This window comes from Diospyros lotus, chromosome 7 (genome assembly GCF_014633365.1).
Source record: "Diospyros lotus cultivar Yz01 chromosome 7, ASM1463336v1, whole genome shotgun sequence".
In the NCBI taxonomy this organism is placed as follows: domain Eukaryota; kingdom Viridiplantae; phylum Streptophyta; class Magnoliopsida; order Ericales; family Ebenaceae; genus Diospyros; species Diospyros lotus.
The window spans coordinates 7,498,508-7,570,596 of record NC_068344.1 but is presented as its reverse complement, the minus strand read 5'-3'; the positions used below and the strand labels follow the sequence as shown (position 1 = coordinate 7,570,596).

At 37.1% G+C, this 72,089-nt stretch overlaps 2 protein-coding genes across 3 annotated transcripts; one reads left to right on the top strand and one right to left on the bottom strand.

Moving 5' to 3' along the window:
- Nucleotides 1-14,548: 14,548 nt before the first annotated feature.
- LOC127806369 (uncharacterized) lies at nt 14,549-15,189 on the bottom strand. Its single transcript, XM_052343603.1, has 2 exons — nt 14,797-15,189; nt 14,549-14,722 (listed from the first exon to the last, which is right to left on the bottom strand). Exons 1-2 carry the CDS (start codon nt 15,055-15,057, stop codon nt 14,564-14,566), a joined length of 420 nt encoding a protein of 139 aa, XP_052199563.1. The 5' UTR covers nt 15,058-15,189; the 3' UTR covers nt 14,549-14,563.
- Nucleotides 15,190-36,507: 21,318 nt separating this feature from the next.
- Nucleotides 36,508-69,501, top strand: LOC127806167 (zinc finger protein BRUTUS-like). 2 transcript variants are annotated; one of them, XM_052343264.1, is made up of 14 exons: nt 36,509-36,992; nt 44,663-44,872; nt 60,371-60,565; nt 60,648-61,015; nt 61,419-61,644; nt 61,915-62,083; nt 62,208-63,425; nt 63,567-63,738; nt 63,833-64,054; nt 64,131-64,268; nt 66,755-66,989; nt 67,112-67,171; nt 67,935-68,006; nt 68,089-69,501. In XM_052343264.1, exons 1-14 carry the CDS (start codon nt 36,693-36,695, stop codon nt 68,224-68,226), a joined length of 3,723 nt encoding a protein of 1,240 aa, XP_052199224.1. In that variant the 5' UTR covers nt 36,509-36,692; the 3' UTR covers nt 68,227-69,501. The 2 variants fall into 2 exon arrangements, with proteins under 2 accessions (XP_052199225.1, XP_052199224.1); XM_052343265.1 differs by lacking the exon at nt 64,131-64,268 and having other exon boundaries at nt 36,508-36,992.
- The last annotated feature ends 2,588 nt before the right edge of the window (nt 69,502-72,089 follow it).

Here is a 72,089-nt window from a genome sequence, read left to right as displayed (position 1 = left end):
TTACAGATTAGTAAATCAAACCACAAGTACAAAACTCTCAAGTCCTGCTACTTCTAAGCCAACAGCCCCAATTGCTCAACAAGGTATTTTTTGGTACTCATTGATATCTCGAAAGCTTCCTGAACATGTTTGGATATTGGATACAGGTGCATCCGACCATATGATAAGTTTAGTTAATTATATATTAGATTATACAACTTGTAGTACTACCATTAATATTTCTATAGCTGATAGCACTACATCTCCAGCTTTAGGATATGGAACAGTTAGTTTATTGAACTAAAGCTGAAATCTATTCTACATTGTCACGACCCCACGAGCAAATCTGATTTTTTGTGATAATGCATTAGCCCCTTGTACTAGTTAGTTACTGCTATGATAGTTGTACCCCTTTCGTTATGCTGTCAGCTAAAAGGAAGAGCCTATATAAGGCTACAATGTATGAGGATGGGGATTCATGTTGAGTAATAACAGAATTCTTTCCCTCCTAATTCTCTTTCCCTCTCATTTCTTTCTCACTATCTCCCTCCAATCTTTTGAATTCTCCCTCCAAAACTCTCTTCTCCTCCATGGCTACTCTATAATTCCATAATTGTTCAAGTCTCACATTCAAGGCTTGGCATACATGTACCCAAGTTAAAGTGTAATTTACTCTTAGTTAGAAAACTGACAAGAGACACAAATTGTAGTGTAACATTTTTCCCTTCTTATCAAGTTTTCTAGGACCAGTCTTCAAGGATGATGATTGGCAATGCTGAGGAAAAAGATGGCCTCCACTATGTTTCAGGAGATGGTGCAGCAATTCAAAATCCTCCCACAAATAAAACAGTTTTTGTTGTAACTTCTAATGTTAATGCACTGATGTGGCATAAACAACTAGGACACCCTAGTTTTCCACACATAAAATTTTTGTATCCTACTCTTTTCATTAATAAAGAGCAACATTCTATTAAGTGTGAGCAGTGCGTTATTGCTAAACAGCCTCACTCTCATTATCCTAGACAATCCTACAAACTATCTAAACCTTTTCATTTGATTTATAGTGATATTTGGGGTCCTACCAGACATTCAAATGTCTCGGGTACTCGTTGGTTTATAACATTTATAGACAATCATACTAGAATTTGTTGGGTTTATTTCATGAGAGAAAAAATCTGAGGCTAGTAGCATTTTCAAACAAATTGGTTAGCTTTATATATAGCTAACCAATCAACAGTTACAAATCAATTACAGATTGTAACTACTCCTCTACAAAAATAATCTACTACAATTACAGGTTGTAACTGCTCCTCTATAGAAACAATCAACAACATTTGACATACAAAATAAACTGCTACACCCCACTGAAACCCTATGAACTTGACATTTTCCCACCTTTGAAAATTTTCTTGTCCTCAAGAAAAACAAAGAAGCTGAGCAGCACGGGGAAATTGGTTTGTAGTTGGACTGATAGAGAACTGTGTTAAGAGATCTCGTACCCAAACAATAGACTCATAACTATCAGTTACTTCTTGTAGCTAGTCTGGAACTACTTAAGTGATGGCAGCACTGTAACCTTCCTCAAATTTCCTAGATAATGCATCAACAGCCAAGTTTTCTTTTCCTTAGCGATATTGTATAATATAGTCTAATCCAGTAACTTTAACATCCCTTTTCCCTGTAACTGTGTATGGCGTCATTGTTGGAGGAGAAATTTTAGACTCTGATGATCAATCCTAATTATGACCTGACCCCCTTCCAAATAATGGTGCCATTTCTCCACAACCACCAAAGTTGCTATCAATTCCTTATCATATACACCGAGTCCAAATGTTTTGGTGCTAAGGCCTAACTTAAGAAGGCTAATGGTTTCCCTTCCTACATCAATATTACCCTTACTCCTTTATCACTTGCATAAGTTTCGAGAACAAAGGGCTTTGTGATATCTGGCAAAGCCAAAACTAGTATCATAACTTTCTTTAATTCAAGAAAGGCAACCCCTGCTTGAAAACTCCAATGAAATCCATCTTTCTTCAAAAGCTCAGTTAAAGGTTTACTTATAAGCCCATAATGTTGAATAAATTGCCTGTAGTAACTAGTCAATCCCAAAAACCCATGTAAAGATTTGATTGTAGTGGGTCTAGGCCAGTCCATCATAGTTGCAATCATCTTTGGGTCTATACTCACACCTTCTCCTAAGATAATATGTCCGAAATACTCCACATAGTTCATAGAAAAAGTGCATTTAGACTTCTTAACATACAATGAGTTGAATTGAAGGACTTCAAATGTAGTCCAAAGGTGATCAAGGTGTTGGTCGAAAGATTTACTATACACTAGGATATCATCAAAGAACACAAGTATGAAATTTCTCAAATATGAACTAAAGATATGGTTCATTAGGCTGAGAGCATTGGTTAAACCAAAGGGCATGACTGTAAACTCATAAAGAGCTTGGTGGATTTGAAAACAGTTTTGGGAATGTCTTCAGGTTTCATTCTAATTTGATGATAACCTACCCTTAGATCAAGCTTGGTAAAAATGGTTGCTCCCTTTAATTCATCAAGAAGATCTCCTATAATTGGTATTGGAAACCTGTCTTTGATGGTAATATCATTTAATTGATAGTAATCAATATAAAACCGCCAAGTGCCATCTTTCTTTTTGAGAAGAAGGACCGGGGATGCAAATGGATTATGGCTAGGCTGAATGATAGAATTGGTAAGCATTTCTTTAACCAATTTTTCAATTTCAGTTTTCTGAAATTGAGGGTATCTGTAGGAACGGATATTAATGGGTTCAACATTTGGTTTATGGGGTATGGCATGGTCAAAGGGTCATTGTGGAGGTAAGGTTTTAGATTCTACAAATAAGTCCTCAAATTCAACCAAAAGTAAATGTAAAGAATCTGAATTTTGTACCTCCAGTGAAGTTAGAATCATATGGTTGCAAGCAGTCTGTGGTGTCCACTGCTCTAGATGACCAGCCTCAGTCAACTCTTCTGCCTCCACAGCATATATAGAAAACATTTGAGCCACTTGGATCAATTTAGTCTCCAAAAGATTCTATAATTTTTTTCCAGAAATTAACTTACCGGTTCCTATATCCAAGCTACCCATCAGAGTTAATCATTTCCCATCCTTCTCAAAAGTAACCTTTAGCTTGTTAAAGTCAAATATTACTGGACTGACTGTTCTCATCCAGTCCACCCCTCAAAACTATATCACAACCACCTAACTTCAATAGTCGTAGATCAATAATAAATTCTTGTCCCTGCATCTCCCAACAAAAATCAACACATTTGGATTTACTGTACATCTTACTGCCATTCGCTTCAGTAACTGATAAAGGAAATGTACTCTCAATTTGCAATGCAAGTCTTTGGCAGTATTTTCATCTAGAAAACTATGATTACTGCCACTATCAATTAACACCATTAATTTTCTACTTCCTACCCTTCCTTCAACTTTTATGATCTTATTAGTAGAACATCCTTTTAAGGCATGTAATGAAATTTCTCCATCTTTATCTTCAAAGAAAGTTTTATCAGCCACTTTAATGTCTTCAGTGATTTCCTCCTCATCTTCATTTCTGCCTTCCAGTTGTAACAATTACCTCTTACATTGATGCCTAGGAATAAAATTTTCTCCATATTTATAACATAATCCAGACTGTCTCCTCTGTTCTACATTGGAACTTTTTGCTACATTTGGTTGGTAAGATCCAAAGAAAGTTTAACCTTGGGAAATCTTTGGGAAAGAATTTGTCTTATTCACTCCAGAAGTAACATTTCTGGTATAGGTTGAAGTCTGGTTACTGCTAGACCCAATTCCCTTAAACGGAATTATATGTTTCTTGAATAGAGCTTCCACCGTCAATTCCTATAATTTTGCCTTTTCTACCGCCTGTTTGACTATTGTAGGTTGCAGCATTTTAATTGTCGGTCTCAACTCTTCACTTAGGCCACTAATTAAACTAGAAACAAAATAGGCTTCAGATAAGGTAGGGTTAATAATGATCATTAAAGACTTTAGCTCCTCAAATTTTGTTTAATATTCAAGCACCGACCCACCCTACTTCAATTTATTAAATTCCTCTATAACATCGGTCACATTTTTATCCCCAAACCTTTCACAAAATTCTTCCACAAAATCTTTTCATATGCATTCAACCCTAAGTCTTGTCCATCCTTGTTACCAGGCATCAACAATATCATTCAAATAAGATAAAGCCAAATTGACCTTTTGGAACTCTGGTATATTATAAAACTGAAAGAACTTTTGGCATCTTCTTATCCACTACCTAGGATTTTTTCCATCAAACAAAGGAATTTCTAGTTTTGGCATAGGAACATTGTTGTGAACATATGGAGTATTAGAGAAATTATTTTCCAATCTCCTATCAACCACCCGATCTGTCAAATTATCTTTCTCATAGATACCTTAAATCTCTAATGGCAATCTAGATGGTCTAGGGTTAGGACCATTACCTTCCAGAATTCGATCAGCATTCTCCTTCGGTGGAAAGTCCCCAACAAGCTGATTTGCAAAATTCTAGAAAACATCTACAAGAACCCATGGAGTCTTTTAGCCAATCCATTCATCAAAGCATCTAACTTGTTCTCCAATGATTGAATGTCCTTGTGATGCTTACTTGATCCTTCTTCCAAGGACTTCATTTGGGTTTGCAAATTATTCACCATGGAATTAACTTGCTTAACCTGAGCCTCCAATTGTTTCATTCTCGTTTTGTCTGCCATCTCTAATAAATCCAAACTATCTAATTAGTAGTCCAAGAATCGACTACTCTGATACCACAATTGTCAAGACCTAGTCTTGAATCTAGGATTTTTACAATGGAATTGAGAAGGAAGAATAGAAGAAAGAAAGAGAGAGAGAACAGAGAGACAGTGGAGGAAAAAAAAGAAAATTGAGAGAGAAATGAGAAACTGAAATCAGTATTTGATTCATTCTCCAAACAGATATAAAGCTAACCAATCAACACTTACAACTCAGTTACAGGTTGTAACTGCTCCTCTACAGAAATAATCTGCTACAGTTACAGGTTGTAACTGCTCCTCTACAAAAATAACTACTCCTCTGCCGAAATAATCAGTAATAGCTGACATACAAAATAAACTGCTATGCCCTACTAAAACCTTACAAACTTGATAGGTACAAGGAATTTTCTCATAGTTCATAGTCATCAAGTCCAAGAATCTAGGAGATGATAACTCCAAGTTGTTGATTGATTCACAAGATTATTGAGATGATTAGACTATGATCTCTTAGTCTAATCTTCCCTGATTTAGCATATATCTAATCTTCAATGTTTTAGAAAGAAATTATCCAAATTTAGATACTTCCCATTCTTGGTGTTCAGTATCTTTGACTTTTGTATATTGTACAGCCTATCTTTCCTTATTGTTTGTCTTTCCTATGTTGTACTCTAGTCCCCTATTAATAGGGGTTGTATTATTTGTTCAATCCAACGAGAGAATTTCTTCTTGTGTGCCTCCTACATCTTCTGATCTGTTTTTCTACATGGTATCAGAGCCTTAACCTATTCTCTCGATTCATCCGTTGTGAGCCTTCATTACCACAATTGTTCTCTGTTTTTCCTTACTGTTTTCTTTTGTAATCCTACACCATGTCCAAAATTTCTGAAACAGCTTCTCCTATCTCAACGAGAGAAGCCATGTCGATCGAGCAATCAACTAGTGTTGCCCCTGCTGGTGACCTGTCGGGAATGCATCATTCATACTGCCTAGATGGTGGGAATTACCTTTAGTGGTCTCAATTGGTGAGAACGTTCTTGAAAGGTCATGGGAAGATTGCTCACCTTACTGGTCCAGTGCGACAACCTCTGATCTGGCATTTGTTGCTTGGGATGTAGAAGATTTGATGTTGATGTTGTGGCTTTGGAGTAAGAACTATATGTTTTTATCTATGGGTAAGGATATTTGGGAGACAATTAAGAAAACTTATTCTAAGGTGCAAGATGCATCAGTTGTCTATGAAATAAAAACAAAAATCAGTAGCACCAAGCAAGGGTCTTTCTCAGTAACTGATTACTACAATAGGATGAATGGTTTTTAGCTTGATCTAGACCATTATCAGAACATTAAAATGGTGTTTAGTGAAATGTTGTTATTCTAACTTCCATGCTGGAAACTGGAAAGAGATCGAATTGTAGAATTCTTGGCTAGACTTAATCCTGAGTATGATCAAGTAAGAGCACAGATTCTTAGCAGGGAAAAGATGCCATCTTTGGATGAGGTGTATTTTATAGTCTGTAGTGAAGAACATAAAAGGGTAGCTATTTTTAATGACCATAGTCCGGAAGGGCTAGCTATGGTGTAAGGTGCAGGGATCATGGACTAAGTCATAGCAAGGTAGGGATATGTTTCCCTCTAAGCAGGACAAAGAAGACTTATGGTGTTCCTACTATAAGAAGCCAAAGCATACGAGGGAGGCATGCTTCAAATTGCATGGAACAGAAGTTGTTTTGTACAAAATAGGGGGATTTAAAAATCTGAAACTTAAGAATCAAGCAAAGGTGTATCTTACTACTAAAGAATAGGAGGAACAACTAAAAAAGCCGACTCTACTGTCTCCTCTGATTTGGGAGAACTAAATGCAGGGGAGATAAGTAAGCTAAAATACTTCCTAAAGACCATCCAAGGGGGATCATGCTCTCTAACTCAAGCAGGTATGAGTTTTAATTCTGAATTCTCTATTGCCTCACACACTAGTAAGAATCAGTTGTGGATCTTAGATTTCAAGGCTACAGATCATATGACTCCTAACCTGAATGTATTTGAGACATATAAACCAGTAACCAACTTCAAAAGAATTATAGTAGCTAATGGCCATGCAGTCCCTATAGTCGGACAAGGAAGTATGTTTTTGAACCCTTCTCTTCTATCCAACATGTGCTTCATGTGCCTAGTCTTTCGACCAATCTATTCTCGGTTCATAAACTCAGTCAAGATCTTAACTGCCGTGTGGTTTTTTCTCCTCGTACATATGTATTTTAGGACTTGGCCATGGGGAGATGATTGGTGTTGCTAAGGCACAAAATGGGTTATACTACTTCTAAAGAAACTGTGAGCCATCTGCAGGAGATCAACCTATTCTAGCCTACTCTTCTCGACCTACCTCTACCAAAACTGATGTCTAGCTTCAGCACCTTAGATTAGGACATCCTCATTTTCATATGTTAAAAACTATGTTTCCTACTATGTTTCAGGGTTTAAATGTTATTGATTTTCATTGTAATGTGCGTGAGTTAACTAAACATCATCGGTTGCCTTATGTTGTCAATAATAAACTCTCTTCTATCCCTTTCTTCTTGGTGCATTCTGATGTGTGGGGGCCTTCTAAAGTTCCCAATTGTTCTGGGACTAAATGGTTTATTTCATTTATTAATGACTGCATACAAATGACTTGGGTGTACTTACTAAAGGATAAGGCAGCCATCACTGACATCCTACCTTTATTCCATAGGATGATCCTTACTCAATTTGGGGTTTCTATTCGAAGATTTAGAATTGATAATGCCATGGATTATTTTAATCACCACTTAAATCGGTTCTTTCAATAAGAGGGTATCATCCATGAATCCTCTTGTGTTGATACCCCATAACAAAATGGAGTTGCTAAAAGAAAGAAAAGGCATCTTCTTAATGTGACTAGAGCTCTCTTACATTAGCATTTTGTTCCTAAATCTTTTTAGGGTGAAGCAATGCTAACTACAACATATCTGATAAACCAGGTTCCTTCTAAAGTGTTAAACCACCTTAGTCCTTTTTAGTGCCTTTCTTCTCATTTTCCTGAACTTGGTCTTTATACATCTCTTCCTCTCAAAGTGTTCGGGTGTGTGGCTTTTGTTCACATTTCTAAACACCATAGGAACAAATTTGATTCTAGAGCCCTTAGGTGTATTTTTATTGGTTACTCTTCTACTCAAAAGGGTTATAAGTGTTACCATCCTTTCACTCGCAAATTCTTTGTGTCTAAAAATGTAACTTATGTTGAAACTCAGTCCTTTTGGGGGCCTTTTCTTTCTGGTCCCTAGGGGAAGAGAGTAGATGGGGACCATGATTTGCCTAATTTGGACTTGTCTTTGGGTTCTCAACCACATCCTACATCAAAATCTGACTCATCTACCCTACCCATTCTCTCTATCCCAGAGTTGTCGAATTTAGGAGAATTAGGAGAGTTATTATCATCATCTCCTGGTCCTTCTATTGTAGACCAACCAATGATGCCATCTCCTGCCCGATTCAAGGGTTCACCCTATGGCTACAAGAGAAGGGTTCAACCTATTTCATGTGCATAGCAGGAACCAACATCTATGTCATAGACCTAGGGTTCATGACAGGTTTAAAAGGTAATTGGAAGGAATTGGGGGAGTTAGATTAGAAGAAATGGGGAGGAAATTAGGGAAGAGCATAACAAAGAGGGAGACTAGGAAGAACCGAGAGAAAGATAGGGAAATTGAGAGAGAGATTAGAGGGAAATTAGAGGGAGATTGAGAGAATTCAAGAGAGAGAAACGATAGGATTCATTTAACAATTCAAACATCCTTCTTCCATCCTCAGTTGTGGCTTATATATAGCCTAACAGCCTCTCACATGCGCCCATGTGCAATGTAACAAACAGCCTAACTGCCTATTAGCTAAAGACAAAGTCCTATAACAGAAAATACAAAAGGAAATTACAATTATTATATAATGCATGTAAACTCCTACTATTATATTTACTAATCCATCCTTGGAAAATTCTTAGGATCATGACAATTCCCCCCTCCTTGAGAGAGTTATTGTCCCCAAGAACTTACAACGATTGCGCCGTTATTTCTTCACCCAATACCCGCTTTCTCTATCTATTTAATTCCTCTTTCTTTCTTTCTCCTTCTAAGCCTTTTCTTCTTCGTTATTAGGTTTCCAAGATCAATTCCAAGCGTAATTTTCCCTAGAACTTCAATAGAAGCAACCTGATCGAGTTCAAGTCCACTACAACCACCTCCTACAATAACTGTCCAATCAAGATTGGTCTCCACTTTAAGAACATAATCAGCCACACCCGGATCAATACAGTTAGCAGCTGAAACTTTGAGTATAAAGGGAGGACTAACCATGTCCGTGACTTCCATTAGTAGTTCATTACTGTCCAATACAAGAATGGAAAACCTACATCCATAGCTGCCTTTACTGTATTCCCATTCAACCCACAACCATGCTTTGTTGCAAAAATATCAACATCTTGGAAATGCAGCAGTGGAGAATTGTAGACTTGCCTTGGATACTCAGACTAAGGCTATCTGTGAGCATTAGAATTAGGAGTTGTTGCAACTTCAATTCCAGCCAACAGTTCCTCAATAACTGACACCTGGCCTCCATCTCGACCTTCTTCCCTAACATAATTTACAACCAAATAATCTGATGAAACAATACCCCTGCCCAATCTATCAGATGCATGAAAGCCATTTTCATAGTAGTTCTCATCTCCAATCTGATGTGTAGGTTGTTCATCACCGGAATCATCAGCTTCTTATTCTTGTAAAGTGTGGTCTACACAAATCTCTTCATCCAACCTTCTTTCATCTTCAGAATCCTGAATTTCCATTGACTCGTTCGCTTCAGTTACAGCACCAACTTCCTTAATATTGATTAAAGTTTCAGTCGGAACCTCTTGATTACATGCAAATATTCAGTCGGAACCTCCTGATTACATGCAAATAATCCAGCAACTCATTTTTCTTTGTGTTTGTTGGAATTTTCCTCTACATGAACTTGTTTTTCAAAAATATCCAATGGTCCCTTTGCATCTACTTCCCTATCTATCTGATTGTTACCGATTCCCTTTGGATAATGCCATTCACCACCAATATCATCTCTAATGTTGCAGTCGTCCTTCTTGATAATTCGGCCTAAATTAAAATAATCCTTTTGCACATGCTCGGGAGTCAGTAGTGAATCAGTTTCCTGCCACCTTGACTTCTCTTTTGGCTGCTCCATTTTAAGGAATTCCTCTTGTTTAAAACTTTCGCGATAACCATCGAAGAACTCAGCGGGAAAACAGTAGTGATACTTCTTAGTCAGTATCATCGCAAACTTCTGCAGCTACTCATGCAACATACGGTTGAATTCCTCGCACGTCCCATGGATCCCACTGTTGGTTTCCTTGTCAATTCGGCTAAATTCATTATCCAACTTTTCCCATGCCTACTTCTATCCAAACTGCTCATGATTCCTGTTGTTTCCAACTAAAAATGCAGCCTTCTTCTACTGCCATTGAGGCTCCAATTGCCTCACACGTGCACTACTTCCCATGGCTTCATGAGCAGGACATCTCACTGAAAATGCAGCATCCTTCTGCTGCAATTGAGACTCCATTTGTCTCATGCATGAACTGCTCCCCATGGTCGTCTTCTCACCAACAAGACACTGCGAAGACCAGGGAGTAGGAGTTCTGTAGATACTGAATCCCACACTTCCCTTCGATATTTGCTTCACAGCAATCACCTAGGATAGACAATCACCTCACAACACTTAGCGACCTTTAATTCCCCAGCAAAATGAATCGCCTGCTGGCAATAGATTCGATTCTCGCCTCAAGGAGCACCCACTCTTCTCTAAGTTGAATAGTTCTTCATTCCATTAAGACTCAGATCAGAACGCTATTCGCGCTCGTCTATCAACATCGAGACCAATCAAATTGCGAAATTCGTTGGGGTCTACCTCACGTTCCACTTTCAACCTAAGAAAGTAGCCAACGCTCAACCTCCGTGCCTCATAATCAATTTCCGAGGATCACTCGTAGCGACCGTGGATTAGATGCTAAACGATTCTACAGAGATCACAACCTGTAAATTCAATTTTTTAGAAACCGCTTCTTGAATCTGCCTCACCTTCTTGATCGACTACAACAACTCGGAAAAAAGCAGCGAATCACCCTGCTGTTCCACCTTCAACAGTCACTCCATTTCACCTTCAAAGTCAACAACCTAATCTGAAAGCGATTCATGCTTTCGCCTTCACAATCGCTTCGTTTCCTTTCCAATACCTATTGTGCCACTCTAATTTGACTTCAAATTCAACCTAGTATCACCGTCAACACTCTCCCGTCTTGTGTCGTCTTCAATTCCGAGCAAAAATTGCTTTGCTCGGCTTCACCACTTGCAACTAATCCGTAATCAACAGCCTTCTTTACTCATCGGAATCTCAATTGAAATCGTTGGGGTTCCACGCTCGCTCAGACCTATTCCTTGCCTCCAAGTCCACCAAAAGTGAATCAAAGGACTCGCCTGGTCTACTTCCACGCCTGTCTCTTCCAGTCACGTTCCTTGTAGTCAAGCATCCCTCCAGTACGCTTCAATTTCCAAATCGTCAATTTCAAATCACAACGTTCAGTTTCAAATTGTCGCCAGAATCAAAGTGACTCAACGATCGCCTTCCAATTTCATTAAGTCTTGATACCGGCAACTAATCACCGTCCGCTTCACCCAATCACCGTCCAACACCTCCAATGTCTTGCTTCTTGAATCATCCAAAACCAATTCAACAGCTCAGGACCATCGCCTTCAAAATTCAAGTCCGATTCGATTACGAAACCGCCTTCGCCTACCATTTACCAAGAATCATTGGGGCCGATCCTTCTTGCATGAAGCACTGAAAATCACCTCTGCCTCGTCAAAATCGATTGAAATCATAGCTGAGAATCGTCGGCTCTGATACCAATTTGTCATGGACCTAGGGTGGATGACAAGTTTAAAAGGTAATTGGAAGGAATTGGGGGAGTTAGATCGAAAGAAATGGGGAGGAAATTAGGGAAGAACATAATAGAGAGGGAGACTAGGAAGAACCGAGAGAAAGAGAGGGAAATTGAGAGAGAGATTAGAGGGAAATTTTAGGGAGATTGAGAGAATTCAAGAGAGGGAAATGATAGGATTCATTTAACAATTCAAACATCTTACTTCCATCCTCAGTTGTGGCTTATATATAGCCTAACAACCTCCCACATGCACCCATGTGCAATGTAACAAACAGCCTAACTCCTATTAGCTAAAGACAAAGCCCTATAACAGAAAATACAAAAGGAAATTACAATTATTGTATAATGCATGTAAACTCCTACTATTAATCTTCTATTCATTTTGATCCTATTCATAGTGATTTAGATTTGTCTGTTGTTGTTAGAAAATGAGTTAGGAGCTACACACAACATCCTATGGCCAATTTCATTTCCTACCATCGCCTTTCAACCAAACACAAGAGTTTCTTGTCTTCCCTTGATTCCATAACCATTCCTAAGTCAGTAGAGGAGGCATTCAGAACCAAAATTGGACACAGGCCATGCAAGAAGAACTGAGAGCCTTGGAGAAAAATTAAACTCGGGAAATGGTGCCTAAACCAAAGGGAATTCAACCTATAGGCTGTAAATGGGTGTTTAATGTGAAGTATAATGCAGATGATACCTTGAAAAGGTATAAGGCTCGGTTGGTAGCTAAAGGATATACACAAACTTATGGCATTGATTATTTCGAAACATTTACACCCGTGGCAAAAATGACTATTGTTAGGATACTTATATCTATGGCTAGTTGTTGTGGCTGGGAATTAACGCAATTGTATGTAAAAAATGCCTCCCTACATGGTGATCTAGAGAAGGAAGTCTTTATGGAGCCACCTCTAAGATTCACTAGAGATGTATCAGATAAAGTATGCAAGTTGAAAAAGGCTCTTTATGGGTTAAAGCAATCCCCAAGGGCTTGGTTTGACAAGTTTTCAAAGACTATAAGGCAAATGGAGTACTGGCAAAGTAGGGGAGATCATACACAATTTATTAAGCATTCTAAGCAGGGCAATCTAACAGCTTTACTCATGTATGTGGATGATATAATTGTCATTGGGAATGATGTTGCTAAACGGCAGCACCTAAAGGAGAATTTGGCCCGAGTTTTTGAAATCAAGGACCTTGGCAAGCTTAAGTATTTATTGGGCATAGAAGTAGCCTACTCTAAGGATGGAATCTTTCTTTCTCAAAGAAAATATACCATGGATTTATTGAAAAAAACTGGGTTGTTAGGTGGCAAAACAATTGGTACTCCAGTAGAACCAAATCTCAAATTAGGAAAATCTAATTGTCAAATGGTAGACAAAGGGAGGTATCAAAGGTTAGTGGGCCGGTTAATCTACTTTTCTCACACAAAGCCTAACATTGCATTTGCTGTCAGCTTTGTAAGCCAATTTAGGCACAGCCCAATTGAAGAACATATGCTAGCAGTAAGAAGGATCTTGTATTATCTAAAGGCAACACCAGGGAAAGGCCTTTTGTTCAAATTAGGAAATAAATTGGAAGTTACAGGATACACGGATGCTAATTATGGAGGTTCTCTTATTGATAAAAGATCTACTACATGCTATTGTGTATTCTTAGGAGGGAATTTAGTGTCCTGGAAAAGTAAAAAACAGATAATAGTGGCCCAATCTAGTGCAGAAGCTGAGTTTCGGACAATGGCCCTTGGTTTATGTGAACTATTGTGGCTAAAGATTATACTAGATGATCTATAAATCCCTAGTCCTAGTCCAATGAAATTGTTTTGTGACAATCAATCAGCTATTAGCATTGCACATAATCCAATGCAATACGACTGCACAAAGCATGTTGAGATTGATCGGCACTTCATCAAGGAAAAGTTAGGCTGGGGTGATTTGCATACCCTTTGTTACTTCAAAAAATTAGTTAACCGATTTATTAACAAAGGGTCTACTATTAAGAGATTTGAAGAGTTTATAGAAAAGTTAGGAATGATAGATATTCATTCACTAGGTTGAGGGGGAGTGTTGATTGATGCATGAGATTATTGAGATAATTAGACTATGATCGTTTAGTCTAATCTTCCCTAATTTAGCACAGATCTAATCTTTAGTTTTTTAGAAGGAAATTATCCAGATTTAGATACTTCCATTCTTGGTGTTAAGTACCTTTGACTTTTGTTTATTGTACAGCCTATCTTTCCTTATTGTTTGTCTTTCCTATGTTGTACTCTAGTTCCCTATTAATAGGGGTTGTATTATTTGTTCAATCTAACGAGAGAATTTATGCTTGTGTGCCTCCTACATCTTCTGATATGTTTTTCTACACAAGTATCTCGATCCCTTCACCTATGTGAAGCATGGAACCCCTACAGGTAAACCAAGCAACTTTGAATATTAAATATGCTTTACTGCTCATTTACTTGACTAACTTGAGCATTGGAGGTCATATCGGGGGAACAAGCTCGCTCATTCTTGCAAGTGCTCATATCAGGCAGAGTCGTGGTAATCAGATCCAAATTCCATCATCAGAAACAAATTGTTGTTGTGGTGTGGAAAGCCGAAAAAAAAAAAGAAAAACACATAATTGAATGCGCTTGTAGAATTTATAAAGGTGTTCCTGTAACCACTATAAGCTTAGTCTTTTTCAGTGTTTGTGGTTGTTTTGATGTGAAACCCGTTAAATACAGCAATAGCTAGTTGAGTTCAGACTATTCCGATGAATTAAATAAAATCCTTTAAACACGAAGAAAAAAAAAATCAAAGAAAACCTGGTAAAACTCCATTTTCAGGTCCTAACTTTCCAATTATATACACTGTCAGAACAGGGAGTCCGGGCCCAAATTCAGGTTCCTTCACATACTTCCAGAGCTTCCACTGAACCCCACCGGGCGTCCCGAAACCCGCTCGTTGCAAAACCTGCAACCCACATTGTAATCATAACGTCACTATTTTCATGCCAATTTCAGCGCACTACTGAGTTCAGCAATTACCTGGTCGATAGCCAAATTGAGATCAAGTTTACTCAAGTCAAGCTTCTCCGAGCACGATTCCTCACCTTCGACGACAATTCTTGACCCATGCTCTCCTTCCAGTGAACTCAACTCCGCCGTAGGCAAGTCCCAGAGGTCGGAATCGACGTAAGAGTCGTACTCTTCCTCGCCGAACTTCGGCGGCGGAGATTGCTTTACGAGCAGGAATTCGCCATCGTCGGAAGGGTTCTCAATGATCACGGCGAGCCTGTGAGTCGCCATGGAGTCGAAGAAGCGTGAAATTGAGAGGGGCTTAGACAAGAAACCAAGTGATCGTTAGAATTGAGAGGGGAGGCGCTTCATGCGTGGAGCATGGAGGAGGTGGTCGTACCAAAACATGGTGCTACCGACTGGTAATTAAAAGTAGCGTTACAGCTATTGGCGAAGACAATTGATTTTTGGTATTTAGTTGGATTGCTTTAATTTTATGAGTGTCTATTAATTTTTGAACTTCACTAATTATGTTAATTATATTTCTGAAATTATTAAAACTGCTAAATTGTAATTTGAGTGTTTTAAAACACGTAATAATTTAAATATAATTTGAATCAAATAGATTATAATAATAAAATATATAATAATAATCATAACATATCAAGTAATGATAACATGTATTGTAAAATTATTATAGTAGTTATAGCTTATATATGTACAAAACATATACAAAATAGTCTCAAGGCACGGGGCAAGTGATAAATCTCTCAAGTTTCTTTAAGAGTAATGAAATATCAATTCTTAGTAAAAGCTGAAATATTTTTATATAGTGATGATTAATTGTATGTCTATTTAAAAGTGTATAAACTTACAATTGTATCTGATTTATTTAGAAGCAGAACCAATTGAGTAGGCAAACCCGAACTCTTGGACCATAGAAAAAAAATATACAAAATAATTTTGATCATAATAATGTTACATTATTATATTCAACTACTAAACGTACTATAAAATAAATAAAAAAGGTGATGGGCCAGCTCTTAAATGCAAGCAAATGAAAGGCCCAATAAAGTAGTTGGCTCTTGCTCACAAATTCATCATAGATATTTCACATTTTAGTACAGATTTGCTATATGATAAATCATTTAATTTTATATGAAAAATTATTTAGAAGATTACCCATTAAAGTAAAAACAGGCCGAATTGCAGAAACTTCTGAATAAGCCCAGGTCTCTCTATTGGAGGAGGCCCATTTTCCATGTGGCCCAGATCTCTCTATTGGAGAAGGCACATTTTCCATTGGCCCAGGTCTCTCTATTGGCACAAACTTCCGAATAAGTCCTCATCTTAATTAATTCAGTGATCCCTTTGGCCATGGTTTGATAAATTCATTTTTTGTTATTTGTTCTTTATATTACAGATAACATGTTTTTGTGGTTTTTGTGTATTTTTCAATTTGTATGACAATAATTTATGAAAATTGTACATTTATTTATTTTTTATTATTTTCTAAAATTAGAATATATTCAAGATGTAAAAAGAAATGACACATCAATTATAGATCATTTTGCGAGTAATTTCATATGTCACACAATTCCATTTCATTCCAACATAACGTCCCTCAAGTTCACTATTAATTATAGCTATCAAGAAGTAATCACCCGCAAAATTATTATATAGTTATAAAAGCTAAAAGTATTGTAATATCATGTTTTTCAACTCTCTAAGATTTAATATATTTTTTTATTTTTCTATTTTTAATCCATAATATTTGGGATTATCGCCGCTTATGCTTTCGATTTCGACAAAGAAGATAAATTGCAGGCGGGTCTTTGACCCTTACCTAAGCCGAGTATTGAACTCGGAACCTATTAGTACTAACTCCAATGTATTATTTATCCGTCACTTGACTTTTAGGAGTATTTTCTACATAAAAGTCATTTATCGTTGTAGTTGTAGCTAGGTAGATAAGGATGATGGCAAGCAACTCAAGCATTGTGTGTGGATATGCGCATACAAACCCATTATCTGGGAGCCACTAGATGAATATAAGCCACTAGATTCATTATATTCATATCTTTCTCTGGTAAAGCAGCTGATCAGATCACAACTACAAAACACATGGAGATAGGCCACTAGAGGCAGAGGCACAAGTTAGTGATATACAACAGTGTTCGGGCCTCCCTCAGGCGAAAGTAGGTTGAGTCACAATACCACCAACGAGGCAGCTTAAAGTGGGTGAAGAAGATGAAGGAGAAGAAGCTAAAAATAAAGAGTACAAAGGAGGTTGTGCCCTGACGCTTTAACGTGGCCCTATCTTGAGGTCTAAAGCCACAACTTTGAATCACTAAATGACAAGTAAATACACTCTTAAAACAAATTAAAATAACTACTCTTTACTTATGCATTAAACGCTCAAATCACCCCAGTGATAGTGCCTGCTCTTTTCAGATTTCCCCTTAATAGGTGGATTTCAAAAGCTAGGTCTGTGCTACCAAGCTTATCCAGATGAAAGGCCTCACTTGACTGGCCTAATTTGTGGCATGCATTGTCCACACAACTTGCCGCCCTGGGTGGTCTTAGCAGCTTGCTGGGGACTCCTTACTGGACTTTGCATTGGTTTCTGTCTCCAATCACAGGAAGAACTCAGTAAAGCTTTTGGATATGACCAAAGTCCGGGGGTCCCAAACATGTAAACCTTTTACTGTAACACCCGAGAATTTTCAAATGACTTAAATGTAGTTTACCTTGAGTTGTAAGTGAAAGCTTTTAGATAATTTCAGGGAAGATTAATATTTAAATATTCATAAAAAGTGACTGAATTGACTGTAGAGAGTGCCCTAGAGCAGAGATGTTTGAGGAAAATGATACAGCATTGACAAGCATTTCGAGACAAAATTTATGGGATCGAAAGAGGTCGGATTAGAGACAGTTTTTGATATAATTGTGTTTCAGACTGAAAAATTGAATTATCTTAAAAAATTTTCGAGAAATCAACAAAATTCTGAGAAGATTCATATTTTGTATAAGGAACAACCCTTAAGTAGTTTCGGTTGGAAACAAAAGGGTTTATGGTCAAAACTTAAATTTAGGTCTAAGTGTAAATTTTTTATTTCTTTTCCTGCACAACCTAGTCGATCAATTCCCAAAGAAGTTCAACTTACAGTGACACTTTCCATGCAGCCAAACAATAAGATGATTACCCTGTGGCACTCTTAGTTGTAACCTTGACCACTTGATATTGGAAATTAATGAAAAATATTATTAGTATATTATAGCTTCCATTTTAGATTACATAATATGGCTAAAATGTCTAAAATACCTCTTGTCTAAAATGGTAAAGTATAAAAAATATTTTTATTATTTATAATACATTATATAGACTAAGATGTAATTTATAAAATACTAATAATATGATCCAAAACTAATTGTACACGTAGGATTCCATATAGGCGCCTGCAATTTAAAGCAATCTGGGTAGTGGAGGCACCTTTTGTCAAACAAACATCAATCCCTCAAAGATGTGCACTGTTCAATTAATTACAAAATTAACTTTATTTAGTCACTCAGGTTCTTCAAAGCAAGATGTACCCAATATGTATAGGTTATTGAAGTGGTAACAAAAGTGGGAAAGTGATGATGACTTGTGTGTTATCATAGGTTAAGAATGTGTGCAAAGCATAAGCATGACACACTCCCCTCTATTTTTTAATTAACCACGGCGGGCAGGGCACTGCACCTTCCAATCCCACCCATAAACATTATAAAATAACCGTACCAAAGTTAAATTATAGAATAATGGACCCATCAAGTTCAATCCCCATTATTCTATTATCAATTTCATCCTGAGTGCTAAGAATTGACTCCATTTTAGGATATGTTCTAATTTGATTAAGATTTGAATCCAAAAAATTAGATATATGGGTTCCTTTGTATGTGGATTCCATCCAAATGAAAGCATTTGAAAGTGACGTTGCAATTTGATTATTGTAATTTACTTTTCTTTGTTTGCATATTTGGGATTATTATTCTTGCGTGATCTCTCACCGTTCGTGTTCTTGATTTTGATAGAAGAGGTAAATTATAGGTGAATTTTTAGTTCTTACCTCAACCGAATATCAAACTTGTGATCTACTAATATTAATCCCAACATATACCTGCCACTTAGCATATGTCCTAAAAATCTCTTTGTTTGCATGTTTGTGGAATGCAAGTTGGTGAATGAGTTGATGGATAGAACATTGAGAATTGAGGATAATATAAACAACCACCCAAAAATATGCAATCTATAGAGAAGGAATTGATAGTTGGCATAGAAAAATGGGCATGGACTCACCAAATGTTTAGTTGAAGAATGTGGGTTAGGTTGGATTTGAAATAAAAAAAAAGATTCGTTTGGACTTCCACGAGGCATGTTAGTTGGGGAAGAATGGGTGTTTAATTATCTATTAATTAGAGTTAAGACCAATTTTGAACATGATTCTTGTATTTGCCGTGTTTGAACAATTCCTAAATGAATAATTTCAAAAATACAAATATATCACCACTTGGTAGCCCAATAATCCATCTGGTAAAATTAAATCTGAGTTGTTTTGTGTTTACATTTGGTGAGTATTTTATTAGGTTTTTTATAATTTGGTGCTATATTGGTTATTGTTGTTGACCGGATACAAAAGTAAAATTTAGATATTGGGGAATTATTTCAAGTCGTCAGAACTTCTGTAAGAATAAAAACAATCAAAGAGTATAGGACATTTTTCATATAAACACTCTGATATTTAAGTTAAATCCTTATATCTAGAAGAGATAGTAAAATTCTTTTGTAAGTAGAAGCGACTTGTCTTTTAAGGAATGAAGGCATTTTTTTTTTTTTTGCTAACCTAAGTTTCGAGCTTTGCTTAACTAGTTCTGGAGGAGAGCAGTTTTTTCCCCTGGTTCGCCTTTTGGGTTAATCCAGATGCGGTCACAGCTTATACACAATCAAAGTGAACTTTCGAGAAGCAGCTTCCCTCCCGATGGACCCTCTTCACATCATGCGAACGAGACTCCCAGAAGGGTGACATGACGCACCATAACTCTGCATCCACAAGGACAACTTGCCTTCTAGCATTAAATGCTATCTTCCAAGACGCTACTAAGATTCGAACCTCCAATGCTCTTGTTATCCTTCTTGTGCTTTACTACTACGCAATGTCCATGGGGCAGAATGAAGACATTCTTATTTATAGAGGAGGTGGAGGGTTTATGATAAGCATTTCTAATATTTCAAGATCAATTAGAATTTGGACTTGTGAATAAACGATAAACATCTTTATTGTTTGTGCTTTCTTCATTGACATTACCTTGCAGAAGGCTTCTCTAGGAGTTATTATGGCTCTCTCAGAGACCTCTCAGCCTTTCCCAAACACCTCTCAGCTGGGATAGTCTTCCGAGGCCTTTTGGGCCAAGACTCTTCTTTTGGCCCTTATCCCTTATATATAGTTTTTGGACTTGTTTTTCATGAGTTTCGTAATTAATGTATATTCATTGGATGGATTTTCTTATCTCAAATCTTTTTTCCTTTTCATCTTCCTTTAAATTTCTCTCTAAATTTTCCATTGAGTCTATTAGTTAGATCTTGATCCATGAATATCAATTATATATAAATGATGAATTTAACGAAAGTGACCTGTGTATTAGAATTTTACAAATAATAAACTATATTGGGTGATTTGAATTCCATATAAATGCATCAATTAAGGCAGTGTTTATTAATTAATATATAAGATGAAAAAAATGAGATATGAAAAATATTTCAAATAAAAGTGCTTTCCATTGTATTTGTTAAATTTATCTAAGAACTCTAAAAAAAGAAGTTACGTGACTTTTTATCTTGGATTATCTAGATAAATTTATCTCTATTTACTTTAGATAAATTTATATTGAACCTTACAGATAAAAAAAATGACTTATATGCCCCCCAATGCATTCCAAAAAATTTACCAAACAGTATGATAAAAATTTTGAAATACTTCACATTCTTATCTTGAATATCTCATATTGGTTCAGAAAATATTTCAATCTTATTTAACTTATTTTAACAGATGCTACCTAAATAGTTGAGGTATCTTTTCTCCTAAGGTAGTGTTTGTTAATCAAAATATAGACCGAAAAAAGTGAGATTTGGAAAGTATTTTAGATAAAAATACTTTCCATTGTATTTGTCAAATTTATTTGATGACTTTTGGAAAAGAAGTCACGTGACTTATGTTAGAAATTATGATCTGATCATACGGAGCGGAAAAATAAAATTTGATTTTATTGGTATCTTGTTTTTCAAATCTTACGGTTAAATCGAAGACACAAAACGAAAATTACCTTGAAATGAAATCTGATTTCGTATTCGATAATCTGCCTGAAATCTCCCATGCGTGAGATGTCGAGTCGGTCCACCCGAAACCGTCAAGATTCCAAAAGACTTGAGAGAAAAAAGGAATACGAAAATTTTCTCTAAAATTTCCGTTTTTGATTCAACTGATTGATCTATCGGATTTTTGGTTTAATGTCATATTTATAAACAAAATCCTAAAACCCTAAGTGCTATTGGACTGGGCTTTAGGTGCTAGCAAAAAGCCCAATCCAACTTAATAATTAAATAAATAATCATATTACTTATTTAATTATTCTTATTTCTTTAATAAATAATTGCACTTATAATTTAGTAATTCCATAATTACTAAATTTGTCCATTTTTCTTTTAAAAAGATTTTTATTGGGTGAGACTTTTTGGGTTCACAATTAAATTGGTAATGAGAATTAATCAATTATTAATTCTCGTAAATCATGAGTGACATCTAGCAATATGGCATGATTACCCAATTTAATGTGAAGCAGGAATGTGAATCTTACACTACGGTGCCCTATAATACAGTCCCTCTATCATACTATATCTCGATGAGATATGAGATCACAGTCAGTAGGTCAAATCTCTCGATCTCGTCATATGACCAAATCCAACAATCACACTTGACTAATATGACACAACCTCTACGGAATCCAAATTGCGTCGTCATATTACCTTGGCCAAGGATTTATCGTCAAGTGATCATTAGATCGCATAAGATATCCTCCTTGTATATGTCAAGGTGATAGATTTCATGTCTGATGCACACATACCTCGTGTGTCACTAAACTAGACACATAGATACGTACGGCTATCCCTGATTAGGATAACCATATAATATCGTTGATATCCTAATCCACCAACACACAAATATCCATGCCATCTCAGGTCTAAGGACTAATGCAAATCCGTAGTTAATATTGAATTATTGACCCGTGAGATAAAACCCATGTGATTCAATATTAACAGTCGAGTTTAGTGAATTCGTTCCTATAACGAGCACCCACTCGTCTTCCTTTTGTATCTCATACAGAGTGGTACGAGACCCACCAATCTTATCTTTCGGTATCTTATACCGAACAAAGAGAAAGACGATGTGCCGGCCTTTGCGAGTTGCTAATTATCCGGATTAGGAACTCTATGGCCAGGAACATATTTATAGTATAACGTATTGTGGATTATCCGTCTCAATTATTCTTAACAATTAAGAATGGTATCCACTCCTTATTATGCTAAAAGATATTTGTTTGTTCAATTCAAACCATATTGCAATTTAAATTAAACATAAAACTTGCCATTAAATAATGTTTAAAGAATTACAAGATCAAACCCTATTGTGTCACTAGAACTGGTCTTAAGGACTTATATCTAACAACTTCTTATCTGGATTTTTCCAGATAAATTTATCTTGGTTCTTACAAATAAGAAAAAATGACACATGTGTCCTCCAGTGCATTTTAAAAAATTTAACAAATAGTTTGATAAAAATTTCAGAATACTTTTCAACCTTATCTTGACTATTCATATGTTAGTTCAAAAAATATTCTAATCTTATTTTAATATAACTTTATTTTACTTATTTTAGTAAACTCTACCTAAATAAGAGTCAAAAGATAAGCTCATTATGCCGGAATTGAGGGCACGAACGGCAGGAAACCGCTCAAAGGCGATAATCCCAAAAGATAAGCTTGTTATTTTATAGATATAGAATTGAAGGGTAACCATAGAAAAATATGCTCTTGGATTTTGTAACACCGCCTCGTTGTTGAAGTATTTTCTACACCAACGTTGACTAATCCATTTAAAATACCTAAAATTTGAAGATTTTGTGAGCTGGGCATAGAAATTAGTTTTCTCATTCTTGGATCTACTGTCATTTTGGACCCTTCTGTGATGGGCTTTGTACTTGACTTTGGATTCTTTTGTAAATGTAAAAGATATATGGAAATGTCTTCCTTGTGACATGTGATTAAGGAAATATAAAATAAAAAATATAATAAATTTTCATTTTCACTCAAAAATCGTAATTGATTTACAAAACTAATTTGGTATTTCATTTTTTTAAATATGGAATAGAAATACTTTAAAATTTTCATCTTTTATTAATCAAAATTTAAATATTAATGAATGCTAATATTGATCATTGTCCCAAAAACAATTGTTACAATGCTGATGCTTTTAAGAAAACTAATCCAAGCCCATGGTAAGCCCAAAGAAGGAATCTCGAAAGACCTTTCCGAATAAGCAATCCCCACGAAACTCTCCAATAAGCCTCAATAAGTATCTTTGGGAGACTCTGTACCCCACCAGACCTTTCTTAAAAGCCTCCCCTCAATGCTCTCATTAGACCCTTCCAAGAGCTTTCCTCCAGTCTTAGAGATATGGTATTCGAGGAATCTTTTGAGCTTTAATCTAATAAGAATGTGTCAACTCTCCTCCAATATCTCTGTTTGAAAATTCGAAACTAACAATCTTAAGAGACATGGGTACCTTTCCACTTATCAGCTTCATCCTCTATAAATAGGGAGTGATTTCTCCAATTGAGGTACAATCAGAACTCTACTAAACTACATTTTTAGTACTCTTTTTGCTTAGATTGCATACTTTTCTAGTTGAACTAACTTAAATATCGGAGGGTATGCATAAGAGACACTTTGCGCCTCTAACTGTATTTTGTTTTACAAGTCTGTTGAGACTGGCAACTGAAGACAAACACTCTCCTTTAACTATAGATTTATTGTTGTATGTTGGTATAACAATTAGTGTTGTTTGTGGAAATTAGATCGAAAATTCAAAACAAATAAACACTAGCTCAAACAAGGAACATTGCAAACCTATAAAGCTAAGAATGACCAAAAATGCAGTTCTCCGCAAACTCGCCAAGACCTTGAGAGACCTTCTCAGTAGGTCTCTTGGAGACATACGTACTCGGACACTCTTCAAAGGCACTGAGAGACTCTCCTTACTAATCTCCTAGGGACCTTAAGCTCAGCTCCTCTGACGATACCCCTTGTTGACTATGAAACCCTTTGGAGACAACACAAGTAAAGTATGCAAGCTTTTCGAGAGATGCCAAGACTATTGCAGAACATCATACCTCAAACATCTCTGCCTTAGACCTTGCAGAATCTTATGTCATCCCTAATGACTTTCCTGGGGATGAGGAAGGAGTTACCTTTCTTGGAGGCACCACGTTATGAGGGACATTAGGAGACTCTCCCATAGCCAACTCTATTGCAAAAAACTTTCCTGGAGATAGTCCCACCTCTGGAAAGGGAAGATGTACATCATAGGCTTCAATTGTAGGCTTCAAACTGATAGAGAATTCTTCCAAAAGGAAAAATATCCATAAATGATGGAGAGTATAACCCTCGAAGAAGGCTAGGTACCTTTTAGAGACTAACTGAGAAAGGTATAAGAAATTGATAATCCCTTGGAATTTAACGTTAGGAAAATAACTTATATGAAGAGAATGATAAAAGAGATTTTAAAGTAGAAATGACTAGTGCTCACATAAGAAGACCAACCAAAGAGAAGAATCTCATTCGGTCCAGAGATAATGGAAAAATCTCTTCCCAAAAAGTTTAAGATGTCCCAATTGGCTATGTATTTAGGAAAAAGAGATCCACATGATCACATTTAGAGTTATGAGTCCCTAATACTACTTCATGGATTGAAGGATATAATCATGTTTTGGGCTTTTCCTATGACATTAACATATCATGCCTATGTCTGGTTCGATGGCCTTATTGAGGGATTCATCTCCTCCTTTGAGTAATTCAAAGTAAAATTCATTAAGGCGTTCATTATGAGCAGTCAGGGGAAAAAGGACACCGCCTATCTCCTTAGCATCAGAAAAAGCAAAAAGGAGACACTTTAACAATACATCGATTAGTTCTAGAATGCAACCTTGGACATATAGGACTGCAAGCCAAAGTGGTCGTGGCTGCCATGCTTCAAGAGAGGTCAGCCTCTTTACAAAAGTCATTTGCCCTTGATCAGCTAACAACCTTAGGAGATCTATTTGTCCAGGAAAACAAATATATCCTCTAGGGTGAAGTAATGAGAATGGTTGGAAGTGAAAGATTATGTAATAGTGTCTACCCAAGAGGGGGGTTGTATTAAAAATTATGGCATTTTAAAAGACTATGCATCAAAACTGGTTTAAAGATATGTTTTTTCAAAGAGTGATAGAATGCCATGAAATCATGTTTATAAAGAATAAGTTTTAGATGACTTTAAACAACAAGGAACATTTTAAAAAATAAATTGTGAATTGAAAACATAATTTGTATTAGCTTTCTTTATGCATGCATTTAAACTTCAAGTTTTATGAGAAAACTTTGTATTTATAATAGAAAATTTGAGGCTATTTATTTTAAAACTTAAGTGTAGCAAAATCAAATTTGCAAGCTAAAACAAAAACAAATACAAAAATTGATCTGATGAATGAACACAGCATGGCATATGATAATCAAAATCATCAAAACACAAGAAGTAACCATAAGACGCAACATTTATCGTGGTTCGGCTAGCAACCCTACTCCACTACTTGTTGTTGTCAGACTACAACAATTGAATTTTTATGTAGCAGAACCTCGACAAACAATTGACAGGGTTAAGCAAGAAGGAAGAGCGAGGATTCACCGAAAGAGATTAGCAATTGAGTGCTCGACTCATTGTTTAGGGAAAGCGAAAGGAACAAGCATTATAAAGGCAGAGGGGCCCCAGATGGGTCTCTAGAGGGTACTTGTAGAGTCAGCAGATAAGTCTTTCGAGAGGATTGTAAGACATAAGGCAGTTAGAAGGCATGTAGGGATTTCTCTCGCACGTGCCCTCTGATGCCTAAATTAGTAGATGTTATGGAGAAGTAAAGATGTAGTTGGATACAATATGCTCAGATGTGTCACATGGATGAGGATTGTAGGTGCATTGCGATAAGGTGCACAGACAAACAGTATAAGTGAGATATATGGCTGAACCCTTCAAGTGAGTGACACGAAAGGGTAGAAAGAGAAGCTATGTGGTTCGAATAGTTTGTTAGAAGTCAAGGGATCAACGGGTATTTATAGCAGCCAGTCATAATAGGAACACGTGACATGCAGATGCAGGGAGCGCATGACTTTCTCGTTACATCTAGTGGTCCTAAGGTTAGGCATGCATTGAGGGACCTTACACCCGTCATGTGGAAGGTCATCGGGATGAAGGAGAGCCTTTGGAGGGTGGCCTTATTGCCATGAGGCAATGATGGGTGAAATCTTGGGAATTTTCAGGGAACCCGGGGGTCATTAGAGACTTGACAAGATGCCCGGGAGGGTCATCCATGGGTTCTTGTAGAGGAGTAGCATGTGGCATGATGTGAGAAGGCATGCATGTGCGTGTACTGGAAGGTGTGCGACAAATGTGCGACTAGAAAATGTGCAGCAAGTGTGTGAGAGAGGCGACTAAAGTGGTCACAAGGTGCGGGTAACATGACCCGGCGTGAGCAAAAGGATGGTTGGCTAGTACGTGAAAAGGTGGCACAACATGGTCACACAAATAGGTAACTGTGGAAGGAAAGGCGCGGTTGGGAGCATTGGTGTGGAAGGAGGTAGCACAAAAGGGTGCCTTGGTATGCAGATGGCTACTAGTGCGAAGGCTAAGGAAAGGTTGTTGTGCGGAAGAGTCATCTATGTGGCCACGTGCGTGGATGGGCTCCCAGAGGGTAGCCTTGCAAAAGAGTCATTCGTACGTCCGCAAGCGAGGAAAGTTCTTGCACATGGCATGCACGAATGGGTGGCCATGCATGCAAGGTAAAACAATCCCTCGTGCACCCAAAAAGCCCCAGCACATGCCCCATCTGTTATTTATAGGGGGGCCCTGCTTGCGCAGCCTTCCTCCTTTCTTCTTTATTAATTTTTGTTTTATTTCTATTTAGACTTTGACTTTTGATTTTTCCTTTTGTACGATGCATTCCATATGTGGATACTTTGTAAGGAAGTAGGTACGTCCCTCAAGGATCTTCCTGGGGACTTCTTCGGGGGAACTGTCCCAAAGGCTGGGCTATGATAGTACCTTAGTTCCTCACTAAGGATTTAATACATCCACTAAGGGATTGGTCTTTAAGGGATCAACTACAACCCATACACAATTTTTATAGGTTAAACCGAAACCTCTATTTTTTACGAGCCCTCAGGAGCTCGATCACTCTAAGGGACGACGTAGAAGTGTCCTCAGTAGCTAAGTACTCAGCCCTATCCTAAGCTATTGTGTCTAGATCCCTAAGGGCATTTATCATCTTGATGCCTTGAAGGCCTTGAGAATACAACTCCCAAGGGCCCGAAAGGTTCTCTAGATCGTATGCAAGGCTCGAATCTAAGTAAGTCCTCGAGCTCTTAAGATCTAAATCATAAGGCTAATTCCGTACCTCAAAATCCTCAACATCTGGGATGAAGACTAGTTGAGAGAATGTCTGACCTAGATGTTGTGATTTCCAAGAAAATGCAAGCCAAGTAAAAGATGAAGCCATACTTGGTGAAGCAACTGGAATAACACCCCTTCTTATTGTAGCAGTCTTGAGATAGTTGATACTCTCAAACTTTTTTCACCCAAATAGCTGAGTAGTCCTTGTTTAGTCGTTGCTTGAAAATACAAAGCCGTTCCTAAAACGCTAGCTCTCAAGCCTAACTAGATGCCAACTCCTTAACTTGTTGGCTCCGATCTTGGAGAATGGTCATATAAGAGGTTTTAAATTATTCAAACTCCTATTATCATTCTTTTTGGACCTCTTAAGCTCCTGAACTTTCCCCTCAAGAGTGTTGATATGCGTTAAGGAATTGGAATGAATGTTGAATAGTTGGGTGTGCAGCTCCTTAACCTTTCGCTTGATCCTACAATAGCTGTTATTGCAAAAAATACAACAATTAAATTTTATAACGTGGGACTTGCTAAAAGTACTATCATTGCCTAGAAGAACAAAACTGCCACAAGAATGAGACTGGCTTAAGGATGAGTGCCTCTAAAATGTGAGTGTCATAAGGATGTAATTGTCCAACTGAATGTGAGTGATGCAAAGATGAGACTGCCTTGAGGATGTGAGTGCCTCTAGAAAGTGAGTGCCACAAGGATATGGTTTCCCAACTCAATGTGAGTGCTGTAAGGATGAGATTGCTACAAGGATGTGAGTGTCTCTAGAAATGAGTACCACAAGGATGTAATTGCCCAACTCAATGTGAATGTCGAAAGGACGCGAGTGTTGCAAGGATGATATTGCCTCTTGAATGAAAGTGTCGCAAGGATGTGAGTGTAGTGAAGACTAAAGCCTTTGCTATATGAACATGAATGTCGAATGTGCCTCGATGATGTTGTCGTAAGGAAGGATAATGCTGTGAGGATGTTGCTTCGAGGATGATAGTGTCGCAAGGGGGGTGGTGCCACAAGGAGGTTGCCGCAAGGTTTGTGTCTTATTGTAAGGATGTTGTTACAAGGAAGTTGGTGCCCCAAGGAGGTTGTCGCAAGGTTTGTGTCTTGCTACAAGGATGTTGCCGCAAGGATGAGAGTGCAATAAGGATCCTCTGTCTCCCTATTGATACTAAAAAAAGAGAGTTAGAAGGCTCATGAGAATCCTCACCCGTGATGACCCTCCAATGCTTAAGTCAATACCCATAAGAAACAGTAGAAATGCTCTTAGTGTTTAAAGTTTATCAGAATTTTTGGATCTTTTTTTGAGTCTGGTAGCGGGGTATTTATAGGGTGTGAATCTCGAGGTTATTAGGTGTTGAGACATGTCAATCATCTAGCGGGGAGAATGAGGACTTGCTAGAAGAGACCTCTTTGCTGCAAGGCCCATGATGCCAAAGAGAGTGGTTTTGCCGTAAGGATCTCACTGTTGCAAGGCCTATTTATGCATTACACTATTGCGAGGCACATTGTTACATGGCTTATTTATGCGTCACATTGCCGCAAGGCTTGTTTATGTTGAGATGATATCCTTGTCGCGAAGCTTATTATGCCTTTACCGCAAAATCCATCTTTGTCGCTAGGATCACACTACCACAAGGAATATACATGCCGAGAGTAAAGATATGCTTCAAGGCCCATTATGCTGAGAGACTAAGGCTTTGTTGTAAAAGAGCACACTGCCGCTAGGATGACATTGCCACAAGGTCTTCTATGCCTAGACAAAGGTCTGTGCCATAAGAACCACCATGCCCCAAGATAGTTGGCCGCAAGACTCTTTATTGCCTAGAGGCTAAGGCCTTGTCGTAGGGATGCTTGGGGTTACCGAGAGGCTAAGTCCTTATCGCGTGGGCGCATTTTCCTTATTGTGAGGGCACCTTGGCCTTATTACAAGGCTTGGCTTTTGTCAATACAATCACTCTATCGTAAGGATGCTTGGCTTTGTCAATAGAAGACTTAAGCTTTGCCGCAAGACCCATCTCTGCCACAAGGCTTACTTTGTCATGATGGTTTGTCTTAAGGCACATTACCGCAAGCCCTATTCTTGTCATAAGATCATTTTTGCTTTAAAAATCCTTTCTTTTTTTCCTTACCCTTTTTTCTGTAGGCGAGTATAATAGTTATGACACAACAATAGCAATTTTGGTGACGCTGTGTATCGACATCCCGTCTCTCTCGCTCTTTTCGCCACTTTTTCATGTTTTTTTCTATTAGTTGGTGGTATGCCTAAGTGTAAGCATTTGGCTAGTTCAGTTATCGAATTGACTAAAATGCTAAAATTAAAAAAATTGAAATTTTAGAGAAAAAAAAAAACAAATCGAACAGACATAACAAACCAAAAAAAATCAAACATACCAAAAATTGAAATAATAAAAAAATATAAAAATTGAACCAATCGAAATAATTGGAAAATGCAAAAAACCTGACAAAAACCAAACAAATCGAAAAAACTGACAAAATTGAAAAAAAAAAAAAACAAAAGAACTGAACAAATTGAAAAAATAAATCAAAAATATATTTGGGAAATTAAACAAAAAACTAAGTTGCTTATAATGCAGTTTAAAACAACTCTAAACTAATATATTTGGGGATTCATGATCACTTCTTAAAATCAGTAAATATGTGGGATAATCCAACGAATGGAAATTGCGGCATTATTGCATAATATCAAAGACAAACTGGACTAACTAATGAAATAACTAGAGAAAGATACTTGGGTTGGAGGTTTAAACACGTGAGAGTTTCCAGCAATCAGAGTAAGACCAAGGGGAATCTGTAATTCATACACGTTGAAACCCAAAAATTATGAAAAATAGATATTTAGATGATGAAAAACGTAGATATAACATGTTTAGTAGAAGTGTAGAATAAGCAAACATTAGTACTTGAATTGAGGCAAAGAGAAGGGGAAGGGTTGGGGTCATCGGTTAGTCGAAATAGGAAAGCAGAGGGCTAAAGAGTCGAAAACAAAGGCAAAGAGGGAGGGAAATGGTTGGGATTGGTCGTGGGTCACTAGTTAGAGCAAAGATGAAGGGGAAGGGAGGCTGGGTCATAGGTCGCTGATCAGAGCAAAGAGGAAGGGGAAAGATGGGTTGATCGCTAATCGTCGGTTGAAATGGGTAAGGGTTCAAGGGTAAGTCAAGGGTGGGTCATTCGATCAATCACGACTCATTAAAGGCAAAGGCAGAAGGTAGGAAGAAGGGCTGAAAGGGAAGGCGGCGACGACAACGATGGGTGATGGGAGCAAAAAGGACGTGTGGGTCTTAGTCGAGAAGGTGACGATGGGAGTAGTCTAAGACTCTAAGGAAAGGAAGGACAAAAGACGAAGGGAGCAGTTTGGTTTGGTGAATCTATTCTACTTCTTCTTATGTTCTTTTGTTTTGTAATTCATTTCTTCTTCTTTTCTTCTTTAGTTTGATAAAAAATAATGTTATTTCTTCAGTTCAATTGGTTCAATTATTTTGGTTTTTCAACAAGAAAACCAAACCAAAATAACTAAAGTTTCCAAAATTTATAACCTAACCAAAACAACCCTTAGCAAAAATCAAACCAAACCGATCCAACAATTCTAGTTGATTTGGTTTAATTATTTTAGTTAAACCAAAATTTTACACACCCCTAAGTATGCCCAAACTTGAACATTAGTAGCCACCATCCTTTAAATGCCCTAAAGACAAAGTTAAGATTAGAAGGGCATTAGAGTATGAAGAAACTAAAAGATAATAACATGAAAAAAAAAGTATGAGATATTCTTACCTTTATCAATTAAGGAAGATAAAGGCATTTGTGCAGAGGGACTTGCTCGTCTACCTTGCGTGTTCAAGTGTCATTCTCTCTCATCTGTCGGTTAGTTTCTCTCATGTAATTCATGGCTAAAAGAACATAATAGAAAGAGAGATTAGAATATGTTCAAACGGAATGTAAGTCATGGAAAAGAAATAATAAGAAAAAATAATAAGAAGAAAAGAAGAAAGATACCCTCAGGAGATGATAGCTTTTGTGGGGTAGTGGAAGTGTGTGAATTGTCCTTGTTCTTAGGAAATGAGACTCCAGTAGAACCAGAACTAGAGGGTGAGGTCTGAGCAAAACTAAGGAAAAGGTTGTCATGGTCTCTTATAATTCTTTCAAAAAGAGTGGAATCACTTCTTTTAGCTAAAGGAATAATGGGAGATGTCCTCCACTTACCCAGGGGTTGAGAAGGTGTTGGTAGATCCTTGAGTGGGATACCCCATCTTGTAGCTACAATATTCTTTAGGGTTGGCATTTCTTGCAAATGGCATGGCCTTTAGGAGATCAAGCCCTCAATGGCTTGGATGTAAACTATATGGGTCTACTTAGGTTTGGGGAGCCTTTTTGCCTGGGCTTTCGACTTATCGTCCTAACACCATTAAAGTGGTGCGTTCCATTGGGGTCTTAACCATGAACCATCTATACTTGATGTTGAGCCAACTTACTCATATTAATTAAGTTTTGATGATTAACAAAAATATTTTTATGATATAAATGTATTTTTTCTCATATAAAAAAATAAATTTATTTTGAATTAAAAGTGGGTACAAAGAGTAAATTTCTTTTGAATTAAATATTGATTGTCTTTATACATGTTTTATTCTTTTGATCATTTATATTTCAAAAGTTTATGTTTGAATTTTCATTTATTGATAAATGCTTTTATTACTTATGAAAAAAGTATATTTAGTTTGAATTAAAGGAGAATTACTTTTAGACATGTTTTCTCTTTCTCATACAAAAAGTAAATTTATTTTGAATTAAAGAGAATTGGTTTTAAATACGTTTTCTCTTATTTATGCAAAAAGTAAATTTATTTTGAATTAAAGGAGATTACTTTTAGACATATTTTCTTGTTTTAATCATTTATGTCTCAAAAGCTTATATTTAAATTTTCAAATCTTGATTTTTTATGCAAAAAGTAAATTTATTTTGAATTAAAGGTGATGCATGTTTTTTTATTGTTTGAGAAAACCTAAACATTTTTTGAATTTGAAATTTCATATTAACCATTTCTTTAGTGGCTAAAATGTTTATAAATACCTCTTAAACTCATTTTTTGAATATCCATTGCACATATTGCATATCCAAAGCTCCCAAAAGCTCTCAAGCTAATTTCCAAGTATTTCAAAGCTCTCAAAGATTCATTGTTCATCCATCGAAGAGCCACAAGGCAAGAGGAGAAAAATATATCGCAAAGTCGAATCCGATCTTCTTCGTTCAAACTGAGGTCACCATTTATTTATTTATTTAAATATTATTACTTTGTATATTTTGTGCTTAATTAATTATTTGTGTCAAAGTGTGGACAATTATTTGTGAACAATTAAATTATCATCGTGGATTGTATAGGTTTCCTAGAACCGTTAAAATTTATGTGAATCTAGTTTTCAAGGTAAGTTATGGAGAAAACTTTGGTGTTGGTGATTTTCCTAGAACCCGTTATAATCTAGATGTGTATCTAGTTTCCAAGGTGAGATAGTGTGGAAACTTTGGTAAAATTATTTTAGTGGAACCCCAAGGGTGGTTAGATCTTAGGAGAGTGGACTAGGTGTATGTGAAGACACCGAACTACTATAAATTGTCTTGTGCCTTATTGTATTTATTTTTGTTATATCTTGTAACTTACATTTATTATTAATCTCAAGTATAATTTATTATTAATCTCAATTATAATTTATTATATTTATCAAATATATATTTTTTAATAAAATTATTAATTAAGAATATTTATTAAAATTGAGAAAAATTTTAATCACTCAATTCACTCCCTTCTTAAGTGACCATACCCCAAGGGACCAACACTTGAATTTATAAATCTTGTTTGGCAAGCCAAAAATAACTTATTGAGTTTAGTCACCTTTTCAAAGGTGAAGAAGTAGGCCCGTTGATCCACTTCTCAAAATGGATAGAAGCAACTAAAGCCTAGGTGAGGGAACCACGCCTCTCTAGTGACACAAGATGGAAAAAACCCACCAATCATACCCATCCATTAGGGTGGAGTTAGGTAGGCACAATATGGTTTATCCTTGAAGAATTCAAACCAAATTCAAGGATGGGGAAGTAAAGGCTTGAGATAATAGACGCCTCATGAACCTTAATGCAGTTCTTGACAACATGAGCAACACACATCTTTCCTTGACCAAACAATTTCACTTTGAAGTTTGAAGGGAAAAAAGGAATGTATTCCTAATCTTATCTATATCCATCTCATCTAGCTTAGTATTCTTTCCTAAACGGATCCTCTTGGGGGAAAGGGGATTCTTTCAACTCGTTTAGTTCTAGCCATGAGGAAAAAAAAAAAACATATACCTATGTAAGTCTTTGAGAGATGGTCTCAAAGAGTCTCCAAGTGAGTATCATAAAAGGCTTTCAGGAGAAGGAACGAAAGGTCTTGAAGAGAGTGATGTCGACGGAGAAAAATGTGAAAGGAAGTCTTAGGGAGACTAGTAAAGTTGCGGGTGAGTGAGTTGGACAGTCTTTGAGAGAGTGAAAAATAGGTCTTCCAAAAGCTATCTATGGCAACTCAAATGGTTGAAAAGTAAAAATGAATCAACTAAGGGGCCTTTTTATAAGGGGGTCATAAGAGACGAATGGTCAAACTACAATAAGATTTGAATTGTATGATCTGGGTAAATGAAGTAATCAGAGGACAACTATGCAATGCAAGGAGGTCCATTGAATGAAATCATTATATGATAAACAACTGAATCGAAGGCCTGGAAGAGTATAGTCTCCTAGAGAATACAAAGTGATTGGAATACTCTTTTCTCCAAGAGACCCATAAGAAAAAGTAGGGAGCAATTGATGTGTCCAAGAAAATGAACCTAAGCCCAAGGTAAGCCCAAAAGAAGCCCAAAGAAGGAACCCTAGGAGACCCTCTAGTAAGCCTCACCCGAGTATCTCCGAGAGATCCTCGTGGGAAATTCTCTCGAGTACCTTGAAAGACCATTCTTGGAAGCCTCCTCTCGGTGCCCTTGGGGGAGACCTTTTTGGGAGCCTCCCTAAAGTCCTAAAGACATGGTTTTCAAAGAATCTTTCGAGCTATAATCTAATGAGAATACATGAACTTACCTTGATATCTTTGCTTAAAAATATGGAATAGAAAATCTCGAGAGATATGGGTGCCCTTCCACTTGTCAGCTTCATCTTTTATAAATAAGGAGTAATTCCTTTAATTAAGGTACTACCAAAACTTTACTAAGATTACACTTCTATTCCTCTTTCGACTTAGATTGCATACTCTTTCGGTTGAACTAACTTAAGTATTAGAAGACCCATGTATGAGACACCCTTAGCCCTTGACTATTTTTTGTTTTATAAGTTTGTTGAGATTAAAGGTTGAAACGAACACTTTTCCATAGTTATAAATTTATTATTGTATCTCAATAACAACAACAGATACAATAACTGTATATCGTTTTCAAATAATGTGTATTTATCATATATTGTTTTTAATTTTTAGATAATTTTATTACTTAATTAAATATCTCAGAAAACATGATAATTTTATTATTATCAACTAATAAAATTATCTAAAAATTAAAAATAATATAAAATAAGCATACATTTTTAAAAATAATTTTTTATTAAATTTAAAATAATAATTAACATTCTTCGATAATGTAGTGTTTGTTAACCAAGATATGAGACAAAAAAAGTAAGATATGAAAAGTATTTCAAATAAAAATATTTTTCATTATATTTGTTAAATTTATTTGATAACTCATTGAAAAGAAATAACGTGACTTCTTATTTAGGATAATTCAAATAAATTTATCTCTTCTTACTCCAAATAAATTTATGCGAAACCTTACAGATAAGAAAAAATGACTTATATGTCTCCTAATATATTTTAAAAAGTTTAATAAATAGTATTATAAAAATTTTAGAATATTTTTTAATTTTATTTTTATCATTTCATATATTGATTTAACAAATATTTCAACTTGGTACAATTTTATTTTATTTATTTTAATAAATATTACCTAATAAAATATTTCAATATTTCAGTGAAATAGTTGATTCATTAATTAATGGATCCATTGGGTTGGTCCCACGTGGCAGTGGAACCTCCGAGACCATGGGACTCTGGATTGGTAACGTCGGCGATCAACTTGTGAGGGCACGGATGTGGCACGTGCTGCCCTCCAATTGGCACAACCTCCTTCCTCGCTTCCATGTGTTCTTCCCAGGCTCCCCGACACGAGAATGCCCCATCTCGCCTCTAAAATTTATATTTGGGGAGTAAATTAATTATTATACTTTAATATTTTAATTTTATTATAATTTACTCTTTCAATTAAAATTTTGTTTAAATTTATTAAAAAATTATCACGTGGTAAATATAAAAGTTAAGAATTAAAAATTAAAAATAAAAGAAGCCGCCAGTGCCTGTGACTGTTATTATAAACCCAATATTTTATTTTATGTATATTGTACGCCATAATTTTTAATAAAATATTTAAATTATAATAAAATTAATAATTTACTAATTATTATGAAATAAATTAAAATATAAGGACTGGTTTATATAAAATATAAAATTTAAAAATCAATAATATCATCATTTAACTATTTGATTAGAAAAACTGACGTGTAATCTGAAATTAGAAGCTAAAATGGTGAGCCGTATCACTAAAATTACCCGAGTCCTTTGTGGCAAGGATATTATCGTAATATCCAAATAACTGTTATGTGAAACCGGCCAAGGTCGCATACGTATGTGGAATGATAGTCCTTTCACGTGCCAACAGGTTACTCGGCTATGACGAATATCGTCAAACTTTTTTCAATATCTCTTTCGTCCAAGATGACTCATCCCATCACACGTGTCAACAAGCCACGTGGCCAACTACCAAATGCGCCTCCTTTCCTCCTTTCCTTTATCCGGATCTCTCTCTCTCTCTCTAACAATTACTCACACCCTCCTTTTCCTTTTGGCCTGTTCCCATTTCAGAGAGAGATAGAGAGGGAGAGTGCACCAATTTTGGCATGAACTCGGGGGATTTGGAGACATTCAGGTGTTGTGAAATCTGAATCTGAAATCACAATCTGATCCTCTTTTCGGCCTTTGATTGATTGATAGTATAAAATGGCGACGCCATTGCCGGGGATTCAGCGCAGGGAAGACTGTGTGGCGGCAATGGCAGGTCCAGTGAACCGGCTCGACCAGTCAGGCCAGTCCAGCAAGGCCTGCGTCAGCAGCTCCGCCTTTAGGTCGCCTATTTTGATTTTCTTGTTCTTCCACAAGGCCATACGGTCGGAGCTCGACGGCCTCCACCGCACCGCCGTGGCCTTCGCCACCGATCGGTTGAGTGACCTGAAGCCTCTGCTGGAGCGGTGCCTCTTCCTTCGGTCGATCTATAAGCAGCACTGCAATGCGGAGGACGAGGTAAATGTGGCAATTAATTGAGGACAGGGAATCGGGATCCCTAGGGGTTGTGTTGAGCCTTTTATGTTTTTAGATCAATTTCCGACCCTTAGTTAAGAAGCGCTTTGATTTCCAATTCTATTTTATTTGTCTAATTTACTCATTCATTCTGGAACCTGAAGGATATTGAGAATTTTAGGGCTTCTTGTTCTTTCATTTGATATTCTCTTTGTTACGGAAGCACCTTCTCGGCGTATTCGGGACTAGGATTTTAGATAGTTATCGAAAAGATCTTGTAAACGTACAAATCCATGTAAAAATCATAACTACGCCTTACCTCAAGCCTTTAGATAGCTTACAGCTAGCCTGAAAATAGTCGGATCATTTAGTAAGATTAAGGTTTGGAGTTATTCTTGTAAAAAAAACTCAACATAAGTAACTTCCTTCGTTTCCTTTTCTCTTTTCCTCTGAAAAATCCTATCTGCAAATTGACTTTCTATGAAAACCTTCACTTGAAATGGTGGTGACTGTTAATTTTCTGCATAATTGTATTTGATTTTGGATATCATATTCTAATTGTGATTACTAGTTGAATGCTTATCCGGTGTTGGCCGGGCTCATGTCTCATGTTGTCAGCATTCAAAGTTTAATTGATATCTTAGTGAGGGTAGAGGAATGTAGATATTGGATAAAATTTCATCAATTGTATGGATTATTACTTGTGCGTAAAATAATTTAGGAATTTGGATACACTCACATGGTGGTTAGCTGGGAATTTCTTTATTAATTTAGTGCTCAACGGTTGACCATTGTCTCTCCTTGCATTTAAAAATTATAGATGTTTGGAGTTTGATGAGCTGCTATGGAGTTTTCTGTGGTTAACACTTGAAGTCAGTTTGAAAGCTCCTAGCATGCCCATAATAAAGTTAGAGCAGATATAATTCTACAATCAGGACAATGCAAACCGTTTAAAGTGTCTCTTATGTATTATTGCATTATTATTGGTGATAGGTGAAGTTGGATTTGTTGTTGCATGCTTGGCAGTACCAACATTTGATATTGGGTGAGAAAGTTACCAACTTTGCACGTGTTTCTTGACATTACCTTTGTCTAGTTCTCATGCTAGATGATGTTAAACTTTATCTTCCTTGACACTATTTATTGAGTCTTATTAGGGTAGATTACACTTAGCATCCCTGAGTTTGATAAAAAGATAAGAGACACCCCTAATGTTTGAGAAATGACTAAGATCTCCCTTAATTTTACAACTTTAGATACATTCCCCCCAATCCAACCATTACCTCACAGATGTTAAAAATATTAATATGACAAAAATACCCTAACATTTTATCTCCCCCTCCCTTTCTTCTCCTCACATGGTGGACTAGATGAAATTTGGTTGCTTGTCAATCTTTGTCTTTCGGTCTGTAATGGTTTAACCATTGTCAAACCCTAATGAGAGAGAAAAAGGTCGACAAACAACCAAATTCTACCAGTTCTCTGGACAAATGAGGAGGATTAAGAGGGGGGGGGGGGAGGAAAATGCAAGAGTATTTTCATCATATTAACAATTTTAACAACAATAGCAGAAAGTGTAGCTAGAGTTGTTAGGGGAGGTCACTCTCATTTAAGGATTATTCTACTTTGCCTGACGGGCTTACAGACAGGCTTACCGAATGGGGTTAAAAAGACTCACGTGCTCTCGCCCAACGTTCTCCTCTCTCCTCTCTCCCTTCTCCCATGGTTGGGCGACCGCCGACTGTTGACGCTGTTGCCTTCGCCTCGTCGCCATTGCATCATCGCCTCGCTGCTATTGCCTTGCCGCCTCGCCTCGTCGACCGTCAGAGAATGCAGCGACGGTCGGTGAGGCGACAATGTTAGCGATCGTGCAGCCATGGGAGAAGGGAGAGAGGAGAGAGGAGAGAGGCGAAGGCTGGGTAGTGGCATCCCTTGCAAATTTGTATTTTGGGCAAGGGTATTTTGGTCTTTTCTTGATGAAGCTTTCTGGCCCGGTAGTAGAACTCCTCATTTAATGTCAGGGTGTCCCATGTCTTTTTATCAAACTTGAGGGATGCTGAGTGTAATTTACCCGGTCTTATTATTATGGGGCTGGTGAGGGGGAAGTGTAGAGGGTAGAAGTGCTTGACATCATTTTGGTTTTTGCAGTTTAACTGGGCCTAAAGAAGTAGTAGAAATTTTGAGGCATTAAGTTTCCCTTTATAGATTGAATTATTGAAGTGTAAGCGTTTGTCCATTTTATATGGGCACCATGTGGTAAGGTTTTGTTTTGATCCAATTTGAGCTTTTCATGGATTTTTATTGATAGCTCAAGCAACTGTGAGTGTGTCAATTGTCTATATTATTTTCTCTTCTCATCTTTTTTATACTGGTGGCATCCCCCTTGATGCTTTCTTTAATGAAATATACTTAGAGAAAAGGCATGTTTGTTAATTGTTTACTTTCTAGATCACATGTTGTAGTTTGCTTCAAAGTTGGATGATTACACTGCGTGATATTACTAATGCATTGATTAGGGTCTTAAGGAATGAAGAGTTTGGAAACAGTTATATCCTAAATCTTTGAGAAGTTTGTGTCACAACCTGGTTTGTGACAAGCTGGTTTAGCTCCGGATAAGAATAGAAACAGAACAAGAAGGATAGAAGAATGAGACAGGGAGGAAGAATAGAAAGAAATGGGAAGGAAATGAGATGTAGAAGGAAATTCTGATTCAATTCATTGATGCCTTCTCCAGAGAACCTTGGAGAGGATATATACTAGCTGGTGGTAGGGTAAGTCTGCCATAGCAGATTCCCTCCCTCAGGCGGTTACAACAACCTTTTTGTCCTATTCGCCCCTAGCACGTGGGCCTAAAACTAACCCATAACAGAAAATACAGCAATAAGCAGTAATATAATATTTGGCTACTAAGGAAAAAAAAAGACTCCGATCAAGCTGGTTCATCCCTTGACAGTTTGTCCAAGCTGGTTTGGTAATAAACAAATTAAATCAATCTTTACTCTAGGCTCCTTTTACAAACAAGCACAACAACAACAACAACAACAACATATCCAGCCTTTATCCCACTATGTGGGGTCGGCTACATGAATTCTAGACTTCCATGTATTTCTATCTTTTGTCATATCTTCATTGAGATTCATACACTTCATATCAAACTTTAATGTCTCCCTCAAAGTCTTCTTAGGTTTGCCTCTACCTCTTTTTTTGATTAATTGTTCCATTTCATCAACTCTCCTCACAGGAGCGTCTCTTGGTCTCCTTCTCACATGACCAAACCATCTTAGTCTAGTCTCTCTCATCTTCTCCTCTATTGGCACTACTCCTATCTTATTACGAATAACTTCATTTCTAATTTTATCTTTTCTTGTATGACCGCACATCCATCTTAACATCCTCATCTCCGTTACACTCGTCTTTTACTCATGTTGGTATTTGACTGCCCAACATTCTGAGCCGTACAACAAAACTGGTCTTATAGCTGTCCTATAGAATTTTCCTTTCAATTTTAATGGGATTTTATCATCACATAACACCCCCGATGCATTTCTCCATTTTAGCCAACCTGCCTTAATTCTATGTGTGACATCCTCGTGAATTTCTCCATCTTTTTGAATCACTGATTCCAAATATCGAAAATGGTCTTTTCTTTGTAAGATTTGGTCTTCCAATTTTATTATAACATCCTCTACTCTTGCATTCTTACTAAATTTACATTCCATATATTCTGTTTTCTTTCTACTTAATTTAAATCCCTTAGATTCTAAATCGTTTATCCATAACTCAAGCTTAGTGTTCACTCCTTCTTTTGTTTCATCCACCAGCACTATGTCGTCTGCAAATAGCATACACCATAGCACATCTGTCTGAATATCTTTAGTGAGTTCATCCATTACTAAAGCAAATAAGTATGGACTTAGTGCAGAACCTTGATGCAATCCTATTGTAATTTTAAATGATTCAGTATCCCCTCCGCATGTTCTGACCCTTGTCTCTGCACCATGATACATGTCCTTAAGAGCTTGTATATAGGCTATTCGGACTCCTTTCTTCTCTAAAACCCTCCATAATACTTCTCTAGGGACCCTATCATAGGCCTTTTCTAGATCTATAAACACCATATGTAGGTCCTTCTGATGATCCTGATACCTTTCCATTAGGCGCCTCAGTAGGTATATAGTTTCCATTGTTGACCTACTAGGCATGAAACCAAACTGATTTTCTGAGACCTCTGTTTCTTTTCTGAGCTTCTGCTCTATTACTCTCTCCCAGAGTTTTATGGTATGACTCATTAACTTAATTTCTATGTAATTTTCACAGTTTTGAACATCTCATTTGTTCTTATATATAGGGACCAAAGTACTATTCCTTCACTCATCTGGCATCTTTTTTGATTTAAGAATCGCGTTAAATAATTTCGTTAGCTAGGAGATACCCTCTTCTCCCATGCATTTCCATGCTTCTATTGGTATATTATCCGGTCCCACCGTCTTATGATTTTTCATCTTTTTTAATGCTTGCCTTATTTCATTTGGACTTATGCGTTGATAAAATGTATAGCTCACGTTCCCTTCGGAGTTACTAAGATGTCCCAAACAAGCACAGCTTGTTCAAAATTCTAGCTAAAGCTTAGACTAACTTGTGAAACTGTCATTGAGGGGTCAGTGCTTGGGGTCTCATCATTCTAATGAATCTATTGATTTGTTAACCACCATCTCATCTAAAAGCTTAAGATGGTAGATAGTGGGTTAATTTTTTTTTTTAATTTATTATTTTTATTCTCAACACATCTCCTCACATGTGGCTGGCTTCACTTCATAACTGGTTCAAACATGTGCAACTATTTAAATATTGGGTTAGCGAAGAGGTTTTGAACAAAGGGCCTTTGCCTACTTTAATACTATATTGATTTGTTAACTACCATTTTATCTAAATGCTTAAGCTGGTCGATAGAGGGTTAACTTTATCTTTTATATTATTATTTTTAATCTTAACAAAATTTGTTCATGATCCTTTAGAATGTTCAGAAGAATAGGAAGAACGAAGAAGTAATAGAAGAACAAGAGGAAATTATTTTACATGAGGAAATTTCTCATGAACCTCAGTAAGAGACATGACAACAAGTCGAAAAATCTCCGGATATTTTTCCTAAGGAATTCTCTAAGTCCCACCCCCCCTCTCCCTCTCCCCTTTGCCTATTCTTCTCCGGATATTTTTCCTAAGGAATTCTCTAAGGCCCCCCCCCCTCCTCCTCTCCCCTTTGCCTATTCTTCAGCTTCTCATTAATGATGTTTCACAAGTGATCTTACCTTTTGATAAGCCTATCTTCAACACATTACTTGAACCTGCTCTTGGGCTAATAATCCCATTAAAGTTACCTTTTTGCTAGGGCATACGGATTAAAATTTGACATGATTTTATGTGAGCTGAGTGTTCTTGCCAGAGATGAACAGGTTCAAAGTTTTCTCATACATTGGGCAATCCTCTAGATTAAGCAGACAGATTAACAAACTCAAGGACGAATTTTCTCCCACTGGGGGAGAACTGATGTAGGATACAAAAGTAGATTTTAGTAATTAGTAATTAGTATTGTTTATTTTATATCTTTTGTTTATTTCTTAATTTCTTTGTTTCCATTAGTTGGTAAAACCTGATAAGAGCCACACTCCAGAAGTGCTGTTAGCACCCTGAAGGGGCCGGAGATTGAAGAAAAATAGTTAAAACTGCTGGTTTAAAGTAGTTACAACTACTGGTTGAAGGAAGGTTCTATAATCCCACATTAGATGCACTCAAATGACACTTCACTTGAATCTATAACTGCCTAGAAAATATCTAGAATAAATGATAAGGCTACTCATGGCCAGCCTTGGGCCCACTCTTGTATAAAAGGCAGAAATTAGCTCATTTGGGATTTCAATAAAAACTATCGCAATTCTCATCTGCCTCTCTCTCTCTTTCAATTTCTGGGGTTATCACTGCCCATCCAGTGACTAACGGAACCCTAATTAGATTGGGATTAAGGAGCCCTAGTTGGGAAAGGTTTATAGCTATTAGTTGCCTATAAATAGTTCTTTAGGATGTAATTGGTGGTAGTCTTGATTATTAATATTGATTGTTGAATTAATTTTGAGTTTATTGTATTATTTTGAGTTGTTTCTTGTGTTCTTGTGTTCTTCTTTTGGGTTATGCATAACAATGGTATTTCAATTTTCCATTGATGTTTCATGTGGTTTTCTGGGAAATAGTAACTTCTCATCCTCTTTCATGGCTAGATGTTAAGAATAGTAGCTTACAGATGTTGTATTTTAGGGGTATAGTGCTGATCTATACTTATACCTAGAGTGTGTTAAAAGTCTCTCCCATGTATATATGCTGTCATGACCGAATAGAATAGTGACTTTGGTTTTCCCTCATTCTCTCTCTCTCTCAATTTCTTCAACTAGGAACAGAAATTTTGTTCATTAGGATTATTTCCATTTTAATTTCTTAGATTATATACAGTGGCTTGGTCACGCGAGGCATGATGAAGATGGTTTGATCATGTGACTGCAAGACCATTAGAGGCTTGTTTGAGGATAGTAGATTGAAGGGAACAAGTTTTTGACAAAAGATGTAGAGGAAGACCAAGAAAAACTTGGTGGGAAACTCTTGGCTACCATGAACTATAAAGGCCTTATGAAAGATTTGACGGTATATAGAGATGAGAGGGGAGCTAGAATTCATGTAGTCAACCCCAATTAGTGGGATTAAGGTGTGCTATGTTGTTTTTATGTATAGTGGCTCCAATCCCTACTTTTGAATGGGGTGATTGATAGAGCTTGTATTTCTATTTTCAGTTTTTAGTTTTGGCTTTCAATTTTTTTGTGTTTAGTTTTTTTATTTTAAGTTAAAAAAATAAATACTTAACATGTTTGATAACTTCAGTTCCTTTTGACTTTTCTTTTTGATTTTTTTTTTCTTTCTTGCCCTCTGTTGTTGGAGTCCGGTGACCAACAACTCCCAGACTTGGAGTTGTTGGATGGTAACTCCCTTCAACAATCAAAGTTGTCACTCAGTGGGGAGGGGGAGGGGAGGGGAAGAAAATGAAAATTATGGTAACATCTGCTGGTGTTTTTATTTTTTTTGAAAGTTCTATGAATTTTTTTAAAATGAAAACAAGCAATCAAACACTATCTTTTGTTTTCGTTTCTGAAATAATGAGTACTGAAAATGGGAATCTTATCAAACGGGCTTAATTGGGTGTTTCTGCCAAGAACTTGTTATAGAATCAGAAAAATGCTGATCCTTTTGCAGGCATCTTCAAATTTTCAATTTGCTCAGTCTAATTGTTCAGATAAATTCTAAAAATCTAGTGGCAATGCCATTGTTTGTGGCCCATATAAGATCATCTTTTCTTGGAGAGAAGAAATTGATCAAAGACTCCAAGGCCAGTATATGTTATTAGACTGGTAACTTGACATAATTCCTTACAAGGGATACAGGAAGTATCTGTTTTTATAACTTCATCCTATATCAATAATATTATCTTCCAATGTCTGTTGCTTGGTTGTGCCAATCTTCCGTTCTGAATAGTTATTTAATTATGTATTTTTTTCCCCAAAAGATGGTTTGCCCCTCAACAATAAACCATAACTCTTGAAACTTATGTGGAAATGGTATATTCTTTGGAACAACAGGTCATCTTCCCAGCTCTTGATAGGCGAGTAAAAAATGTGGCACGTACTTACTCCCTTGAGCATGAGGGAGAAGGTGTTCTTTTTGACCAGTTATTTACATTGCTGAATTCAAGCATGCAAATTGAAGAAAACCATAGAAGAGAGTTAGCCTCTTGCACTGGGGCTCTTCTGACATCTATTAGCCAGCACATGTCAAAGGAAGAAGAACAGGTGATTTTTTTATCTCATCAGATGATCCTGGGTTCCATTTGTTTCTGACATGAATTCTAGCCATGTTTTTCCGTTTTGATGCCTAACATATGAACTCTACTTACCAGAAAGAAAATAAATTAATCTTTCGAGTGTAAGTGTAACACGGTGGTGTGCTTAAATTAGTTCTACTGAGCATCCTCTAGCCAGCATATTTAGATTTTGTATGTGTTTGTCAAGCACATACTATTCTAGAAAATTTATTATATTCTTGAGATTCCTTCCAGCTTTTCTTAACTAGGCAAAAAATACAAGATACTTTTTCTTTCTTGATAAGTTGAGAAATGTACCAGATACATGCACAGGAAAGGAAAAGGTTCTACCATAGCGTTCAAAACTCTCATTCTAGATTCACCTTAGAGATTCAATTTCTTAATTTTGGTTGTTTAGTTGTAGTGGTTAACAATATTAGTGACTTGTGTTGTATGCCTGAATGTGTACCAGTGGTTCCAGTCCTTTCTCTTCCACCTCTTATCAAATTTTGATCTTGCCATCAGTTTGACTAAGAGTTTCAAATCAAAAAAGGAATTGAATTTTATTGTATTTGTAGAACACGTTTTATTTAGTGTCATAATTATATGTCCTGTATACAACAGATCTTTTTTTGAGTATGACCCTAGAAAAGCTCTATTATTGGAGCAGATGGTATTGTTTTTTCAACTTTCTTCCTACTTCAGGAATATTTTGCTTGGGTTACACAGGTTCTTTTTTAAAATAATATCCATCTTGTTGAAAGCTTACTGTCTTTGTTTGGTTTAGCCATTTTAACCTAGAAGGGTCAGGATTGGATTTTGGATTAATTGGTTTGTCATAACAATGTTAGTGCCAATATGGTGTGTCAATGGAAGAGACATCAGGAGGCCATGTTAGGTATACTAAAAATGAGACAGCCATGCACATCTGAACCCGTTTCCCCTTTCTAAGTGTGAGACAGATGTAGGTCTTGTTTCCCTTGTCATTTTCTACATGTCATAGATTCTTTTCACTTGTAAGCCTAGAGGGAGTTTTGATATCTCTTGTAGATGTAGGGAGCAGAGGCTTCCTTGGAGTTTTGTATGTTGACTCTTGGACCAGTTTAGTAGACTACTTAAAGGAACTTAGGAATATTGGCAATATTTTCAGCGGAGGTGGCTTGGGACGATTAACTTTCTTCTTCTCTGATGAAATTGGTCTTGTGGATTTGGGAGTCATTTAATATAATGGGACTAGACCGCCTTGATCTCTCATCCTTTGCCGTTGTAGTTCTACATTGTGTTGTGCTTTGATATTGCAGTGGAGTGATAAATCTTAAAATTGATGCATGTCTATTCATGAGTAACAAATGAGATTTTAGTTTTGTCAGGCACCTGATTTTGTCTTTCCAGCTGATGAGGATAGAGCCTTGCTATTAAGACATCAGATCAATTCCCTTCAAATGCATGTAGAATGTCTAGGTGAGTAGTATAACTGTTAAATCGAAAATCGTCTCCAGAGAAGTGGTCAGAGGGTGTATCAGGGAATGAAATTTCAGTTGCTGCTGATAGCTTATGATCAGACATGGGAGAAGAACTGATTTGTCTATCCATAGCCACTATATCCTATCCCATGTTTTAAGTATTTTGCACCAAGTTTTCTTTGATCTTCTTTTCCCTCTTTTGCTGCAAATTTCCTCCATTTCGTTCACTCGCCCCAAAGTGCATTTATCATAATCTTCTCACATGTTGAAACCATATTAATCATGTTTCTTGTAGTATCTTTTCTTAAATTGGTGCCACTCCGACCTTTTACAAATATTCTCGTTTCTTATTTTTTCTTTCCTTGTGCAATCAAACATCTATCGTAACATCCTTATTTTGTTATGCTTATATTTTGTACATGTTTGTTCTTAATTGTTCAACATTTTGAACAACACAATAAGGATGTTCTTCTAGCTGTGAGATAAAAATTTCATTTTAGCTTTGAAGGGATTTTACTATCGTATAAAATGCTAAATGCACTTCTTCTCTTTATTATTGATGCCTTGATTCTATGTGTAAGATCCTCCATAATCTCATTTTTCCAACAGTTGATCCAAGATATTACTGATCTTTCTTGGGATAACAATAACATTATCCACACTTAATTTTTTCTTGAACGTGTTTTCCATATGATTTCTGACCTCCTCAACTCAAAAAATGTAGATTTTAAGGAGTTTTCCCATAATTCAATCTTGCAATGCCCTCTTAGTCTCATCCACTAAGATACTATAACAATAACAAAGAGATCAAATAGTTCTCTAAGGCACTTTTTCTTGGATGTGGTTTGTGAGTTCATCCATCAAGGGAGCAAAGAAATAAGGCTTAATGGAAGTCCTTGATGTATAATCCAGCTGTAACTGGAAATGACTATCTCCTCCACAAGTCCTGCCACATGTTTCCACTTACGTTAAGCAAGCCTCTATACATACCCCATACCAGGACAAAAACAATTAATAACCAATAAACTGAACCATAATAATATCCATTCCATGATATTAAACTGAATCAATGTCTGTACAACTATTTCTGTAGTAAATGGAGCAAACTACAAAGACTATCAAAACTAAGAAAATAATTAAAGCCCACAAGAACAAATGTGGGGCCTACCAAAACAAAATGATTAAACTAAACTGAATTGGACTGAATTCCTCAAACTATCTAATGAGTTGGTTTTGAGGCTAAATCTTAATCTGAAAAAAGTACCTGTACAACACATATGAGTTAAACTTATTGAATAGTGTAGAAAATATTCGAGAGAAAAGAAGAAGTTAATCTTATTCACTCAGCCAAGGGGTATAAATACATGAATATAAGATACCTACTCTCTATAGAAGTCTACTCTATTTACAAGATATTTAAACTATTTAAAATACAAACTAATTATCTCTTATTTTTAGGAATGCAGTTGACTTATCTTCTTCTCCTTTTATCTCTTTATCCTTCCTAGAATTTAGGCTTCCTTATCTTCGTCAAATCTGCAGCTTCTATATCCTTGAATTTCGGCTTTCTTATCTTTGGCAGCTTCTATATTTCCACACTCCCCCTCAAGCTGGGCTGAATATGTTATTGAGACCAAGCTTGCAGCTTAATTCATCAAATAGTCTTCTTGGTAGGGCCTTAGTTAGAATATCAGCTACTTGATTTTCTGTAGGAGTGTAGAATAGTTTGAACACCCCTTCTTCTATCTTCTCTTTGATAAAGTGCCTATCGATCTTCACATGTTTTGTCCGATCATGATAGACCGAGTTTTTTGCAATACTGATGGCTGATTGATTATCACATAATACTTGAACTGACTCTGTCATATTTACTTGTAATTCTTGGAGTAGTCTTCTTAGCCATATTCCTTCACAAAAACCTTGAGCCATGACTCTAAACTCAGCCTTTGCACTGCTTCTAGAGACAACTGATTGTTTCTTGCTGCGCCAAGTAACTAGATTTTCCCATATAAACGAACAATACCCAAAGGTTGATCTTCTATCTAGGATTGATCCAGCCCAATCAGCATCACTATAGACTCTGATCCTTCAGTTTGTTGTTTTCCTGAACATTAATCCTTGGCCTAGAGTTAATTTTAAGTACATGAGGATGCAATAGACTGCTTCTAGATGTTCTTTTTTGGGGTCATTCATGAATTGACTTACAATACTCACAGAAAAACCTATATCTGGCCTGATATGAGATAGGTATATAAGTTTTTCTACCAACCTTTGATATCTCCCTTTGTCAACTAGTGTGCTCTCTTTGCCAACATCTAACTTTGTTGTAGATTCCATAGGAGTATCTGCTGGTTTGCAACCAAGCATCCCTGTTTCATTTAGGAGATCAAGAACATACTTTCTTTGGAAGACTGAAATCCCTTCTTTTGACCTTGCAACTTCCATACCTAAGAAGTATCGTAGACTTCCTAGATCTTTAATTTCAAATTCCCTTGCAAGGACTTCCTTAAGGCTTTTGATTTCAACAATCTCATTTCCTGTAACAATGATATCATCCACATAGACAATAAGAATGTAAATTTTTCCTTCTTTGGAGTGCTTGATAAATAAGGTGTGATCTGCTTGACATTGATTATATACATATATCTTGACTGCCCTTGTAAATCTCTCAAACCAGGCTCTCGGGGACTGTTTAAGTCCATAAAGTGATCTCTTTAGGTTGCATACTTTGTTTCTTGTAAGCTTCGTTTCAAAACCATGTGGAATTTCCATGTAGACTTCCTCTTCTAGATCACCATTTAAAAATGCATTTTTTACATCTAATTGATGTAAGGGCCAATCCAAGTTTGTTACTAGAGACAATAAAACCCTAATGGTATTTAGTTTTGCCATAGGGGAAAATGTTTCTTGATAGTCAATTCCATAGGATTGGGTGAACCCCTTTGCTACTAGTCGGGCCTTGTACTTGTCAATCCTTCCATCCTCCTTGTATTTTACTGTAAAAATCCATTTGCAGCCCATAGGGTTCTTTCTGGGGGGTAAATCAGTAATATCCCATGTCTTATTCTTCTCCAATGCCTTGATTTCCTCAAGAATAGCATTCCTCCAGTTAGGGTGTTGAAAAGCCTATTAACCAGTGTGTGGAACCTGTACTTTCTTCGTATTTGAGACAAATGCACTGAATTTGGGTGAGAGACTCTTGTATGAAATATAATTTTGTATAGGATGTGTATATGATCTTACTCCCTTTCTCAAAGTAATGGGCCAATGTAAATCCTCATCATCAAGAGAAGTAGTGTCCGAATTCTCACCAGTTGCAGGATCTGAATTTTTAGGTCAGCCTTTTGATTAGGTCTAGGGCATGTTTGGTCCTTACTTTCCTTCCGGTTAGATTGTCTTCGAGAATAAACTTGAAATTCCTTGGTGGGAGAGGAATTAGGGGCTGTATGGACTGGTTCTTGAGGCTGCTGGTTATTGGTAGGTTTCTGATTTTCAGTAGGTGAGGATAGGATATCCCAAAGCTGATATTCCAAAAAGTTATTTTGAGTGTTCTCCCCTTGAATATCAGGTTTGGGATAGTAGGATTGATTTTCAACGAATGTTACATCCATAGAAGTGAAGAATTTCGGAAGTTCGGGAGAGTAGCATTTGTAACCTTTTTGATAAGGAGAGTAGTGAGGAAAATGCATTTTATAGACCTAGGATCAAGCTTGCTTCGAAGGTGGTTGTGAACATGGACAAATGCACAACAACCAAAGATTTTTAAAGGGAGTTGGGAAAGAGTCTGATGTCAGCTTCCGAAGAGCTGACTGTGCTTCTGGGTTGAGTGATTGAGAGAATTAGGGGAAAGAGATTTAGCAGGGAGAATGAGAGAGAAAGTGAGAGAGAGAATAGAAACTTCTAGGAATATTCATTCATAATCACTGGTGAGTTGGACAGCTGCTTATAAAGCCAAATCACCAGCCCATGTGCGTAACAGAATGCCGTTGCTGGGAATGTACTACTCCTAAAGCGGCAACAAACAAATTACAACTCCTCAATGCAAACTTCTAATACACTACTTACTACTTGTAGTATACCCTTATTACATTAGCACCCCTCCTACTCGTAACACATGACAATTACCCTCCCCTTCAAAACCTTCTTGTCCTCAAGAAATGCTGAGAAGACCGGCTGCCTTAGGGAATTGTTTGAGAATATCTGGGAGGTATTCCCAAGTGTTATTGTCGGGGTGTAGATTAGACCATTGCACCAACACCTGGATGATGGGAACCCCTTGGTTGTAGATAACCCTCCTGCCAATTATGGGCTGTAGGTTCTTTTGGACTGTCATCTGGGTCGGGAAAGTGAGGTAACACTGGATTGACAGCTTGCTGCCCCACTGCCTTTTTAAGCAATGATACGTGAAAGACCGGATGTATATTGGCATTATCTGGTAGCTGTAAACGATAAGCCACACTCCCAACTCGAGCTAACACCAGAAATGGACCATAATACTTCGGATTGAGCTTTGAACTAGGCTTTCCGAGTAGAGCTTTTACATGGCCTGGCTGGAGCTTCAGATAGACCCAATCTCCCACTTGAAATTCCCTTTCACTTCTCCTTCTATCGGCAAACTGCTTCATACGATTCCTAGCATTGGTCAATTCTGTTTTGATTGTTTGGAAAGCTTGCTGTCTCCGTTGAAAGTAAGTATCCAAGGCTGCCACTGTCGAGGAATTTCCCAGGTCTGGCAGTAGGGTTGGCTTATATCCGTAGAGAGCTTCAAAAGGGGATCTCTTTATGGAGTTGTGGTAGTTGGAATTATACCACCACTGTGCCAATGCGAGCCACTTGTGCCAAGACCTCGGCTGTAGGAAGCAAGCACATCTTAAGTATGTCTCCAAGCATTGATTTACTCTTTCGGTCTGACCATCGGATTCTGGATGATAGGCCGTTGACATGTTGAGTTGGATTCCCAATAACCCCGTCCATTCCTTCCACAAGAGGCTAGTAAAAATTTTATCCCTGTCCAACACTATAGTCTTAGGGATTCCGTGCAGCTTCACCACTTGATCTAGGAACACTTTAGCTATCCCTTGAGCTGTGTAGGGATGTGTCAATCCGATGAAATGGGCATATTTGGTAAATCTATCCACTATCACCATTATGCAATCATGCCCTTCCGATTTGGGTAAACCCTCAATGAAGTCCATTGAGATACTTTCCCAAGGCTCTCCTGGTATACTTAGTGGCTGTAATAACCCGGGGTGAGCCACCGATTCTGATTTGCACCGTTTACAAATATCACAACTCATCACCAATTCCATCACATATTTTTTTAGCCCGGGCCAATGAAAGTGTTGCTTAACTTTGTGATAGGTAGCAACTATTCCGGAGTGGCCACCTATTGGAGAACTGTGCAGTGTCTCCACAATTTTTTTCTTCAAATTTTCATCCTTGCCTATCACCAGCCTCCCTCTGTTTCTGATAATTCCATTAGTCAGGGTGTACCCTTGTTTAGCATTAGGATCCACCACTAGTTGTTGGAGCAGCTCCTGCATACTCTCATCATTTTCATAGCTCGAGGCCACCTCTCGGTGCCAGTCTGGAACCATCACCGTAAGAGCAGCAGAATGCCCTTCTTCATGACACCTTGACAAGGCATCTGCAGCTAGGTTTTCCTTCCCCTTCTGGTATTGGATCACATAATCCAATCCCATCAACTTAGTCATCCCTTTCCGTTGCAATTGCATATGTAATTTTTGCTGAAGTAGGAATTTCAGACTTTCATGGTCTGTTTTGATTACAAACTTACTGCCTTCTAGGTAATGCCTCCACTTATCTACAGCCATCAGCACTGCCAATAGCTCCTTCTCGTAAATGCTCAACCCGAGGTGCTGAGGAGCTAATGCCTTACTAAGAAAGGCCAAGGGCCTCCCTTCTTGTACCAGAACAGCTCCAACTCCAACAGTGCTGGCGTCCGTCTCCAATACAAATGGCTTGTCAAAATCCGGTAAGCCTAATGTCGGTACTTACTTCACTCATAGCTCTTTTCAGTTTGTCAAAGGCCTCCTCCGCCCGGTCACTCCATTGGAAGCCATCCTTTTTCAGTAATTCTGTTAGTGGCCTACTGATAATTCCATAATACTTGACAAACCGACGATAGTAGCCAGTTAGGCCCAGAAATCCTCTTAATCCCTTGATATTTTGAGGCCTCGGCCACTCCACCATGGCTGCTACCTTGCTAGGATCGGTGCTGACTCCTGCATTAGATATTATATGGCCCAATTACTCCACATGACTCTGTGCAAAGGAACACTTAGACTCCTTAACATACAATTTATTGAGTCGAAGAACCTCAAAGGTAGTTCTCAAGTGGGCTAAGTGCTCAACAAAAGTGGAACTATAGATTAGAATGTCATCAAAGAAAACTAGAATGAATGCACGCAAGTAAGGTTCAAATATTTGGTTCATTAATGCTTGAAAGGTCGCTAGGGCGTTAGTGAGTCCGAAGGGCATTACCTTGAATTCGTAGTGCCCTTGATGAGTTTTAAAGGCGGTTTTAGGGATATCTCGAGGCTCCATTCGAATTTGGTGATAACCTGCTCTAAGATCCAGCTTAGTGAAAACTGATGCATGCTTCAATTCATCAAGCAAGTCTTCTACAATGGGTATGGGAAACTTGTCTTTGATGGTTATGGCATTGAGTTGCCTATAGTCCACACAAAATCGCCACGAACCATCTTTCTTTTTGACAAGTAGTACGGGAGAGGCGAAAGGGCTATGGCTGGGTTGGATGATCGACTTCTGTAACATGTCTTGGATGAGTCTTTCTATCTCGGTTTTCTATTTAGGAGGATAACGATAGGACCTTACATTCACTGGTTCTGAATTGGATTTGAGATGAATGGTATGGTCACAAGACCTTTTTGGAGGGAGTGAGCTAGGTTCAGAGAAGAGGTCTTTGAACTCAAATAATAGCATGTTAAGAGAGTTAATTTCGTGTACCTTCCACTGGTCATGTGAGTAGCTACTCACTATAATGGCCAAATCTCCTCCCTGCTCTGGTTCCTTCTCGAACACTTCCAAGGCCTAGATAGAAAATAGCTGTACTACTTGGGAGAACTTGCTCTTGAGCAACCGTTGAAGTCTCTTTCCCGTTATCATTTTGCACACACCCGCTTCTTGGCTGCCTTTGAGTATCCTCTTTTTTCCATCCTTCTCAAAGGTCACCTCCATCTTGTTGAAATCGAAGCTAATGGGACTCACGCCTCTCATCCAATCAACCCCAAGTACCACATCACAACCCCCCAATCTCAACAACCTCAAATCTGCCACGAATTCTTCCCCATTCATCGCCCAGCAGAACCCCAAACATGAGGATTGACTCAATACCTTATTTCCGTTTGCTACTGTTACCGAAAGGGGGTGAGCATTTGAGATTTCGCATCCCAACTTCTTTGCCATACCCTCATCCAGGAAGCTATGGGTGCTTCCGCTATCAATGAGTACCATTAGTGGCCATTGATGAGCTCGCCCTTCCACCTTAATGATCTTGCTGTGAGCCAACCCTTTTAGTGCATGTAAGGAGATCTCCCTTTGATCACCTTCGTCTATCTCTAAGGTTTCCTCCGCGAGTCCTTCCTCCTCCTCTCCTTCCAATAACAGGATTTGTCGTTTGCACCTGTGTCCTGGAAAGTATTTACCCCGCACCTATAACATAGATTCGCTTGGCGTCTCTGCTCCATTAACCCTCCTCCATTCGTTGGGTTAGGGGTTGTAGGAGGCAATGCTAGGACCCCCTTACCACTGTGCACCATATCACGTCCTTGAGTTCTATTACCAGGCTGCCATCCCCCAGAGATCACTCCTTTTACTTGGTTGCGCTGTTTTTTTAACAGTGCTTCAATCGTCATTTCTTGCAACCTTGCACTCTCGGCGGCTAGCCTCACTGTCGTTGGCTGCATCATTTTTACCATGGGTCTCACTTCTTCTCCCAAGCCACTAATAAAACTCGATACAAAATACTCTTCCGATAGATGGGGATTGTGCATCATCATTAAGGACCTCAGCTCCTCAAACTTGAGTTGGTAATTCTGCACCGTTCCCAGTTGCTTGAGCTTGTTAAACTCTTCGACTATATCCCGCATACTCCGGTCTCTGAATCTTTCACATAAGTCATCGGCGAACTCGTTCCATGGGCTACCCTCTTTCTCCGCGAGCCACCCCTGGTACCATGCATCAGCCATGTCGTTCAGGTAGGCCGAGGCCAAAGTGACCTTCTGCTGTTCCTGCACCTGATACAAGGTGAACATACGTTCGCACCTCCTTACCCACCATCTCGGGTTTTCACCATCGAAGAGCGGAATCTCCAGTTTGGGTACCGAAAAGCTCGGTTGATAACGATCTACTTGAGCTCTCGCTCTTCTCTCCCTTAAGTTCTCGCCGGTCCCTTCTGTCTCAAATTCCACTTCCGACGTTCCCACTGGTCGACGCTCCATTCCCGCACCTTGAAGAATGGGTTCCGACCGTTCCCTTTGTAGAAAGTCAGGGGAAAGTCTTACCGGCTGCTGGGTTGAGAACATCCGCATAATCTGGTGCATCTGTTCCATCACTTGCTTATGGAACCGAGCGAATGTTCTCGATTCTCACCCCGCCACCTTTCCATGGCCTGATCAATCCGAGCATCTACCCCTGCTCCAATGGAGGATTCGAGAGTCCCCATCCTTGTTTGCACCTCCGCCATTGTTGTAGCCATTTGCTGCAGTTGAGACTCCATCTGCTTCATCCTCGTCCCTTCGGCCATATGGATATCCTTCTCTTCTTCTGCCTGCGCCCAAGAACACCGCTCTGATACGAAGAGCTGACTATGCTTCCGGGTTGAGTGATTGAGACAATTAAGGGAAAGAGATTTAGCAAGGAGAATGAGAGAGAAAGTGAGAGAGAGAATAGAAACTTCTAGGAATATTCATTCATAATCACTGGTGAGTTGGACAGCTGCTTATAAAGCCAAATCACCAACCCATGTGCGTAACAGAATGTCGTTGCTGGGAATGTACTACTCCTAAAGCGGCAACAAACAAATTACAACTCCTCAATGCAAACTTCTAATACACTACTTACTACTCGTAGTATACCCTTATTACATTAGCACCCCTCCTACTCGTGACACATGACATCCGAGTGTGAGGAAAGGTAGTTAGGAGAAGTTGGCTAGGGGTTTTGTGCTTGAGGATGCGTGAGGGCATTCCATTAACAAGGTAGGTGGCTGTAACAATGGCTTCACCCCAAAAATGTTTAGGAACATTGGTAGAGAACAATAGGGATCTTGCCACTTCTAGAAGGTGCTGGTTCTTCCGTTCAGCAACCCCATTTTGTTGTGGGATATCAACACATGAGCTTTGATGTATAATGTCTTGTTAGGAGAGATAATGACCAAGAATAGAGTTAAAATATTCTTTGCCATTATCAAACCTTAGGATCTGAATTTTGGCATTAAATTGTCTTTGCACTATTAAATGAAACATTTGGAATATGGAACCAGCTTTAGATTTATCTTTCATGAGAAATACCCAAGTAAGAAGGGTATGATCGTCAACAAATGAGATGAACCACCAGGCCCTAGTAATGTTTTTAACCCTAGAAGGCATCACTATGAACCAAGGAAAAAGGGTAAGATGGAGTATAGGGTTGTCTATGATAAGTATTTTGAATATATTTAGAGAATTAACAAACTTCACATTGCAACATATGTGGATCTTGATTCTTAAATAATGAGGGAAATAACATTCGAAGATACACAAAATTTGGATATCCAAGTCTATAGTGCCATAACATAATTGCACTATTATTGCTGGAATGAAAATTAGATAGATAATTAGAGGCTCTAGAGGAGGAATACTTGCTGATCGGAGCAAGTTTATTGTTGGAAGTAGTTTCTTGAAGGATGTATAGTCCCAAACATGCCTTAGCATTGCCAATCGTCCTTCTCGAAATCTGATCCTGAAATACACACTGATTTTGTGAGAATTTAACCACACAATTATGATCAGCTGATAGTTTACTGACTGATAATAGGTTGCAATCTAAATTTGGCACCAGAAGTACTGAGTTTAAAGTTAGATCTGTAGAAACAACCATTGAACCCACTCTAGCAACCTGTGATAGTGATCCATCAGCGATTTTTACCACCCAATCTTGTTGGCATGGTTGAAATCCAGTTAGGAGATTGTTATTTCCAGTCATATGATCCGAAACCCCTGAATCAACAACCCAAACAGCCGAAAAATTACCTTTAGCAGTCAAGGCATGGAGAGAGTTACCTTTATGAGCTATAGAACCGGATGCCAAAGTAGGAGACTGAGTGATCTGGGCTTTGTCAAACATATTTTGAAGCCATTCCATTTGTTCTTTGCTGAAAGCATTAGGTGATGAAGCTGCAGTTGTCTCTTCGATTGAGGCTAGAGATCCTTTACTTTTTCTTTCATGTGCTGGCTTCCAATCAGGTGGCTTCCCACAGATTTCCCAGCAGGTTTCTTTGGTGTGTCCTGTTTTGTGACAATGATCACACCAAGGATGCCCCCTTTTTTGTTTAGATGAGGTTTGATGACTCCCTCGAGTGATTAAGGCTGATTGCTCCAAGGCTGGATTGGTAGGTTTTAGCATGACCTTCATCCGGCTATCCTCCCTTCGTACTTCTGCAAACGCCTCTCTAAGACTAGGCAAGGGCTTTGTACTAAGAATTCTTCCTCTCACTCTATCTAGGTTTTTATTCAAACCTATAAGAAACTTGTATAGCCTCTTCTCTTCCACAATCTTCTTATATCTTGCTGAATCATCTGTACACTTCCATTGGATAGTATCACACTTATCCAATTGAAGCCAAAACTTATTTAAGGAGTTTAAGTACTGTGTAACGTGAGAATCTCCTTGTTTTAGATCATCAAGCATGCTTTCTATCTCAAATAGTTCTGAAGTATTCTCAATATGAGAGTATGCTTCTTTAGCAACCTCCCAAATTTCTTGTGCAGAGTTATAAAGGAGGAAATTCTCACCTATTTCGGTTGTCATAGAGTTGATGAGCCAAGACATCACTATGTTGTTTTCGGACTTCTAAGTCTCAAACCCTGGTTTTGTTTCTCCCGGTTTGGTTGTGCTTCCAGTCAAGTAGTCATCCCTCCCCTTGCCGCATATGAACATCAACACTGATTGTGACCATTGGAGATAGTTTTGACCATTAAGTTTGTGTCCTGTAATGGCAAACATGTTGTTGTTGTCCATGGTTACAGCATTGCTGTTCGGTAGGGGTATAATCTCGGAGGGTTGGTTGCTGCTTCTACCAACCATTGTGAGTAACCAATGGTCTTGTGATTCTAGGTAGAGGGTGGTTGGGTAACGACTGATCGGCTTCTACTTCTCTAGGGTTTGGTAATCAGAAGGAAAATAAACTTGCTCTGATACTATGTAAAAAATATTCGAGAGAAAAGAAGAACTTAATCTTATTCACTCGGCCAAGGAGTATAAATACATGAATATAAGATACCTACTCTCTATAGAAGTTTACTCTATTTATAAGATATTTAAACTATTTAAAGTACAAACTAACTATCTCTTATTTTTAGGAATGCAATTGACTTATCTTCTTCTCCTTTTATCTCTTTATCCTTCCTAGAATTTAGGCTTCCTTATCTTCATCAAATCGGCAGCTTCTATATCCTTGAATTTTGGCTTTCTTATCTTCGGCAGCTTCTATATTTCCACTAATAGACAACATATACCATGATGGAATCAGGACAAGCAATATGCATGAGTTTTATGGAAGAAAACTTTTCTTTTGAATCATGCAAGAAAACTTATTCTGCATTTTAAAACAATAAAATTCTGTTTCAAGAAATCTCTCTTGTTTTTCATATTTGATATGAAAAAAACCAATACTTGTGGTCATATAGGAATACACAAAGTAGAATGATTTTGTATAACAGTTTTGTCATTGGCCATGCTTGTGACTGAGTAAATAACTGATTCATGTGTTGGCTGACACACAGGGTTAGCGACACCCCTCTAGCTGAGATTGGATCAAGGTGCACCAAGTCTAATGTTACTGTCTTTAGCTATAGTATTTTACCAAAGGTTCTCCTGAAACTTTTATTACAAGAAAAATCCAAATATCAAACAATAGTGCCAATAATACATTTCATACCAAACAATCCAATGGATCATTACCATCAAATCCATGGCAATATTGCATAATCAATGAGCATAGTAAAGGAACAACTAAAAACCATGCCACAATATGAATTACCTATTCACAGTGACTGACCCCAATTAATTGGCCATGCTGAATGCAAGTTAGGTATATCAGGAAAACCCCCAAAATTGAATTAATACAGTCAATAAATCAAAATGAATTTTCGATGTCAATTCCTAATCTTCCAATTTACCGATATATTCCTAATTTCTGTAATTTAAATGATGCAATTCTACAAATATTTGTGCTAACCTAAAATTAGCTTGTTTATAATTATCAAGGATTCCTTCTCAGTGCACTCAACATGTTATTGATGCACACATTTTGTCTGATAAATTAACAAATTTCATTATAATACACCACTTCATGAGAGTACTATTGATAATGTATATTATAGCTTGCACTGCAGCCCATTTAGCAACAAGAAGTGAATTTAGTTTAATTGGGTTCCAATTTGGGATGGGATTAATTGAAATATTCGATTTGGGGTTGCATCACACAATGAATTAGGGCTTTCCATCATCAAAACTGGATATCAATCCGCAATTAGAAGGCAACAAGGTAGAGGGTTTGGTGCATTTAGGTTCTGGTTTTGAAATCAAGTTGTGGCTCCAAGGTTACCGTTAGAAATCTGGATACCTTTCCTTATTGTTAGAGTTTCCTTATTGTCAGAGTTTCCTTTTATTAGGATAAGATTCTGCTTTCCTATTTGTATTGTTTCCCTTTCCCTTATTTGTCCTTCCTTGATTGAGTTGACTAATCCCTGATTATTTGGGATTAGTTACCTAAATTGGGATCCACTCTTGTATTTAATCTCTAATGTAAAGTGTACAGAAATACACAAGAGAATATAGAGCAGTATTCTTTTCCACAGTTACTTTGGTTCAGCTATAATTGGGTTAATGGCTTTCCCCTTTGACTTATTGGTCTGTCAATTGATCAAAACCTCTGTTTCTATCACCTTAATGAAGCAGAAATATAGGAGAGGAGGGCTTTTCTAGTTCGATCAAGAATGGTGGTCATTTGGGTTTTTGTTCTAGGTAATGCACCATAAATACAAAATTGAAGCGATAGAAAAACCGTTTAGGGCTTTAACTATGATAATTTGTTGCTTGCCAGTGATGGGTTCTTCTCCCTTGCTGGTTGCCTTATCTCTCTCTCTCTCACACACACACACACACACAGAGTACATGTCTGTATCTTGCACCTTTTCTGTCTAATTCCTCTCTTTCAGTCAGTGTGAGCTGTGAGTTGGTCTAGGTGGCTGTGTATATATATATATATATAGATTGTGAGTGGAAACCCTCTTTCACTTTGAATTTTAATTCACTTTCCTAAGTTGTTATGGGGTAGCATTTCTCTCCCCCTCTTGTGCATCTCTATCTCCTTGCATGTGTTATTCATACAAGTAGTTATTCACAATTTTTTGGGGTTAAACCACTACCTGTCCATATACTATCACTATTGGTTTTAATTGATTCATTTTCAAATTGAATTTCTGAAAACCTCGTTTCCCCTTATATATATATATTCTAAAATATGTATATTTATTTTCTTTATTACAACAACAACAACATATCCAGCCTTTATTATTATTTTCTTTTATATTTATCTAGACATATATATTTCTGTTATTATCCCTACTAAAATTTCAGGTGTTTACAAACTCCTTCCACAAAAATTCTCTAGAGACTGTCATATGCATGGGTTACATGCCACCTTACCTTTTATACTATCCAATCAATTGGCATGTACTTTAAGGTCCTCAATTAAGGAGTGGCTTTGGGTTTGGCAGGTTTTCCCCTTGCTTATTGAGAAATTCTCATTTGAAGAGCAGGCGTCATTAGTATGGCAGTTCTTGTGTAGCATTCCTGTACGTATGATGGCAGAGTTCCTGCCATGGCTTTCTTCTTCTATTTCCTCTGATGAGTGCCAAGATATGCGCAAATGCTTGAGCAAAATAATACCAGAAGAGAAGCTTCTTCAACAAGTGAGATCCATCAACATTGCACTGTATGCTTGGAATCGTTCTAAATTCTGTTTTAGCTAACCTTATTTTCTTTGAATTTAAGGTTATATTTACCTGGATGGATGGAGTAAAAACCAATGGCAAACGTAAAAATTGTGAAGATGATTCTAGTCACCAAAATTCTCTAGATTGCGAAGCTCTCTTCTTTACTAGTCCAACCAAGAGAGCCAGTTGTACCTGTGAATCTTCCAGGACTTGTAGGAGAAAATATTTGGAGCTAAACTACAAACTTGAGGAGTCTACTCTGGTCCATCCAGTAGATGAAATATTGCATTGGCATAAGGCTATAAAAACAGAATTGATTGATATAGCTGAAGCAGCAAGGAGGATACAGTTGTCAGGAGATTTTTCTGATTTATCTGCATTCAATGAGAGGCTGCACTTCATCGCAGAAGTTTGTATCTTTCACAGGTGTAGATTGTACTGTTTTCTTGATGGTTCTGGATTTAATAATTTTCTTTGAATACATTGTTTACCATGCTTATCATTGCATTGGAATCTGGAAGATGATCTAATATATTAATTGAATTTGAGCTTCTGGTCCAATTAAGAAGAAGAACCTACTTTTTTCAGTATGTGAAGAATAACCTACTAAACAAAGACCAAAAGTTGTAAATTTTTAATCCTGCTATCTTCCTTTATGGACTAGTTACACATGCGCAGGTGCGTGCACACACGCACACACACTTTGCATTTGATTTCCCCATGGAACATAAAATAATGGAAATTGTAAGAATGTCTTGAAATTGCAATGGTAGTTCCTCAACTATGACCACTTCTATATGATGAGTTTCTCTTTTCACCGAGACTGCAGTGTTGCTGAGGACAAAGTTATATTCCCTGCTTTAGATGCAGAACTCTGTTTTGCCCAGGAGCATGCAGAAGAAGAAATTCAGTTTGACAACATTAGATGCTTGATAGAAAGTATCGAGAGTGATGGAGCCAACTTGTCTTCTGCTGAGTTCTATATCAAGCTCTGCTCGCATGCTGATCAGATAATGGACACCATACAGAAACATTTCCAGAATGAGGAAGCTCAGGTGAGTTTTTACTTTTCCAGCATGTAATTTGTTTTACTTCCTCAAAGAGTTAATGTAAAATTTGAGTGTTGCTAGATCTCATATGATTGCAACTTAGCTTGCTAGGTGGGGCATGGAATCTTATATTTTCTTCATTGCTTTGGACCTGATCTTGTGCAATTCTGCTTGGGATTATGTTACTGTTTTTGGCTCCAATGACAATTTGAAACTTGCAGTTAAGGACCTCTAGCCATCCCTAAAAAGCATCTACTAAGTATATTTATCTCATAGGTTCTTCCAGTTGCGCGAAAGCATTTTAGCCCCAAACGCCAGCGGGAACTTCTTTACCAAAGTTTGTGTGTGATGCCTTTGAGGCTGATAGAGTGTGTCCTGCCCTGGTTAGTTGGATCACTTAGTGAAGAAGAAGCAAGGTCTTTCCTCCACAATATGCATTTGGCAGGTTCTATTTATATCCTTCTGCTTCTGTTAAAATATATTATTGCTTCTGGACAATGGGTCATAGTTTGTCAACAGGTATGCACTTCTTTTGCCTGTTTCTGACACATCCACGGTATCTGATGCAGCTCCAGCATCAGACACTGCACTGGTTACACTTTTCTCTGGTTGGGCATGCAAAGGCCACACAAGGGATGTTTGTTTATCTTCCAGTGCAACAGGCAATTGTCCTGCAAAAGCAGTTATTGAAACCAGAAAATATGTTAATAAACCATCTTGCCCTTGCTCCTCTTCGTTTTACACCAAGGAAAATGTTACTTTTATTCGGCCTGATGATCACAGGGAACCAGTCAAGCATGAAGACTCAATGTCATGGGAAAAATGTGGGGCTTATAATCCTTCTGGAACTGCAGAGAGTGAGAAACTATCTTGTCATAATGAGTCCTGTTGTGTTCCTGGATTAGGAGTGAATACCAATAGTCGGGGGATGAGTTCTCTGGCTGCAGCAAAATCTTTGCGTTCTTTATCATTCAGTCCTCTGGCACCTTCTCTTAACTCCAGTCTTTTCAACTGGGAAACAGGTATAAGCCTGGCCCATGGTGGCTATGCAACAACAAGACCCATTGATAACATATTTAAATTTCACAAAGCTATCCGCAAAGATTTGGAGTTTCTAGATGTTGAATCTGGAAAACTTAGTGATTGTGATGAAGCTTTCCTCAGGCAGTTCAATGGAAGATTTTGCTTATTGTGGGGCTTATACAAAGCTCATAGTAATGCAGAGGATGACATAGTGTTCCCAGCATTAGAATCAAAAGAAACCCTTCACAATGTTAGCCACTCCTATACCTTAGACCATAAGCAAGAAGAAAAACTATTTGAGGATATTGCATCTGCACTTTCTGACCTTGCTCAACTTAGTGTGCATGTGACTGGGGGTACAAGTGGAAAAAGCTTTAGTTTTTATGATGGTAACGAAAGTTTGAGAAAATACATTGCGCTTGCCACGAAGATTCAAGGAATGTGCAAATCCATTCGAGTCACACTGGATCAGCATATTTTCCGAGAAGAACATGAGCTCTGGCCTTTATTTGGTAGGCATTTTTCTGTTGAGGAGCAGGAGAAAATTGTTGGTTGTATAATTGGTACTACTGGTGCGGAAGTTTTGCAATCAATGTTACCCTGGGTTACATCTGCTCTCACACAGGATGAGCAGAATAAAATGATGGAAACATGGAAGCAAGCTACCAAAAACACAATGTTCACTGAGTGGCTCAATGAATGGTGGGAAGGAACTTCACCTTCATCTTCACAGGCTGCAACATCAGATAATCGCATGTCACAAGGTTCATATATTTGTCAGTACTTTTTGCTTGTGTACACTCACTGCTGACCTCTATGTTATTTGTTATTTCTTATATAATCTAATTAGTGAATATGCATGTGCACAGATCTTTTCTCATGTGTCTGAAACTGTGTTTTCTTAGGCACTGATGTCCATGATGCCCTTGACCAAAGTGATAATACTTTCAAGCCTGGCTGGAATGACATTTTCCGGATGAATCAAAATGAGCTTGAATCAGAGATACGAAAGGTTTCTCAGGATTCAACTCTTGATCCAAGAAGAAAAGCATATCTAATTCAAAATCTTATGACCAGGTTTCTGTTGTCACAACTAACTTGGGAAATGTTGTTAGTATTATTTTTAGATAATGTATCTTACTGATTCCAAATCGTTGACTGGTTTTGATAGTCGCTGGATAGCTGCTCAGCAAAAGTTACCTCAAGCAACAATAGAAGAAAATTCAAATAATAAAGATCTTATTGGATTCTCTCCATCTTTCAACAATCCAGGAAAACATATTTTTGGGTGTGAACACTACAAAAGAAACTGCAAACTTCTTGCTGCTTGCTGTGGCAAATTATTTACTTGTAGGTTCTGCCATGACAAAGTCAGTGACCATACAATGGACAGGTTAGAATTTTCTGCTTTTCATGCTTTATTCATTTTGAAATCTTTCGTGCTTGATATCATGTCAATTTATTTGCAGAAAGGCTACATCTGAAATGATGTGCATGCAATGCCTGAAAATTCAGTCTGTCGGACCAAATTGCACAACGCCTTCTTGCAATGGTCTCTCAATGGCGAAATACTATTGCAATATTTGCAAATTTTTTGACAATGAAAGGTGATATAGCGTTGGTTAGAGCATCTATATTTCTCCCATATATCATCTGTAGATACTGTTACCACTATGAATGTTGGTTTGAATCCTGACATTCTTCTTTAGTAAATACAAAGATGTGAGTTCTGATTGCACAGCCACTAAAAAAATATAAAAAAATGATTATATCCACCGATTTTCGATGGACTACAGCCTATAATAAACAGGAACTGGACTTACTGTGAGTGCCTAATCTGGTTTCATGAACCCATCAACGAGTTTCATGGTCAAACAAGTATTACTCCTTTTTGTTACTTGGTGCTATTTTTGTGGGATTATGTTCATACTTGTCTAAACTGAAGAAAGTGCCCTAATAATTTGCTTTTCCCACCTGTGAAGCAGATCCTTGGTTTTAAGCCATCAAAGTTCTGTCTAGAAATTGTAGGCAGGCAACCTATTGACAGAAACACATCAATGCCGTCATATGCTTCGCAACTAAGTTTTAAACTTGGAGAATGTTATTGCTATGGAATCAAATTTCTTGCCTGAAAAGTAATTGAGTACCTAGAAAAAAATAAAAAAAAAAACAAATTGAGTTAAATTTAACAGTTTTCACTATATAACTAGAATTCCTCATATCATAAACAATATACAATATCAATATACAATTAAAATTCAGATTACCAACAGAGGTTTAGGGAAACCTTGAAAATATAAATTTCTTTTTTATGCTTTATTTTGTGGATGACCATGCATTCTCATGACTTGTTGAAGCTGTGAATCATGCATTTCATGCTGGTGATTGGAATAAATTTGCAAGTGATGCTAACCCTGAGCAAATTATCTTTTAAATTGTTTTGCATGCATTCATGTGTGCTGGTTAATTTTATGAGATCCTTAACTAGCTTTCAATTATAACAAGTCACCATGGTAAACTCCTGCACATAAAAAATGAGGTGTTTCATTAGTGAAAACATCAAATGATGATATCATGTGTAAATCATGGAAAAGTTTTTTTTGGGCTCTAAGTCTAAGAAGCATGGACAACTTTTACAAAGGTGTCGTATTCTGTTGCACATCAACACCCGTCTCACACGTCATTAGGTATCTCTCCTTTATGGATACAACTACAGCAATCACAAGCTTTTATCCCACTAGGTGGAGTTGGTTACACAAATTTTAAACATATAACCATCTTTATCCATGCATATCAAGTTGAAAGTTAGTTATAACTACTTGGTAATATTTGTTTTATTCATCAAAGATCTGCTAAATTCTTTCATCAATATATAGTTTCTTTTCTATGAAATTGTAGAACATGGATCATGGTCATTCCTGTTGCTATCCATGTTCTTCTTTAAGAGCTATCACGTCAAGCAAATTGTGGAGAACTTTCCCATGCCTCAATACTCATGATACTGAAATTGAGATCTACACATGATTCAAATTAGAACTTGGTAGGTAAACTGATAAAGAGTTGCAATCACTGGAGAAGAACCAGTGATCAGCTCCTTTGAGACAATGGTTACACACAGATCTAAAATGAGAGTAAAGAAAGAGGAGCAGGAGAAGGAAATGCAGAATTGAAGGATAAGGGACAGAGTTCTAGGAGAAATAGAAGAGGATCTGTATTCATTTCTTGTTCTTCAATACAAAGGATTTCCCCTTTTTTACAATGCTGTCGCGCTGCCATAACTAACTAAACAAACAACTGAATTAACATTCCTAACTAATCAAGCTTTCTAGACCATAACCACTTCAATTGTCAAACAAAAAGGTCAGTCTTAGTCGTTTTTTTGTTATGTGATCATAACCACAGCTAGCTATTCCAGCTACTGATCTGACTAAAACTCCGGCTCACGAATCCTTCAGCCCTTCTTCAATCCAAGTACTGCTGAGGCCTTTTCTTCATCCTAACTGCCGTTCTGATAATTGGAGTGCTTCGTCCCCCACTTCAATTATTCCCAGAGTCTCATGGCTGCAATGGCTGCTGCAGTGACTCATCAATCATAAGATTGGCTTGAGTTAGATCTAGTAAGGCACAACATATTTTATGTACCAGCATGGTAGACCCACAAGGAGAAAAAATAAAAGATGAAATAAAAAATTTATGGTCTTTCGTGTATGTAGTATTTTTCGTAGTCAGCCACCTACAAGATGGGCTGGGGTGTGGGATAGCTAACAATCAAGTATTTGTATCCATGACAAACTGAAGATGGTGAAACTCTTGCTGGTGTTTAGGATCAATTAAATTCAGTTGTGATAATATGCCAATATATGCACAACTGTTGATGAAATTATGATATTCTCTTCCATTTATATTATGTTCTCTTGTGATGATCTCCCAACTTATAACTTCTGTTTAACTAACTTATGGCATTTTGAATCCTTTTTTAACTCTTCCCCCCCCCCCCCCCCATTATGATGATACAGCAACTTCTGTTGAAGTAAAATTATGATATTTTCTTCCTTTTCTCCACTTTTTATTCATTTATTTTTTCTCATTACAGGACAATTTACCATTGCCCTTTTTGTAATTTATGCCGTCTTGGAAATGGGCTTGGCATTGACTTCTTTCATTGTATGACCTGCAATTGTTGCCTAGCCATGAAGTTAGCAGACCATAAGTGCAGGGAGAAAGGTCTGGAAACAAACTGTCCCATATGCTGTGATTTTCTGTTTACATCCAGTGAATCTGTCAGAGCTCTTCCTTGTGGTCATTTTATGCACTCAGCTTGCTTTCAGGTCTATTTTTTATTTGCTAATGTTCCTGTTTTGTTTATTTACATTTGCTTTGGTCTTTAACGATAGGAAAAACAGTCCTCAATCTAATGCTTGATGCCTTACCATCTGTTCTATTTTGACAGGCATACACTTGCACTCACTACATATGTCCAATTTGTAGCAAATCTTTGGGAGACATGTCGGTAAGTGGACCATGTTCCTTTCTAACCTGAAGTGTATTTTACCTATCTTCATTTATACTGCTTTCTCTGTATATTCATTGAAAACTCATTTTGTCTCCGGTGAAACCAGTATATTCTTTTTCTCTTTATATATGGAAAACGTAGTGCATTGATGTCTAACTGAGAATATGTTGTTTGAGTAGTTCACTTTTTCTTGAATGCAGTACACCTTGGCCTATGTCAAGGATTTTGTTTTCTATCTTTATTGTTTTAAGTATTTCTTTCTGTCTTTACTATTCCATTATCTTTTTTTCCTGTCAGGGACACCAAATGCCTAGTGTTCAAATGCCTTCTAAAAATTATAAAACATTGACGTAATTGTGCATGTGAAAAACTACATAATCCAAATTTCTGCCATTAATATGTGAGACAAAATTCAGATTCCTATCAAATGGGTTGAAATATTTCACTCGGTATCAAGTTTGGGAGACTTGTACTTGTTTGGACTCTCAGAAGTATCTGGTACATCTTTGTCTAATCAAAAGTTCATGACTCTGTGGTTGAGGAAGAGAAAGGGCTTGCCTTTACTTTTCACCCGTCTAAATGGAATATACACCTGCTGCTAGCATGTTGCTCAGAACTAGTCATTTTATATGCCAATAGAGGGGTGAAATGGTGTCATTTCAGTCAACAACTAGAAGGGGGAAGAGTTAAGGAATCATTTTAATGCCTATGGTTTGACAAATCTAATTAGAGAATTTTATATAGTTTATGCATTCCTCAGGTGTACTTTGGCATGCTTGATGCCTTATTGGCTTCTGAGGAGCTCCCTGAAGAATACAGGGATCGGTGTCAGGTAAACTTTATGCTCTAAGCACTCTTATTCTTGAGGTACTTTTAAGTTGGATTTTAAATTACTGACATTGTTGGTTATCTAGGATATATTGTGCAATGACTGTGGTAAGAAGGGAACGTCACGGTTTCATTGGCTATACCATAAATGTGGGTATTGCAGATCATATAATACCAGAGTAATCAAGATTGACTCGAGTTCCAATTGTTTGACATCGAGTTAGCTCAAGAACAGTTTACTTGGTATGGCTCAGGTGTGTAAATGCCATGTGCCTCTACCAACTATGCTTTTTTGGGAGAATATAATCCAACAAAACTATTAGTTGGTCTCCCCGTCTGGTACGGATCTGTTTGAGCATTATATAGGGATAATGATTACCAGTATATTGTGCACCTAGTCTTGAACTTAGAAGAAATATCGGCAGTTTTAGAAAAATGTTGCGCCGTTCAACTCTTACCCCTTGAATACAACGATACAAATTAATTTTAGGGCAAATGAGTATGTTTTGAGTACCAATTAGTCGTAGACGTTATGATGATGTGGATTAAATTTCAATCGTAACATTTTGCGCTCGGTTCCTTTGCAGTTCGGTGTTTTAACTAATGGTTTCTTTCTTTGTTGCGAATTGCAAGGCTTCAGTTCAGAGGCAAAATGTTGAGATCATATTTTAGTTGTTTAATGATAAGTGTCATAATTATGTATGTATGTAACGGCTACTTATGTTATTTTTGCTACTTAATATTTATTCTACAATTCAAGAGTATGTATGCTAGGTGTTATTTATTCTGTAGAGAACATATGAAAGATAAAATCGATTGCTTAATATTGCAGAGGTGTTATGGTGTATGTTATTTGTAGATGACATAGTGTTGGTGGATGAAATAAAAGAGAAGTGAACACTAATTTTGAGTTGTGGAGAAACAATTTAGAATTTAAGAGATTTAAATTAAGTAGAAGAAAACAGAATATATAGAATGTAAATTTAATAAGAATACAAGAGTGAATGATGTTATAATAAAATTGGAAGATCAAATCATATAAAAAAAATTATTTTCGATATTTGGGATCAATGATTCAAAAAAATGAAAAAATTCACAAGGATGTCACGCATAGAATTAAGGCATGTTGATTAAAATGGAGAAATGCATTGGGAGTATTATATAATAGTAAAATCTCATTAAAATTGAAAGAAAAATTCTATAGGATAGTTATAAAATCAGTTTTGTTGTATGTTTCAGAATGTTAAGCAGTCAAATACTAGCATGAGCAAAAAATGAGCATAGCGGAGATGAGGATATTAAGATGAATATGCGGTCATACAAAAAAAGATAAAATTAAAAATGATGTTATTCATAATAAGATATGAGTAGTGTCAATCGAGGAGAAAATGAAAGAAATTAGAGTAAGATAGTTTAGTCATGTGAGAAAAGTTCAAGAGACACTCATGTGATGAGAGTTGATGAAATGAAACAATTAGTAAAAAAAAAAAAAAAGTAAAGGCAGACCTAAAAAGACTTTAGGAAAGATATTAAAATTTGATATGAAATGTATGAGTCTTAATGAAGATATGATAAAAGATAAAAAATATATAAAAATCTAGAATTTATGTAGTCAACCCACGTAGTGGAATAAAGGTCGAATATATTGTTATTGTTGTTGTACATAATATATTCAGTCTATTTATTGAATTTCATTAAACATAATAACTGAAATTCAGGAGTAATTTTGTATTAATAAAATAATTAGAACTTTAATTTTGTTGCACTGATTAAACTACGAAATTAGAATTCCATATTGAAACGTGAGTAAAGCTTAAATCACTTTGGCTTGAAAGGTGTGTCAATTTAGCCTGCTAGCAGAGAGCGCGTGTTTGTTTGATATAGGTTCCATAGGAATAGAATACTTAGAAACTCTGGTTGGTTGAGACTCTGGCACGAAGCTTAGTTCATCCATTTCCTTGAAATCGAAGTCTCCCTCAAAGGAAGGGAGAGGGAGCAAGAAAGCCAGCAACTAGGGCAAAGGTCTCACCCACTTCACACCCTGTTTACCACTCAGACAAGAATGAAAGCAGCAGTTCAAACACAGATGACCTAAAAATTATTAAACCAATACTGTTGAATTGATAGTAGATCCAGATGCAAAGGAAAGGCCGTAGAGAACCATTGGTACGAACCTTAAGATTTTTCTTTTTCGATCCTTCTTTTTAAGTTAGAACAGTTAATAATAAATACTTTACCTTATAGCCTATCTCCTTGGAAAGCCCACGATTTCATTTTGATTCAAACCTTAGAAAAAGCAAACCTTCAATCTTTTCTTTCATTTTTAAACACAAATATCGTTCTGTTTTTAAATGAGTAGAATGTGGATTATGAATGTGCTTCTTGATAATTAAATCTGGACTTGTGATTGAAAATAAATATGACGATTTTGCTAATCTGCAATGAAACCAAAAAAAAGAAAAGAAATTACCTCTAGACATAGTTGTTCAAAGAGCAAAATGGTAAAAAATGCCTCTCAATAAAGTCTTCCAATCTCTTATGAAATTCCAAGAGGAGATAAGCTTGACGGGGAAGTCATAGTCTAGACTAGGGACTCATTGCATTCCATAACTTATGTGCATTTATTCCATCAAGAAATTAAGCACAATAAGTATATATTTGTATGACTAGAAACTATCGAAAGAAATCATGGGAGTGACCCATCACCTGCCACAATAATGTGAGAGCAACCTATCACATTTTCTAATATTTGCATTTACTTGGAGTTATGACAAATAGATCATACGAAAATATTATACATATAAGGTTTATATGGCACAAACACCAAAACATTGACAATATGTGATAAGCTTGATATGGCTATTTATTAAGGTAGAGTTTGTTAAAATGAGTAAGATAAATTTCTATTAGGATAACTTATATGTAAAGTTTAAAATAAATTATCTAAAGAGAATGAAGGGATAAATTTATCTTGAAAATTTAAGATAAGAAGTTGTGTGACTTATTTTAAAAAAATTTAAGAAATACAATAAAAAACACTTTTGTCCGAAATGCTTTTTATATTTCACATTTTTCAATATATATCTAGATTAACAAATGCTTTGTCAATTTTAGTCATAACATTCTTACTCGTATAAAAGATGTAATGCTTGAATTATAGCAGTTGTACTATCTTAACAGAATACTTCCCACTCCATATTACATTGTATAACACCTTCCAAATGATCATTTTATAAGCCAAAATATTTTAGAAATGAGCTAGTACAATTCATTTATAGGGTCAACTACACTTAATCCATTCATATTTATGTGCACAAAATGAAAGGGACTTTATTTTTAAAAAACAAAAGTAATTCTAACCACAAAACATATCATAGACAGTATGAACTACTGATTCTCATATGCTCCACATGACTCTTACACAATATTGCCGACAATTCTTCGGTTACAAGATCTATAATCATTAGCTTAGTATTCACAGGATAGATATCCACTTCATGCTTCTTTACGTGATCTCTTATAGCAAGAAACTTTATATCAATGTGCTTGCTATGACTTCCATTTTGTCCCTCTTAAAAAATAACGTTTTAGTTGAGTTTTCACAATATATCAATATTGGTCTTGCAATTGAATTAACAACATTTGGCCTCAAAATAAAGTTTCTTATCCATAACGCTTGTGCAGTAGTCTCATACAAACCAACAAATTAAGCTTCCATAATAGAAGCAATTATAGTCTATTTTATTCTTCTCCAAGACACAACACCTCTTTCACTAACTGGAAAATATATCCAGAAGTAGCTTTTCTAGTGCCTATACAACAACAAAAATTTGAATCTAAACGTCTGATCACTTCTAAATGTGAAGGCCACGCTTCGGCCTTCTTCCCTAACTCCGGCACACCGGCGTTTCATGCTTTTTGTACCTCGATTATCCTCTCCCTTAGTCGATCCAAATGGCGTAGTTGAATGCCTGAAAGAAACACCGAGAGGCCTCAACCGAAGCTTTAAACGCTCAGCCAGACCGCCTGACTCTGCTCTCATACGACTCTTCAAAACCCTACCAAACGCACACAAAAACTCTCCATT

What these genes read in the sequence shown, in the direction of transcription:
- LOC127806167 (XM_052343264.1), top strand. Translation starts at nt 36,693, where the DNA reads ATGGCGACGCCATTGCCGGGGATTCAGCGCAGGGAAGACTGTGTGGCG. An exon ending in CCACAATATGCATTTGGCAG is followed by an intron (nt 62,084 to 62,207) that starts GTTCTATTTATA and finishes TATCTGATGCAG; the next exon opens with CTCCAGCATCAGACACTGCA. An exon ending in AATCTTTGGGAGACATGTCG is followed by an intron (nt 67,172 to 67,934) that starts GTAAGTGGACCA and finishes TGCATTCCTCAG; the next exon opens with GTGTACTTTGGCATGCTTGA.
- LOC127806369 (XM_052343603.1), bottom strand. Translation starts at nt 15,057, where the DNA reads ATGGCGACTCACAGGCTCGCCGTGATCATTGAGAACCCTTCCGACGAT. An exon ending in TCAATTTGGCTATCGACCAG is followed by an intron (nt 14,723 to 14,796) that starts GTAATTGCTGAA and finishes TGTGGGTTGCAG; the next exon opens with GTTTTGCAACGAGCGGGTTT.